Source organism: Chrysemys picta, chromosome 20 (assembly GCF_011386835.1).
Source record: "Chrysemys picta bellii isolate R12L10 chromosome 20, ASM1138683v2, whole genome shotgun sequence".
NCBI classification, from domain to species: domain Eukaryota; kingdom Metazoa; phylum Chordata; order Testudines; family Emydidae; genus Chrysemys; species Chrysemys picta.
Genome location: NC_088810.1, coordinates 18,735,831 through 18,806,971, shown reverse-complemented (window position 1 = coordinate 18,806,971; position 71,141 = coordinate 18,735,831). Strand labels below are relative to the sequence as shown.

General features: G+C 45.7%; 3 protein-coding genes and 1 long non-coding RNA gene across 4 annotated transcripts in view; 1 reads left to right on the top strand and 3 right to left on the bottom strand.

Moving 5' to 3' along the window:
* The first annotated feature begins 29,755 nt into the window (after positions 1-29,755).
* On the top strand, positions 29,756-37,266 carry LOC122172483 (immunoglobulin kappa light chain-like). Its single transcript, XM_065573884.1, has 4 exons — positions 29,756-30,181; positions 30,792-31,103; positions 32,548-32,658; positions 34,795-37,266. Exons 1-4 carry the CDS (start codon positions 30,070-30,072, stop codon positions 34,881-34,883), a joined length of 624 nt encoding a protein of 207 aa, XP_065429956.1. The 5' UTR covers positions 29,756-30,069; the 3' UTR covers positions 34,884-37,266.
* Positions 37,267-37,921: 655 nt separating this feature from the next.
* LOC135976919 (uncharacterized) lies at positions 37,922-38,747 on the bottom strand. Its single transcript, XR_010594177.1, has 2 exons — positions 38,611-38,747; positions 37,922-38,123 (listed from the first exon to the last, which is right to left on the bottom strand). It is a non-coding gene; the product is annotated as an uncharacterized LOC135976919 (long non-coding RNA).
* A 6,563-nt stretch (positions 38,748-45,310) lies between these two features.
* On the bottom strand, positions 45,311-52,241 carry LOC135976706 (uncharacterized). The gene is made up of 6 exons (XM_065573832.1): positions 52,078-52,241; positions 51,035-51,376; positions 49,376-49,687; positions 48,085-48,198; positions 47,949-47,998; positions 45,311-47,090 (listed from the first exon to the last, which is right to left on the bottom strand). Exons 1-6 carry the CDS (start codon positions 52,118-52,120, stop codon positions 47,043-47,045), a joined length of 909 nt encoding a protein of 302 aa, XP_065429904.1. The 5' UTR covers positions 52,121-52,241; the 3' UTR covers positions 45,311-47,042.
* An 18,200-nt stretch (positions 52,242-70,441) lies between these two features.
* LOC112059856 (immunoglobulin gamma-1 heavy chain-like) overlaps positions 70,442-71,141 on the bottom strand; it is a 5,042-nt gene continuing 4,342 nt past the window's right edge. Inside the window, exon 6 of the mRNA XM_065573833.1 lies at positions 70,442-70,662. Within this exon, the coding sequence (XP_065429905.1) occupies positions 70,615-70,662 (48 nt within the window). The 3' untranslated portion in view covers positions 70,442-70,614. The remainder of the gene's footprint in view (positions 70,663-71,141) is intronic.

Here is a 71,141-nt window from a genome sequence, read left to right as displayed (position 1 = left end):
GCTTGAAGGGAGAAAGGCTGGTGCGGTTGTTAAAGTGCTAGCTAGTGTCTTGGGGGCTCTCCGTTAAATCCCTGCTCTGCCACAGGCTTCGTGTGTGACCGAGGGCTGGTCACTTACATCCCAGTGACTTTCAAGCTTTAGTCCCTGTTGAAAGTGGGACTCTGCCTCCCAATCACTTAGGGGCTTTTGAACATGTTACCTCAAGTCTCTCTGGGCCTCCACTCCCCAGCTGTAAAATGGGGATAATTCTCCCTTTTCTGCAGCAGGGTGGTGAGGATAAATAAGTACACGGCTAAATTAACAGAACTTTGCTGAACTGGGGGCCTAGTGCCATAGATGTGCTTTGTGCTGCTACATTGGCATCATACCATACAAAGGTCCTATTGACCAGGCAAACCAGGAATTTGAGTAAACTCCATGCCCCCTGCAATGACAGTTCCTGGCCACCGAGTCTGGGCCCGACTCCTGGCAATGGACGTTGCAACCTGGCCCATTGGTCTCAGGTTTGGCACGTCTGTCCCTCCGTTTCCATCTACAGAGGGGCAGTCGCACCAAACTGAGCAGCACTGTGACCATGTGGGCCAGATTGCAATGCCCCAACCTGGACCCAGCCCCACGGGACAGAAGGCGCCACTGCAGGGTGAGTCCAGGGCTTTCCAACCCCCACATGCCCTCTGCTCCCTCCCTTTGTTATGGTAGTTTTCCTGCACCTCTGCCTGAAATTTTTAACAATTGCCATGATGAAATCGTAGCGCTGGCGATAACAGAAATCTAGCCACTTTGGGGCACAAATACCTAAGTAACTTAGGCGCCTAAGTCTCATTTTCAAAAGTGATGTAAGTACTTGGTAATCTAAGTCCTGCTGACTTTCAATGGTATCTAGGCTCATGAAAACCAGATTTCAAGGTATTTAGGTCCTTAAAGATGCAGAGAAGGCGGCACTTAGGGATATTTGCAAAAACAATGGGAGTTTTCGCATCCAAGTCACTTGAGCAAGTTTGAAAATTTGCCCTAAGACTAGTGCTCCCAGTCACACTTCAATGATACAAATTCATATTACACGTGATCTTCTCCAATATAAGTCTATTAAAAGTCAAGACAAAGTTACTGTCAAAGTTTTTATTGATTTCATTAGTATATTATGTGTTACAAAAACAAATGGACCCTTCTGTGTCAAACGTGAAGAGAGAGAGAGAGAGAGAGAGAGGCACAGCAAGGACACAGAAGGGTCAAACGAACTGAAACCGATCTTATAAAACCACAGGCTACAGGACATGCTTGCTTGCTGCAAAGGGCCAAACGTTTAAAAATAGCTGCTCGGAACGCTGCACTTGCTTCTGTGGTCAATTTCAGCCCACTTATTTTGCCACTTTTCTTTTGTTTGTTCAGCTAGCAAAGTGTTTGGGCTGTTTGCTTTCTCAGGTCTCTCTCCTAGCTTTTGGTAACGAAGGAAGTATAAACTTCTGCCCTCAATTCATCTGCAGCCAGGGGATGGTTAGAGCAAAGGTGAAGCAGAACAGTCCATGAAATAACCACAAAAACTGGAATTTACTTTTCAGAAGCGTGAAATCAACAAAATGTTCTGGCACAAGCCAGAGAAGTTGAGAAATTATATCAGTCTGCTATTTTCATCACACTAGGTCGAGCAGAGCTAGTGCATGTCTGTCTACCCAGGCTGGGAACTACCCCCCCAGCTGCAGCGTAGATGTACCCTTAGCTACCTCCATAAGGGCCAGATTTGTACAAGTGCTCGGCGCATTAGACACCCAATGGACGCTGATCTCTTGGGAATCCGGCCATAAGAGTGCCAATGGAGGCCGCTGGGTGCTGAGCCCTTGGAAAATGGTGTTATTTGTTTGGAGCCTATTTAGGAAATTCTGGCCCCAGTGGTGGGTGCTGATCTCTTGGGAACATCATTCGTAGTAGGCAGAAGGTACAATGCTGTCTACACAATTGCACCTTTAACCAGTCTTGTATGCTGTTGTCTGACCCGTCAGAAAGCCCTGGTACATGCTGTCTCTGCACTAGATGTTGTTTTGCGGTGAACTATCTCTTCCACATTCTACAATGTGTGACGTCCTGGTGGTTATTTTGCTATTCTGAATCATTAAAATGTATCCATATTTCATTCAAATGCCGCAACAGATCCCCGCATGAGGCGTTCGTCACCTGAACTGACCAGGATGTTGGACCTTTTGCTCTTAAGTAGCGTCCGAGAAGTGAGCTTTTAGATTTCATCTTTCAGGATATTGTTTGTTACAATCATGCTGTTCGCCAAGTTTCTTCTTTTGTCTTTCATGGGTAAAGCTTTTGCATTAATCGTTGTGTTAAGGTTTGGAATTGAGAATGAGAAAGGAGCCTTTTCAATAGGACATTGGCTTTCATGATGTCTGGTAGTTTAAGACAGTTCTGCCGTTGTTAAGATGCTCTTCCATTCACTTGTGCAGAGTTTTAGTATCATTTCCAGTGTTCTGGAGCCGGAAGGAGCTAATCCCATGAGCAGTCAGAAGGAGGCGCCCTACGGTGAGTGAATTCTGTGACGGGGGCTATGGTGCAAGAAGTGACATGTTTGAGATGAGATGTAAAATCAATGCCCCACGAACCTGCAGGCAAATCGCTAATGACCCCATTCAGCTTTTTTGCAAGAATGGAGGTGTCGGCTCAGACTATGGGTTCAGAGAACTGACTGTGGCAGTGGTTGTATTTCAACCAAACACACATCACATCATAGCACATTACAAACATGAGACTTTCTGTATTTCTCTCGCTTTCTCCTTCATTCTTTCTTTCTGTATCTCTTGTTTTAAAAAATATAAACCACTTTTGTGAGACTACATCAGTCACCGAGGAGCATTGCTGTTATTGTACGTCAGTCACATATTCAGTCTGAAATAGAAAAAGCAAAGATCTGATATTATTGTTAATACTTTGTATTAGAGCAGCACTTAGAAGACCCAAGAGAGACCGAGGATCTGTTGTGCTGGGCTCTCCACACATATAGAAAGAGGCAGCTCCTGCCCCAAAGAGTCTCTAGTCAAAATACACAATGCCACAAAGTGGGGGTGTGGAAGCGGAAGCACCGAGAGCTAAAATGACTTGGTGATGGTTGCTCAGTGGGTCAGTGGCTGAACCAGGGGAAAAAATCCTGACTCCCAGTCCAGTATCCTCTGCTAGCCCACACTGCCTCCTGTACGGTAATATGCTTAATGAGAATCCACAATCTCATACATTTGATTAGTACCGTCCTTCCAGAATGCCATAGCCAGACAAGGCGGGTGAGGTAATATCTTTTACTGGACCAACTTCTGTTGGTGAAAGAGAGAAGCTTTCTGTGTAAGCTCAAAAGATTGTCCGTCTCTCTCCCCAACCCAAGTTGCTCCAGTAAAAGATATTACCTCACCCACCTTCTCTCTCTGATATCCTGGGACCATCCAGGCTCCAACAACACTACGTAACTAGACAGGGTGTTTTACAGGCTAGGATCATGTCAGCAACCCTGGGCCACATTCTCATCTCTGTCACCTCAGTGCATACGGTGGCGCTGGGGTTGTGGTGGTGTCCTATGGATTTGATCCCTTGACATTAAGTCACTTAGAGCATTTCCATTCCAAACCCTTCTGACTTCCTCTAAGAAGAAATTTCTCCCCAGCCTGGATTGTTCCATGCCCAGCTTCTCCCAACGAAGAATTTTATTTGGAAAGTTCCAAGGGAATCAGCTGATCGGCTTTTGTGTTGTCAGAATGTGAAGAACATATTTCAGTGGTGCAGATTTCTCTTCTGTCGTTGGTTAGTTTTTGTCCTGGGTGCTGAGGTTAGTGTGGAGTGGCTGGGTGGTGTTGGTGGCTTGTGATATACATGAGGACAGACTAGGGGAACAAACGCTAGTAGCAATAATAGGGCTCAGATGTTCCTAGATGTGCTTGCTGATCATTTCCTTCATCAAGTGGTAGCAGAACCGACGAGGGGGGAGGCCATTCTAGATTTGATTTTGGTGAGTAGTGAGGACCTCGTTGAGGAAGTGGTAGTAGGGGACAACTTGGGCTCCAGTGATCATGAGCTAATCCGGTTTAAACTAAACGGAAGGAGTAACAGAATTAAATCAAAGACTAGGGTTTATAATTTTAAAAAGGCTAATTTTAATAAATTAAGGGGACTGGTAAGGGAAGTGGATTGGGCAAACATATTAATGAATCTTAAGGCAGATAAAGCCTGGGATTACTTTAAGTTAAAGATGCATGAGCTGTCAGAGGCCTGTATCCCAAAAAAGGGAAAAAGATTACTAAGCAAGAGATTTAGACCGAGCTGGATGAGCGACCGACTCAAAGGGGCAATTAGGAAGAAACAGAAAGCGTTCAAAGATTGGAAGAGGGGAGTGATCAGTAAGGAAACTTACCTTAGTGAAGTCAGAGAATGTAGAGATAGAGTGAGAAAGGCCAAAAGCCGTGTAGAGTTGGACCTAGCGAGGGGAATTAAAAGCAATAGTAAGAGGTTTTACAGCCATATAAATAGGAAGAAAGCAAAGAAGGAAGAAGTAGGACCGCTGAAGACTAAAGCCGGAGAGGAGATTAAAGATAATCTAGGCATGGCGCAATATCTCAACGAATATTTTGCATCGGTGTTTAATGAGGCCAATGAAGGTATTAGGGATACTAGCACCGTGACAGAGGGGCAAACAGAATGGGGGATTACCGTTTCCGAGGTAGAAACAAAACTCAAATGCCTTGATGGGGCTAAGTCGGGAGGACCGGACGATCTTCATCCGAGAATATTGAAGGAATTGGCGCGGGAAATAGCGGGCCCATTAGCAATAATATTTAATGAATCTGTAAACTCGGGGGTGGTTCCGTTAGACTGGAGAATAGCTAATGTGGTTCCTATTTTCAAGAAAGGGAAAAAAAGTGATCCGGGTAACTACAGGCCTGTTAGTTTAACATCTGTAGTGTGCATGGTGCTGGAGAAAATTCTGAAAGAGAAAGTAGTTGAGGACCTCGAGGTTAATGGCAAGTGCGATAAATTACAACATGGTTTTACAAAGGGCAGATCGTGCCAAACGAATCTGATCTCCTTCTTCGAGAAACTAACGGACTTATTAGATAAGGGAAATGCGGTGGACCCAATATACCTGGATTTCAGTAAAGCGTTTGATACTGTACCCCATGAGGAATTATTGGTTAAACTGGAAAAGATGGGGATCCATATGAAAATTCAGAGGTGGATAAGGAATTGGTTATTGGGGAGAATGCAGCGGGTGGTATTGAAGGGTGAACTGTCAAGTTGGAGGGAGGTTACCAGTGGAGTTCCTCAGGGTTCGGTTTTGGGACCCATTTTATTTAATCTATTTATAACTGACCTCGGAACTTATTGCAGGAGTGAACTGATAAAGTTTGCGGATGATACAAAGGTGGGAGGCGTTGCCAATTCAGAGGAGGATAGGGATATTCTGCAGGGAGACTTGAATGAGCTTGTGAATTGGAGTTTCAGGAATAGGATGAAATTTAATAGTGAAAAGTGTAAGGTGATGCATTTAGGGATGACTAACAACAATTTTAGCTACAAGCTGGGGACGCATTGGTTAGAAGTAACGGAAGAGGAGAAGGACCTAGGGGTTCTTGTAGACCGCAGGATGACTATGAGTTGACAATGTGACGTGGCGGTGAAAAAAGCCAATGCAGTCTTGGGATGCATTAGGCGAGGTATATCTAGTAGGGATAAGGAGGTGCTGCTTCCGTTGTATAAGGCGCTGGTGAGACCTCATTTGGAGTACTGTGTGCAGTTCTGGTCTCCCATGTTTAAAAAAGATGAACTTAAATTGGAACGGGTGCAGAGAAGGGCCACTAGGATGATCAGAGGAATGGAAAACATGTCGTATGAAAGGAGACTGGAGGAGCTCGGGTTGTTTAGTCTGACAAAACAAAGGTTGAGGGGGGATATGATTGCTCTCTTTAAATATATCAGAGGGATAAATACGAGGGAGGGAGAGGAATTATTCCAGCTTAGTACTAATGTGGACACGAGAACGAATGGATATAAACTGGCCGTAGGGAAGTTTAGGCTTGAAATTAGACGAAGGTTTCTGACCATCAGAGGGGTGAAATATTGGAAGAGCCTTCCGAGGGAAACGGTGGGGGCGAGGGACCTGTCTGGTTTTAAGATTAAGTTAGACAAGTTTATGGAGGGAATGATTTAATGGTAAAACATATTAGCTGAGGAATACCAAGCAATGGTAGGTAAACAGTATAATGGCTAACAAGGGTCAGGCTGGAGACTCTTGCCTACATGCTCGGGGTCTTACTGATCGCCATATTTGGGGTCGGGAAGGAATTTTCCTCCAGGGTAGATTGGCTGAGGCCCTGGAGGTTTTTCGCCTTCCTCCGCAGCATGGGGCAGGGATCTCTAGCAGGAGGGTCTCTGCCAATTGAAGTCACTAAGACACAGGATTTGGGGACTTCATCAGCAGAGTCCAGGGAAGGGGTAGGGACGGTTTTGTGGCCTGCAGCATGCAGGGGGTCAGACCAGATGATCATAATGGTCCCTTCTGACCTTAAAGTCTATGAGTCTCCCAATGAAGAATTTTATTTGGAAAGTTCCAAGGGAATCAGCTGATCGGCTTTTGTGTTGTCAGAATGTGAAGAACATATTTCAATAGTGCAGATTTCTCTTCTGTCATTGGTTATTTTTTGTCCTGGGTACTGAGGTTAGTGTGGAGTGGCTGGGTGGTGTTGGTGGCTTGTGATATACATGAGGACAGACTAGATGATCTGGTGGTCCCTCACAGATATATACACCACACTATTTCACTATCCCTGATCTGCAGTCAGCTCTGGGGTGGAACACAGCAATTCTTCTGAACCAATAACCCTATACAACACTTACACTGGAAGGGCAGAGAAGAATAAATTCAAATGAGAATTCAGGAAGCAATGTGTAGATACTAGGGTAGGAAATCGGTTAGGACACTGGTTCTAGCCCCCGTTATAACTATACTGTATCTTTCTGATGTGCCAAAGGCTGAGAAAGCAGTTTACCTGTGGGATCTGCCTCATTGGTATTTCCTTCTGTCTTTGCACAGCTCTCCCTGGTGGATGAAACAGACAAAGGGACAGTTATAGGGATGTGTGATGAGTGGCTGCTTTACTGCAGACAGAGTTATGACTGAGTTACCTCTGATGGGGCACTTTCTCCAGAGCAAGATCAACAGCTGGATCAGGAGAAGGATGAAAATATAGCGCAGCCCAGTGTAGAGCACAATCCCACAGTCTCCAGCGTCACTTCGCTCTGCAGAGTATAGAAAACTCCCATCAAAACAGAAGGGCCCTGATCTGTACCTCCCAGATAAGATCCTGGGCAAAGTGAGGTCCTTTCCCCAAAGCTCCACACCCATTACTCTGCGCTCTGTAGCATGCTGCCCTCCTGTATGTGAAGGCTGTGGGATGTGCAAAGGGCAGGGGAAAGGGACCTTGCAAAAATTATAGGCCAACAGACTGCCATGTGAAATCCCTCTTCTCTCTCTCTCTTTCTCTCTCTCTCTCCACCCCCAATTCCTCTAATGTGTGGATCTTTGAGTGCTGTGGTGAGATTCCAGGTGGTTCCTTGTTACCCCAGCACAAGTTTGTGACAAATGCCGAGGCAGTTAAGAAATTAAATGTCCATTTGGCAGGCTGGACACACCCGTCTGTGCCAGCTGGAATTTGGTTGGTTGGTGAAGGGCTTAATTACACTTAAAAGTGTTGCCACGGTGACATTGCTTCATAACTCCTCCTGGTTCAGGAACTGAAATAAGCTGTGCTGGTGTAAGGCACCTTTATGCCATTATAACTGCGTCTACACTAAGGCTTTTACTGGCATTGCAAAAATTCAGAGATGGAGACAATCCTGCTTCACTGAGTGCACTCTAGCTCCCTCCTGACCACTGCAGGATTGTTCCCTGTGTTATGTTCACTAGTGCTTTGTCCAGTCCTGTTACAGGGGCTTCCCGCCCTGCCCCGGGCATCTGTTACATCTCTATTTTCTGTTAGATCTCGCTGTCAGGCAGTCATTCCTGATATTCATCCTGCTCTTCCCTTTGTTGATTTCCTTCCCAATGCTCCTAGTTGTTCCCCTTTGGCTCACCCAAGTGACCCTTCTGTGTCCCTGCTGTGCTCACATGGAGGGGACGGCTCAGGCTACTTGACCAGAAACCCATTTCTCACCACTGGGAGGGTTGAAAAATGAAGGTTTTCAGAAGGGCTGGGGGTGGGAAAGGTGGGTGAGGGGGAGCAACCGTCACTGTCTGCCCCACACTTCAAGAACCCTGTCAATGGTTTCCAAACCTCTCCTCACTCCCATTAGTTACCATTCCCCTGAGCCATCCCGTCTGATTCTGTCTATTCCTCCAGCCTGGAGTAGATGTTGCTGACGCACGGTGAGGGATATAGCACAAATACCCAGGAAGGCAGATTAGATTGGATGATAGGATACTGGACCTGTTTCCTTGGAGACTGTAGCACTGATGCTTCTCCCTGTGCTGTTCTCCTTGGCTGTGCAACTGCAGATCATCTCCTGGTTCCACGTCTCAGAAGGGATTGTCATTAGGCTCCAAACACTAAAGACCCCGTTCCCGTCTATGGCTCCAGCATCCGTCTGACCTTCAGACACCTCCTCACCAGTGTCCCAGAGAATAGCACTCCAGGGAGGAGTGAAATCTGAGAGCAGGCAGAGCAGAGGAATGAGGGGGGGAAGCTCAGCATCCTCTGGGGTGGAGGGAACCAGGATGGAAAGACTCGGCTCGGCGGCATCTAAAAGAGAGTCACAGAAACTAGAGATTGGAAAGATCTGTTATCGGTAGCTCAGCTAGTCCCTATTCAGCGCCTACCCCTGCCACAGCCAGTGCAGGGTGTTTTCAATGTCTAATGCTTTGTCTGTGCCAGTTTTCAGTGTCTTACACTGTGGGGCCAGATCCATCGCTGCTTGGAGGTTTGTCCTGATATGAGCATCATGGATTATTTGCTGAGTACTGACAGCGTGTTTGGTTCAGTAGAAAGGCAGAGGACGAGCTGGTAAGTTTGGTGGTGAGGACACCAGACCAGGAGTTAGGCAGCCTGAGATCTATTCCCAGCTCTGTCTCTGACTTACTGTGCGACCTCGGAGACAAGTTCACCTGCATCTGTGCCTCAGTTTCCCCAACTGACAAGTTATGGTAACTCTACTTAGTCACTTGTGCAAGGTGCTTTGAGATCTATGGATGAAAAGCCTGATAGAGGAACCTTTCTTGCTTAAATATTATAGTCAGTCTACATTTTCCTATTATTACATTCATCCCATTTGCCGGAGATACAGCCTCTAGTAGCACCCAAAGTAATTCCATGCCTTGTTTTTTATGTGCAGTCTTTGGAATATTTGCACAGATTGTAGATCAAAAATATATAGATATTACTAGTTGTACATTGAATTATTATGTTCAATTCATACTGTGCTGCTTGAGAGACGATGAATATTCCCCTATCTGAACACATGGGTGGAATCTTTTCATGAATGCCTGAAAAAGAACCTGATTGATATTAAAGTCTTAATAGGATAGCAGGACATTTGAAACATATCCCATGTCCTAGGCTCAGCCAGTTTTAATAGGAATCATCAGCAAGTGTGACTATCAAATCTGATTCCTAATGTAACATACCAACTAGAAGGCAGGGAAATAACACCTAGCACTGATGTGGTGCTTTTCATCCATAGATCTCAACGTGCTTTTACACAGGAGACTCATCGTCTCCATTATACAGATGAGGAATTTGAGATGCAGAGAAACCCAAAGTCAAATTTTCCAAAATGTCCCAGATTTTCAAAAGCTAGGTTTTGATCAGAGTGTTTTAAAAGTCCGGTCATTTATTTGGGCACCGAAAGGGGAACTGTTGGGTGCTGATTTCTTTTAAAGATCTCACCCCCTCTGTGCCCAGTGTTTCAGGAACAGAACCCAGGTTTCCCAATTCCCAAACCCTATGCCCTGGTCACTGCCTGGACCATGCTGCCTCTATGCACAAATACCGATTGGTCACAATCTAGCCAAAAAAAGATGATTTTTTTTCAAAAACAACCTAGCATTAGGTTATCATTAATCTGAGACACTGAAAACTCACCTGTGACAATTAGTCTGGTCCCATTCCCAAAGTTGGGCTGTAGATGCACAGAGGTAGAGAGGCCACAGTAATAAACCCCTGAGTCATCTCTTTGTATGTTACTGATAAGTAGAGAAAACGTATTTGCTGCAGTGTTCACTTTACTTGAGTATTTTCCATCTGAAGGTTCAAACTCAGAACTCTGATGAATCCCACGTAAACTTCCATTCTGTTGTTCCTTGTACCACAGAACTCGCCATTCTTCTTTTGATATTCTACAGTCCATCTGTGCGGTCTGTCCAGAAGTCAGCCACAGCTGTGCTGGGCTTTGCTGGATTTGTATCCCTTCTTCCGAGGCAGCCACTGTACAGAGGAAGAAAGGAGTGTGTTAATACAGTGAGTACTGGACAAGCCTGGGCTTTTATCATACACTATACAGAGCAGATGATCCAAGAATAATATAAAGAACATATTTATTAAATATTCATTTTAATTTTTCTCTATTTCTAGCCATTTGTTTTGTTAGGATTCATGTAGCCAGTGCGGGAATTAATGTAATATAACAACAAAAGACAACCGCAGAGTTCAGAACCCAGGGGTACATACTTCCAGTTCCCAGCACTAATCACCAGGCTACGCATCCCTGCTCGTACTTACCAAAATCAATGGTAAAAAACCTTCATTTGGCTACATTGTACATGGGAGAGGCTTTTACTAACATAGCCCTTTGTGTTTCAAATTCTCCCTTTGATCATTCTGCAGAAAAATACATCAGCCCATATGTAAAAGATCAGCATAAAAGAAAAATAGATTTGCACCCCAATCCAGGATATTAACCAGAAACTATTCTCAAGGTGTTAATCTCTGGCATTCAGGTTATTTTAAAATAGAATATTTCCTCACCTTTCTTTAGATTTCAATTGATGGACTAAAAGATGTGAATTTCTCTCTCACCAGGTTGATGTTAGAACCTCTTGGAATTGCAGAAGGATGTTATGTATAAAGTTAATTGTTTTTAGCATGGTAGAGAACAAGCATGAAATAAATCAGGTTAAAATACTTACTCCACAGATAGACTATAATCATCCCAACTACGTGGTGGGACATCTTGTGCCTTTCTTCAGTAATGAATAGGTGATGCTGTGAGACAGACAGACGCCTGCTAGCTAATGGATCTCTTGATGAAAGACTTTTGTCACGTGGAGAGGAAAATGTTCTGCTTCCTTTTAAAGATCTGTGGGGCAACATGCATGACAAAGGAAGAGGGTCAGGAGATATTAATAACCCCATTCAAAACCAGCGGAGCAAACCTGGGAGAAAATATTCCTTTGCCTCCAAAATCTATAAGAGAAGAAATTCAAGCTCAGACTAGGTAACAGCATGGTGTGTGTCTCAGATGGAATATTTGTGTTATAATTGGATGCCCATAAGAAGACATTCTTCTGACTACAATTCAGGTGGAATATTTTCTGTGATTCAGGGATTGATAAGGTCAGATGGTATCAGCACCAATAAAAAGGCATAAAAGGGTTCATGAAAACTGTGTTAAAATTGTCATTTATCACTTTTAAATATCAGAGGTTTTTCCTGGTCCTGCGTGCTGTCTGTGGGGAAGTGTGCAATCTGGGGGTAGCAGCAGTCAGTCTGGAAAGAGCCAGCCTAGAAGAAGGTAGGTGAATTTTTCCTCTTTGCCTTAGGGAGCAGCCTGCTTTGTCTCTCTCTGTTTTTGGTTACTGTGTGTTATCTTTCTGGAGTCTAAAAATAAAGGTAGTGTTAGGTTGCTAACTTTCAGCAAGAGTATTTGATGTTTATTATCTAACTTTTCTGTTGTATGCGATGAACAACTACCAAAAGGCATATAACATGCTTTTGGAAAGGATGGAGGAAACCAACAAACAGGCTCATTGGGCATTCTAGAAGGGGTGAAATTAGCAAAATAACCCTTAACTTGTGAGTTTAATTATTACAATAGATTAAGAAAAGGACTGGGGGTGGGGCGGTCTGGGAAAGCAATGAATGGGGCTAGAATATGAAAGTGTGGTGGAGTCACCCCACTCTGGAAAATTTGGGGCAAAACCTACTTTTAGGACACTTATTTCAGAGATGTGCATAATGCATGTTTCTTAACAAAATGTGCAAAATGCTTCATAGAGAGAGCAACAAGAAATGCGCACTAAGAGATTCCAAATCCATCCCTTCTAAACAGTTGTCACCCCCACAGTCTGCTGCTTGTCTTGACTTGAACATTAAGGCGGAGAGTTGCAAAGCTCCATCGGGGATTTGATTGGCCGCATGAATTGAGCATCGAATTTGCCCTTTCAAACCTCAGCCTCAATAAAATCCTACTGCAAATCAGGGCCAGAGCCTCTGTGCGCCCACTCTCCTGTTATCCCATGTTGATCTTCAGGCCATATATAAGCTGGCCCAGGTGGAGGCTGTTCTAAACTGCACCAGCAGGTCATGACTCCCAAAGAGCCATTTGCCAACTGGGGAGACCCTGAGTGCAGACAGCTCCGGCCACATGCCAAGGGCTGTTGGCTGCAAGGGCTGGCTCTGCTGTATTAACACCCCCTGGCAGGTTCAGTCAGTTCCTGCTCCCTTGGTGTCACAGGAGCAGCACCAAGGGACCAGGATGCAGGCCAGGGTCTGACCCGTGTCTCATTCATACCTAGCTCCAGGGAAAGTTGAATGTGGTGCAAACACCTCTCCTGGCCTAACTGGTTCACTGGGACTTAAGCACTTGCTTGAAGAGAGGAAGGACGGTGCGGTTGTCAAGGTGCTAGGCAGGGACTGTGGGGCTCTCCGTTAAATCCCTGTTCTGCCACAGGCTCCGTGTGTGACCGAGGGCCGGTCACTTACATCCCAGTGACTTTCAAGCCTTAGTCCCTGTTGAAAGTGGGACTCTGCCTCCAAATCACTTAGGGGCTTTTGAACACGTTAGCCCAAGTCTCTCTGGGCCTCCACTCCCCAGTTGTGAAATGGGGATAATTCTTCCTTTTCTGCAGCAGGGTGGCGAGGATAAATAAGTACACGGCTAAATTAACAGAGCTCTGCTGAACTGGGGGCCTAGTGCCATAGATGTGCTTTGTGCTGCTACATTGGCATCATACCATACAAAGGTCCTATTGACCAGGCAAATCAACTTAGCTAGAATTCAGGCTATGTCTTTGGCGTGGTGTTTGCAGTAACCAGGAATTTGAGTAAATTCCATGACCACTGGAATGACAGTTCCTGAACACCGAGTCTGGGCCCGGCTCCTAGCAATGGACGTTGTAACCTGGCTCACATGGTTTGAGGTTTGGCACATCTGTCCCTCTGTTTCCATCTACAGAGGGGCAGTCGCACCAAACCTGAGCGGCACTGTGACCATATGGGCCAGATCACAGAGCTGGACCCAGCCCCACGGGACAGAAGGTGCCACTGCAGGGTGAGTCCAGGGCTCTCCAATCCCCCACATGCCCTCTGCTCCCTCCCTTTGTTATGGTAGTTTTCCTGTACCTCTGCCTGAATTTTTTAAACAATTGCCATGATGAAATCGTAGCGCTGGCGATAACAGAAATCTAGCCACATTGGGGCACAAGTATCTAAATAACTTAGGTGCCTAAGTCTCATTTTCAAAAGTGATGTAAGTACTTAGTAATCTAAGTCCTGCTGACTTTCAATGGTATCTAGGCTCATGAAAACCAGATTTCAAGGTATTTAGGCGCTTAAAGATGCAGATAGGGCAGCACCTAGGGATGTTTGCAAAACCAACGGGAGTTTTTGCATCTCAGTCACTTGGGCATGTTTGAAAATTTGCCCCAAGACTACTGCTCCCAGTCACACTTCAATGATACAAATTCATATTACACGTGATCTTCTCCAATATAAGTCTATTAAAAGCCAAGACAAAGACAAAATTACCGTCATCGTTTTTATTGATTTCATTAGTACATTACGTGTTATAACAAGAAATTGAAACCAATCGTAAAAAAACCACAGGCTACAGGACAAACAGCCGTGTTTGCTGCAAGGGGCCAATTGTTTAAAAATAGATCAGAACTGACTACTCGGAAAGCTGCACTTGCTGCTGTGGTCAGTTTCAGCCCACTTATTTTGTTATTTTTCTTTTGTTTGTTCAGCTAACAAAGTGTTTGGGCTGTTTGCTTTCTCAGGTCTCCTAGCTTTTGGTAACCAAGGAAGTATAAACTGCTTCCCTCAATTCATCTGCAGCCAGGGGATGGTTAGAGCAAAGGTAAAGCAGAACGGTCCATGAAATAACCACAAAAACTGGAATTTACTTTTCAGCAGCGTGAAATCAACAAAATGTTCTGGCACAAGCCAGAGAAGTTGAGAAATTATATCAGTTACTAAATATCGACTCCATAGCATGTTCTAGCAGATAGAGCACTGGACGGAGACATGGGTTCTATTCCCGGCTCTGCCGCTGGGTTATCTTGGTAAGTCACTTCACCGCTATGTGCCTCAGTTTCCCCATCTGTAAAATGTAGATAACGTTACTTGCCTCCTTGGTAAAGCATGTTGGGATCTACTCATGATGAGTCTAGAATTGTTACTATAAAAGAGGAGCCAAACAACGTGCACAGGTACCAAAGCCCCCCCATTCAGGGATTAATCATGGTGTATTGTGCTGCATGAAGTGTTTGCAGGGCACCCTCAATGCAGCTTACAGACCCACAAATTCTGGGCTAACAAGGCCAGACCCTGCGTTCCTGGTGCACCCAGCACCATTCCACTCGAATCAATGGGAGTTTGGGGTGTGCAAAAATTCAGGATCAGAAACTGCACAGTTTGGAGGTAGGTGACAACGCTTGAGCTGTTCTAGAGTCTGGAAATTCAGCCACTGCGATTTCCTGGTCTGATTTCTTGAGCGAGCCGCACTGTGAGCGTTCAGGATTCACTTTAAATCCTCCGCGGGCCAGATCCTCACTAGGGTAAATCAGCATCAGTTCGTTGGCATCAGTGGCGCGATGCTGTTTTACAGCAGCTGAGGATCTGGTCCCAAATTACTGTTCAGTATCATGTTGTCAAGCGATAAGATACAGTGATGGATAAAATACTGAGGCAGCAGGGAGATGCTCTAGCCCCTGAAGGCCATTTCTCAAGCGTTCATCACCCCCGGCTGGGGCCACATTCTGAGAAGAGCCCAGCTCCCATTTAGGGTACGTCCACACTGCAGCTGGCAGGGTAGCTGCTCAGTGTAGCGCACTGAAAGAGAGCAGTGTGGCCACGGCGGCACCGGTGGCAGCGCGGGCTGACCTCCGAGTGCAGTTATGCCCGACCTTCTGGATACGTACTTGTGCAGCTGGCCTGAGCCACCGTCCATGCCGCTGGGGCCACACTGCTGTTTTCACCACACTAGCTCGAGCAGAGCTAACGCATGTCTGTCTACCCAGGCTGGGAACTACCCCCCCAGCTGCAGCGTAGACGTACCCTTAGCTACCTCCATAAGGGCCAGATTTGTCCAAGTGCTCGGCGCATTAGACACCCAATGGACGCTGATCTCTTGGGAATCCGGCCATAAGAGTGCCAATGGAGGCCGCTGGGTGCTGAGCCCTTGGAAAATGGTGTTATTTGTTTGGAGCCTATTTAGGAAATTCTGGCCCCAGTGGTGGGTGTTGATCTCTTGGGAAAATCATTCGTAGTAGGCAGAAGGTACAATGCTGTCTACACAATTGCACCTTTAACCAGTCTTGTATGCTGTTGTCTGACCTGTCAGACAGCCCTGGTACATGCTGTCTCTGCACTAGATGTTATTTTGCGGTGAACTATCTCTTCCACATTCTACAATGTGTGACGTCCTGGTGGTTATTTTGTTATTCTGAATCATTAAAATGTATCCATATTTCATTCAAATGCCACAACAGATCCCCGCACAAGGCGTTCGTCACCGGAACTGACCAGGATGTTGGACCTTTTGCTCTTAAGTAGCGTCCGAGAAGTGAGCTTTTAGATTTCATCTTTCAGGATATTGTTTGTTACAATCATGCTGTTCGCCAAGTTTCTTCTTTTGTCTTTCATGGGTAAAGCTTTTGCATTAATCATTGCGTTAAGGTTTGGAATTGAGAATTTTTTTTACAAGAATGGAGGTGTCAGCCCAGACTATGGGTTCAGAGAACTGACTATGGAAGTGGTTGTATTTCAACCAAACACACATTACATTATAGCACATTACAAACATGAGACTTTCTGTATTTCTCTCTCTTTCTCCTTCATTCTTTCTTTCTGTATCTCTTGTTTTAAAAAATATAAACCACTATTGTGAGACTACATCAGTCACAGAGGAGCATTGCTGTTATTGTAGGTCAGTCGCATATTCAGTCTGAAATAGAAAAAGCAAAGATCTGATATTATTAATAATACTTTGTATTAGAGCAGCACTTAGAAGACCCAAGAGAGACCGAGGATCTGTTGTGCTGGGCTCTCCACACATATAGAAAGAGGCAGCCCCGGCCCCAAAGAGTTTCTAGTCAAAATACACAATGCCACAAAGTGGGGGTGTGGAAGCGGAAGCACCGAGAGCTAAAATGACTTGGTGACAGTTGCTCAGCGGGTCAGTGGCTGAACCAGGAAAAAAAATCCTGACTCCCAATCCAGTATCCTCTGCTATCCCACACTGCCTCCTGTACAGTAATATACTTAATGAGAATCCACAATCTCATACATTTGATTAACACCGTCCTCCCAGAATGCCATAGCCAGACAAGGCGGGTGAGGTAATATCTTTTACTGGACCAACTTCTGTTGGTGAAAGAGAGAAGCTTTCTGTGTAAGCTCAAAAGATTGTCCGTCTCTCCCCAACCTTAGTTGCTCCAGTAAAAGATATTACCTCACCCACCTTCTCTCTCTGATATCCTGGGACCATCCAGGCTCCAACAACACTACGTAACTAGACAGGATGTTTTACAGGCTAGGATCATGTCAGGAACCCTGGGCCACATTCTCATCTCTGTCGCCTCAGTGCATACGGTGGCGCTGGGGTTGTGGTGGTGTCCTATGGATTTGATCCCTTGTCATTAAGTCACTTAGAGCATTTCCATTCCAAACCCTTCTGACTTCCTGTAAGAAGAAATTTCTCCCCAGCCTGGATTGTTCCATGCCAGCTTCTCCCAACGAAGAATTTTATTTGGAAAGTTCCAAGGGAATCAGCTGATCGGCTTTTGTGTTGTCAGAATGTGAAGAACATATTTCAATAGTGCAGATTTCTCTTCTGTCATTGGTTATTTTTTGTCCTGGGTACTGAGGTTAGTGTGGAGTGGCTGGGTGGTGTTGGTGGCTTGTGATATACATGAGGACAGACTAGATGATCTGGTGGTCCCTCACAGATATATACACCACACTATTTCACTATCCCTGATCTGCAGCCATCTCTGGGGTGGAACCCAGCAATTCTTCTGAACCAATAACCCTACACAACACTTACACTGGAAGGGCAGAGAAGAATAAATTCAAATGAGAATTCAGGAAGCAATGTGTAGATACTAGGGTAGGAAATCGGTTAGGACACTGGTTCTAGCCCCCTGTTATTAGTATACTGTATCTTTCTGATGTGCCAAAGGCTGAGAAAGCAGTTTACCTGTGGGATCTGCTTCATTGGTATTTCCTTCTGTCTTTGCACAGCTCTCCCTGGTGGATGAAACAGACAAAGGGACAGTTATAGGGATGTGTGATGAGTGGCTGCTTCATAGCAGACAGAGTTATGACTGAGTTACCTCTGATGAGGCACTTTCTCCAGAGCAAGATCAACAGCTGGATGAGGAGAAGGATGAAAATATAGCGCAGCCCCGTGTAGAACACAATCCTACAGTCTCCAGTGTCTCGTCTCTCTGCAGAGTATAGAAAACTCCTATCAAAACAGAAGGGCCCCTGATCTGTATCCCCTAGATAAGATCACGGGTAAAGGGAGGTCCTTTCCCCAAAGCTCCACACCCATTACTCTGTGCTCTGTAGCATGCTGCCCTCCTGTATGTGAAGGCCGTGGGATGTGCAAAGGACGGGGGAAAGGGACCTTGCAAAAATCATAGGCCAAAAGTCTGCCATGTGAAATCCCCCTCCACTTTCTCTCTCTCCACCCCCAATTCCTCTAATGTGTGGATCTTTGAGTGCTGTGGTCAGATTCCAGGTGGTTCCTTGTTACCCCAGCACAAGTTGGTGACAAATTCCAACACAATTTTGGAAAATAAATGTTCATTCGGCAGGCTGGACACACCCGTCTGTGCCAGCTGGAATTCGTTTGCTTGGTGAAGGGCTCGACTGCAATTAAAAGTGTTGCCACGGTAACATTGCTGCATAACTCCTCCTGGCTCAGGAACTGAAATAAGCTCTGCTGGTGTAAGGCACCTTTATGCCGGTATAACTGTGTCCACACTAAGGCTTTGACTGGCATTACTAGGTTGGCAAAAATTCAGAGATGGAGACAATCCTGCTTCACTGAGTGCCCTCTAGCTCCCCCCTGGCCACTGCAGGATTGTTCCCTGTGTTATGTTCACTAGTGCTTTGTCCAGTCCTGTTACAGGGGCTTCCCGCCCTGCCCCGGGCATCTGTTATATCTCTATTTTCTGTTAGATCTCGCTGTCAGGCAGTCATTCCTGACATTCATCCTGCTCCTCCCTTTGTTGATTTCCTTCCCAATGCTCCTAGTTGTTCCCCTTTGGCTCACCCAAGTGACCCTTCTGTGTCCTTGCTGTGCTCACATGGAGGGGACGGCTCGGGCTACTTGACCAGAAACCCATTTCTCACCACTGGGAGGGTTGAAAAATGAAGGTTTTCAGAAGGGCTGGGGGTGGGAAAGGTGGGTGATGGGGAGCAACCGTAACTGTCTGCCCCACACTTCAAGCACCCTGTCAATGGTTTCCAAACCTCTCCTCACTCCCATTAGTTACCATTCCCCTGAGCCATCCCGTCTGATTCTGTCTATTTCTCCAGCCTGGAGTAGATGTTGCTGATGCACGGTGAGGGATGTAGCACAAATACACAAGAAGGCAGATTACATTTGATGATACAATACTGGACCTGTTTCCTTGGAGACTGTAGCACTGATGCTTCTCCCCGTGCTGCTCTCCTTGGCTGTACAAGTGCAGATCATCTCCTGGTTCCACGTCTCAGAAGGGATTGTCATTAGGCTCCAAACACTAAAGACCCCGTTCCTGTCTATGGCTCCAGCATCCATCTGACCCTCAGATGCCTCCTCACCAGTGTCCCAGAAAACTTCACTCCAGGGAGGAGTGAAATCAGACAGCAGGCAGAGCAGAGGAATGATGGGGGGACGCTCAGCATCTTCTGGGGTGGAGGGAACCAGAATGGAAAGTCTTGGCTCAGAGGCATCTAAAAGAGAGTGGAGTCACCCAAAATAGAGACCGGAAAGACCTGTTACCTGTAGCTCAGCTAGTCCCTACCCAGCTCCTACCCCTGCCAGTGGAGAATATTTTAAGTATCTAGTGCATTGTCTAGTCTAGTCTTCCGTGTCTTAAATGGAGGGACTTCCCTTGCACGAAGGGGATTTCTTTTGCTAATTTCATCCCATTACACTCCTTCGTCCCACCCCAAATGGTTCCCCTGGCTCCTTGATGGTCTTAATGTTCTGCATACCTGCAGAGGGTGGAGATTCAAAAATTAAACACCTCTTTACTACACTGTATTCTTATGTTCAACTCCTGCTGAGTTTCTCGAGTAAAAAGCTTCCCCATGCAAACCACATTAGTGAATGCCTAGTAAAGAGCCGGATTAATAAAGTTTTAGAAGACCAGCAGGAAGATGCATCACATCCCAGGCTCAGGTGGCTTTCCTAGGTACAGTCCGTGAGCGTGCCTATGAGAAGGTAGGATAGTACTAACAGCTAGCACTGGTGCATTTCTCATCAGTAGTTAGAGATCAAAGCACTCTATGTTGGCGAGTAAGAGTCATTACCCCATTTTAGTTGCAGAGTGATGGGTGGCCAATGGTTCAGGATTACAATCCAGGTTTCCTAATTCACAGTCTCATACAGTATCCGCTACCTGGATTGTTCTACCTCTCGGCATAAACCGCTGATGACTTAAAACCGAAATGGGGTGGGGGTGGGGGTCAGATAATCACAATTGCAAGATTCTGTCTCAGAACCAGGGCCATAACCAGGACGGGGCAAGCGGGGCAGCCGCCCAGGGCGCAAAGCTACAGGGGTGGAAAAATGGGGCAGAAAGGAAAGATCGGATCCCTCCTTTCCCTTCAGCTCCCTCCCCCTGAGGGCCCCAAAGGCTCTGCCAAGCTCTTCTGGGGCCCTCGAGGTCTCTCCATACCTGCCTCCCAGGCTTCCCTTCAACCACAGCTCTTGGCTTCCCATGTCCCCCTCCCCAACTCCTGCAGTCACTGCCCCCACCAGCTCCCCTGCACCTGCCCCAAGCCACCCTTCTCCTTGTTCCTCTCTTTCCCCTGTAGGCTCCTGTCCCCCAGCTCTCAGAACCCCTGGTGGCCCCATTGCTGGAGCTGCCCAAGCAGGGAATGCAGTCAGCCGCCCCCGGCCCCTGCAGCGGGTGCAGCGCCCCCCACCCCCCGATCTGGAAGCTGGGGGATCCCCAGCACAGCGAGCCCCGAAGCCTGGCACTGGGCGGTGCAGGCCGCTAGCAGCAGCAGGGGGCTTATACGCGCGGCTCATGGTCTGGGCTCACGGCAGAGGCTGGTGCTCGGGGGTCTGGGCTCAGAAGCTCACCGCAGCACCCCACCATCATTTTTATCCCTGCAGGAGCCTGGCTGGGAAATTCTCAGGGCCAGTAGGAGGCAGAAGGGCCGGGAGAAACATGACGCAGTTGGCCTCCACTTGCCCTGACCCTGCTCTGCTGTGGCTTACCATGCAAAGGGCTGCGGCAGCTCTCAGGGATCGGCTCTGGAGCCAATGGCTGGGCCATCCCCGCAGCAACCCCAGCCAGCTCCCAGCCACCAGGGCAAGACAAAAACCAGTAGGGCTTGCCCCAGGTGCTCAAATGCCTAGTCACAGCTCTGCTCAGAACCCCTCAAACCGCTGGAATGTCATTGTCCCAACCCACTGGAAACTCACCTGTGACAATCAGCCTGGTCCCAGTCCCGAAGTTCGGATGTACATATACAGCAAGGCCACAGAAATACACCCCGGAGTCATTTCTTTGTATGTTGCTTATAATCAGCGTAAACGTGTTTGCCGGAATGTTCACTTTACTCGAGTATTTTTCGTGTGGAAGTGCAGCATACTCATAACTCTGGTAAATCCCGTGCAAACTTCCATTCTGAAGCTCTTTGTACCAGTACATATACTGTGTTCTTGTTGAAAGCTTACAGTGTATCTCTGCAGTTTTTCCAGAGGCCAGAAAGATCTGTGCCGGGCTCTGTTGGATCAATATCCCTTCCTGTGAAGCAGTCACTATAAAAAGAAACATAAAAACATGAACACATGAATCACTTGTAAGAGACTCACCCTTTGCAATATATGCAATATAACCTGGCATCTGCTCCAAGCAAAATGCCCATTGTTTTAAAAATTGGGGGTGGGTTAACTTTATTTTTGTACTTATGCATTTTCTTAGGATTCATATACACTATAGGAAAATTGATGTATTTTAAACTAAACATACGTTGCTGAATTTTTTTTCTAGTATAATATTTTTTGCCATATTGTCAAGTGTAGCATAGCTGTAACATAAACAATAATCACTGCACGCATGGATGCTAATCAATCCCTTTGCACATCGACATCACCTCTCATCCAAAGACACTGAAGCACTTATCACAATTAATTAAACCTCACAATCATACTAATAAATAATATTTAGGGTGACCTGACATCCCGATATTATTGGGACTGTTCCAATATTAGGGGCTTTGTCTTATATACACAACTATACCCCCCAAAAGAGTGTCCCGATTTTTCACACTTGCTATCTGGTCACCCTAATAATATTCAACAGAGAGTCCTGTTGACTACATCTGACAAAGTGGGCATTCACCCACGAAAGCTTATGCTCCAATACATCTGTTAGTCTTAAAGGTGCCACAGGACTCTCTGTTGCTTTTTACAGACCCAGATTAACACGGCTACCCCTCTGATACTTGACTAATAATATTCGGGACTTAGAGCCTGTCACATGATAATCAAACTGCTTTGCAGCTATTAATGAGTTCAGCCTCACAATTTTCCTGTGAGATGATGAAATATTAGCCCTGTGTACAGCTGGAGAAATTATCACAGGTAAGTGGAGAGATTTGGCGAGGGTCCCACACATCAATGACATGATTTTGAATAAAACCCAAGTGTTCTGACTCCTGGGTCCTCTGCTCTATCCACTAGACTGCACTCTCCCATTCATATTAAGCTTGAATCAGAGTTAAAAACAACAAAATTAATGTTATTTGGCCAAAATTGTACATGAAAGGGAATGCTTTATTATCTTAGACATTCAGGCTTAAAATCATCTTTTTGATTACCTATAAAAAAAGACTAATGCCCCTGGAAGCCTATATAAAATACATGAGCATAAAAGAGAACTGGATTTTGAACAACAATCCATTACAGTATCCAAAATGTTAAACGATATTCAAGGTGTTGTGGAGAGCACAACACATTATTTCATTACCTCTCTTAGGATTTCAGTTGGTGAACTAAAACATATGACTGTTAACTCTCCCCATCAGCTCCTCTTGGTGTTACCCGTATTTCAGAAGATCTTTGCACATGAAAGTAATTTTTTGTAGCAAGGTACAAAACAAGCATGAAATATCAGGCTAAAATACTTACTCTGCAGATAGAATAGAATCATCCAAATGATATGGTAAGACATTTTCTGGCTTTCTTCAGTCATGCAAAGTTGATGCTCTGAGAATGGTAGATGCCTGTTAGTTAATGGATCTCTTGATGAAAGACTTTATCACGTGGAGAGGAAGATGTCATATTTCCTCTTAAAGTTCTGTGGGGGCAACATGTGTGACAAAGGAGAGGGCCAGGAGATATTACTAACCCCATTCAAAATCTTACTCTGACAGCCAGCAGGGCAAATCTAGGGAATAATATTCAGTTGCCTCTAAAATTCATTACACAACAAATTCCGGGTCTGACTGTGTGACAGCAGAGTGTGTATTTTAAAAGGAATTTTTCATCTCATAATTGGATGGATGGGACAAGCCCTTCTTTGGACTGAAACTTACGTGGATTATTTTCTGTGCTTCAGGGTTTCAGACATTCAGACGTATTTGGGGGATGTTAGCCCCGATAGAAAGAGAATAAGCTGCGTGGCTCTGAAGAGTCATCCTGATACTTTATCAAAGGATAGAGGAAATCTTTGAAGAGGCTGGTCGTGCACTATGGAAGTGTGGGAAATGTACAAAAATACATTAGCTTGTTTGTTTAGTTATTATTGCAGATGAAATAAACGTTTTGGGAAGAGACCCAGTGGGAAAGGAATGGCTGGGTCTAGAAAATGGAAGTATACAGTTATTCCAGTTGAGATCTATGAGACATAATCTAATTGTGGGTCACACAGGTATGTGCCTAATGCATGTTCCTTGCAATAATATTCAAAACGAGTTAGAGAGAAAAAAGAACTGAAATACCCACGAAGATATTCCAATTCCTTTCTTGTAAATGTGTATTCGGAAACACGGTCATCTTACATATTTGAATATTCTAAAAAACCATTTGGAAATCGTGTCTCATTGATGTCTATCTCATGGGAAGTTTAATACAGTATGGCACAAACAGCTACTCGGACCTCACTAGCCCATGTCCCATATATGAGACTCCGGCTATTTCAACACCCATGAAATATAGGAGAAGACACCTACTACCTGAAGCTTGTCTGTTGCATTTGTTACGGTACTTAGAAATATAAAATGTTATAGGAAGTAGCTGTGGATGGTTAATAGGCAAGTTTAAATTTTAAAAACACCTGGTGCATTTTACATTTTATAAATGTGATCAGTCTAATTGGGAATACATCACTTGGCTTCAATATATATATATTTTTAATACAGCTATTTGATAGTTTGTGGAGGGCTTAAAAAAAACACACGACATCTTGAGAATTTAACATATTGGCCAATCTCCTCATCAAAAATAGGCTAAAGCAATCTGAATGTTTGGTAAAAATAATTTCAAAACTTTTCTCATCTAGCCAACCACCTGTACATTGAATTCCATCCCAATGGGATATGAACCAGCAGAGATACGATGCCCTAAACACCAAAAGTTAGACAGTGCTGAGACACACTTTATCCTAATGACGTTTATACTATTATTATTTTATTTGTTACTTCTATAGTACTATAAGTATTTATAATACAGGTATGTTAATGATGTGATGCTGACATGCCCATATGAAATTCCTGTCAATCAAGCCAATAATCTGTGCTATAATTGTAATAGAGAAGCAATTCAGGCATCTTGGTAGAGCTGTAAGGGAGAAGATTGCAATGCCATTGATTATGCTTTAACTGTTGCTCATTTTCTCCCTTCACTGCTACTAAATTTACTTATTTGTATTTAAAATAAAAATCCTCAACTTTTAAAAAGCTGCAACAAAACCATAGAGTGCTCTATGGCTACTGGTTATCTGCTATTAATTCAATTCAAGGAAATGCAAAGTATTTCATCCAGTTGCATTTCTTTTATATACATTCATTATAAAATTGTTCTTCATTAATAAAGTCCAGTGGATGTTAAATGTTAAGACAAAGTTTAAAGCTACTGTAAGGCATTAGATTTTTATTTTTATGATAAAAAGCTGCTACCCCAGGGTCTAAGCGGTTCTAACCAATTTTAGAAAGGCAGTCTGGAATATCTGAACTTTTAGGAGTACATTCTTCAAGTTGATACACAGGAATTTACTATGCAAAATCCCTTTGTTAGAAGATGATTCAGATTATCTCAGCCAAACAGAAAGCATTGTTGTGTTTTCAGTTACCCAGAGTGTTTGCCACAGCTAATAAATATACTTTCACTCCCAAAGACCATCTTCCAGGAAAGACAAGGGCTCATTCGACAGCTTTTTTCTTTTACATTTGAAAAATGTATTTATGAGGCTATCCATGTCCATCGACCCTTCTGCACTTGGGACTCTCTTTGAAGTGCATGTCCCTGTAGTGTAGAACTTTGTGTATTTTTAACATAGATCAGTCGTCCATCTCCTGGTTTTATCATGTCACCCACAGCTAGTGTATCTGAGTACCTGTCATATAAAAGTAATAGCAATAGTAAAGTCTCTAGTGGGCTTTAAGAAGTCTCTGGCTCTCCTCCCTACTGGGAATAAAAACTGAATTTAGGGTTGGGATTTTGTTTTTAATGTTTTATATTTTATTATTTTTGGTTTGTTTACTTAGTTAGGCTAATTTGTTGCAGGGTGATGTTTTGATGGCTTGCAGGGGGCGGATGGGGGGGTTCTTTGTCTGGTTCTTTGTTTTTGTTTTTTCACTTAGCTGGGCTTTTCGCTTTGCTTGTTTGTTTAGTTGGTCTTTTTGAAGGGAACGGGGTATCTGTGTTTGTGAGCATCATTTGCAAAAGCTCAGAGCTGGTTGCTGGGTTATTTGCATCTGCCTGTGGTCAGTGTCAACTCACTACTTTTGCCACTCTTTTTTTGTTTGTCAGAGAGCAAAACATTTTATTTTCTTGTTGTCTGTAATCACTTGTTGTCTAACCGTTTCACCACAAAAGAACCAGCCTTTGTTAATGAACTTCCTCGCTCACTGAACCACAGGGGAAAAAAATAGCGTACATGTTTTTGTAATGTAGATCTAAATATACCTCCTTATTTTCTCTCTTTTATCTTCTAAAGATCATCTTAGCCCATCTGCACAAAAAGACGTTACGAAGCATTTGTAGATCTGTGGCCCTAGTCCTGCAAACACTAGTACAGACATGTGCTAACTGTATTCCTAGGAGTAATCCCATTGATTTCAGTGGGACGCCTAAAGGGAATAAAGTTAAGCCCTGGCATACGTATTTGCCTAAAACCGTATTTATGAGGGCTCAGTGGGCCATATCATGCCTTCCATGAGAAGATAGCACAATATGGTGCATTCTCTGTCCCCTGTGGCAGTGGCTCTTAACCTTTCTAAGCTACTGTACCCCTTTCAGGAGTCTGATTTGTCTTGCGTACCCCCAAGTTTCACCTCACTCAAAAGCTACTTGCTTACACAATCAGACATAAAAATACACAAGTGTCACAGCGCACTAGTACTGAAAAATTGCTGACTTTCTCATTTTTACCATATCATTATAAAATAAATCAATTGGAATATAAATCTTGTCCTTACATCTCAGTGTACAGTGTAGAGAGCAGTATAAACAAGTCATTGTCTTTATGAAATTTTAGTTTGTACTGACTTCGCTAGGGCTTTTTATGTGGCCTGTTGTAAAACTAGGCAAATATCTAGATGAGTTGATGTACCCCCGGTAGACCTCTGCGTACCCCCAGGGGTACACGTACCTCTGGTTGAGAACCACTGCCCTATGGCATTTTCCCCAATAGTGACAACTGAACCTCAAGAGATTTGGAGGATTAGCTGGGATATGTATCTGTCTGAAGTACTTTGGGTTGTGATTCTGCAGTCCTCACTCAGGCAAAATTTCCACCTACATCAATGGGAATTTTACCTAATGAAGCAACAGGTGCTAGCCCTGAGTTTGGAAATAGGGCTGAAAAATCTGACCCAAACATCTGATCCCAAGAGACTCTCCACTCTTTGTTTGAGTCTGGCCGGAAATACTGTGACTCTCTGCATGGCTTATCTATTTTTGTTTTCAGCTCGGAGCAGGGAGACAGGAAACAATTTTCTCAGCTTCACCAAAGGGGGTGTTTCAGTTTGGGTTTAGCTCTAATTTAGTGCACATCGTTTACATATCTCTCGCCATCACCTGAATGTATCTCATTTAAATAATTCATATCCGTCTTACTAATGTTACCCAGAAAGCCTCCTTAAACCATTTCGAACAATGACCTTCCCGTGAACGCTCCCGCGTGATGTAACATACAGTTGTAAAGTGGGGGTCCAACTCTTTAATGAATGAATTTGATTTAGCCTTAGCTGCCACCCGACAGAGGGGTTGACCTTTCCTTGCAGCATAGGCATCGGCCTGCCTTTGTCCAAGTGCTGCGGAGAAGAACTGGTCACAAACTGGGGTGATTTTTACAAAGACATTTTTGACGTTTTGTAGGAAAAACCTAAAACTTTTTGGTTTTCGGGTTTTCAACAAATAGTCGAAATTTTCCGAGGAAAGCAGATATTTTTTCAGCAAAAAAAATGTCTTTCAGATCCACTTTTCCACTGAAAATGGTTGCGATGGAAAATCTCCCATCAGCCTCAAGGTCCTGCTGAGCTCCTTACTAATTTGACGTGTCTGAGTAGCACCACTGGTGAGAAAGGCCCTTTTCCACTTTGAGCTTGGTAGGAGACTTCACCCTTTCTTTCAGATGATGAACTAACTGGCCATAGTGACCCACATGTTCACTGGTTTAGGGACAGACAGAGGAAACAAGAGGTGGGTTAAACAAGCAACAAACTAAATGTCATGGCACAAATAAGGAGGAGATAGCCAGAAAGAAGATCAGTAGTAATGGAAGAGCCCGATAACAGGCAGAGAGGGGCATTATATCCTCCTTGTGATGGGGTGTATAGACGCTACAAGACAGCAGACACTAAAGGGTTAAGACAGGAAGCAATCACTTCCCCAGCGGCAGCTAAATAGCAGGTTTAACAGCTGGGATAAAAAGCTGCAACCCGGCTGGAGTGGGGCAGCTGCCAGAGAGATTCTGGGTACGTCTACACTGCATGGCTGATCCAGGTCAGCTGACACAGGGCTGCAGGGCTCGCGCTGCAGGGCTATAAAATCTCAGTGTAGACGCTCGGGCTCTGAGACCCTCCTCTCTTGCAGGGTCTCAAAGCTTGGCTCCAGCCTGAGCATCTATACTGAGATTGTCTAGCCTCACAGCCTGAGCCCTGCAAGCCCGTGTCAGTTGACCCTGGTTCTGAGACTTGGCACCGCAGGTTTTTTATCGCAGTGTAGACGTACCCAGAGAGGGATGGGGGTGGAGGAGCTCCACAGGGTCAGATGGGAAAAAACTGCCCAGGCAAATGAATTCCCTGCCAGTACCTGTCAAGTACCGAGGTAGGAAGCAGCTCAGGGAGGCAGTCCGAGATTTAAACAAAAACAAGTCTTTTTGACTGTCTAACCTAGGATCCCTGGTCTGGCACCCAGAGGAAAGGGCATGCCTGGGTCCCCCTGCCATCCCCTCGTGGAAGGGGGTAGAGATTGATGAGACACCAGACCTGGGTGGCAGCACTAACTTTACTTTTTGTTCCTGCTTTAATTTCTTTTGCTTCTGCCTGCTGAAGAAGGGACTGAAGAAACCTGTAAAAGGGCCCCACCAGAACCAGGGGTAGGAGAAGCCCTAAGGCAAGGATTCCACCGGGGACCAGCAGAACTGTGGGGTGAGGTCCCGTGCAACCCCTGAAGGAGAGAGACCCGGCTGGAGTCTCGGAGGAAGGCTGAGTGATACAGCTTCCATCCCAGAATGGAGTACAAGAAACTGAGGCAGGGATGCAACTATGATTCTACAATGGACCACCAGGGGGCACTCCAGGACCGAGTCCCCCACCACTTCGCACCTCAGTCAGGCCACGTGCCATGGCATCGGTGGCATAGCAGGTTCTCATAAAACCCACGACACCTCTACAGCCTCGTAAATGCGATGCCAGAAAGGACCAATCCTGCGCAGATTCATGCCCCAGTGGGTGTTCTGGATGTGCACAGGTTGCAGGATTGGATCCAACCTGCAGAGTAAGAAGATTGGTGACATGGCAAAGTCCAACCTCTCCCATATTCTGGAAATACAGAAAAGGAGGCGTTAGTTCTGTCATTCCTGAAACAAGCTGCGGCTTTCACTTTGGTGATTTAAATGGTGACTAAAGTCCTCCGAGCCTGGCCTCCAAATGTCATTACTGGTTAGTGTCATGCTGTCAGGAAGTAACTCCCTCATTTTTTCATGCCATGTGCTGGATGCATTGTACCTTGCAACATTGGCACATTAACCAACATTGCAAACTATTCTGACCCTTTAGAACCCAACACTGCGTGCTGTATTTGGTAGAATATTTTCTTCTGTGTTGTCCGATCTTTGGGTATTTATACTTATAATCATTATGAGCCAAATTTTCAAAGGCATCAGAATTAAGGGCATAAATACCATAGAAAATGAATGCAACTTTGATGCTTTTGAAAATGTACCCTATAGTATCTCGGGGTCTGATATTAATTCATCAACAGTCAGCAAGAAATACAGCATCCTTTGTGGGTTCCTCCCCCCTCACCTACCCTCCCCCATCCCCTGACCCTAGTCAGTTGATATCCATCTACACCACAGCACACTCTCCTGGGCCGTGTTCTTCATCAGAAATGACCCTTCACTGAAGCAGCGTGTCAGACTTTCGTTGTGTTTTCTACAAACATGCTCTTTGCCAAGTATCTGATTTTCTCTTCCATGGGTAAAACTCCTTGTGTTACTGAACAGCATTCAGAAAATAGCCGGTGCAAGAGGATGTGGACGTTTGTGGGAGCTTAGCAGAGTTTTGCTGCAGTTTAGATGCACTTCCATTCACTTGTGCTAGCTTTAGCCTGGTTTCTAGTAGTCACGCTGCAGCCACTTTTACAGAGCATAAGTATTAGCAGACTAAATAAGTTTTATTCCGGAACTATCCCATTTGTCTATGGCAGAGAGAGATCCAATGAAAGCGACTAAAACAACATAATCTGTTTTATCTCTGCAGTGTTGGGAGCACAGTTATCTCTGTACCCGACTCAGCAATTCCTGTTTGTCGGAATTAGTGCTACGGCAAAGATCCCCTGTTCTTCCAAAGAAAAACTGGAAGGAGGTGGCATTTCGGTTTATTGGTACAGGAGAAGAGAAGGCGAGGGGCCACCTGCATCAAGAAATGCTTAAATGATCAAAATGTAAGTAAGTTTGCCTGCAAACCCGAGACACGCGGCATGACACTGGAAATCTACAACGTCCAGCAGAGCGAGTCTGGTGACTATTACTGTGCAGTTAAATCCAGCAGCTATCTGATTTTCGGCAATGGATCCACACTGATTGTTGGAGGTAAGGAAAGATAATGGTGTAACGCAAGGGGAAAAGTGATTAACAATGCAGAGATGTTAAAAAAAAACAGGAAAATGGAACATGGTCCAACTTTCAAAGCTGAACTGGTTGAAAAGGAGACACTAAGCTGAAAAATAACAACTAAATGGAGCCGCTTAGAAGCAGATTCTGCATTTTTAGGGGACTTAATTAATTTTTTTCCTTTAATGGTCAAATATGGCAGATTTTGTAAAAAAAAAAAAAATAATAATAAACCCACTTCCCTCATACCTTGTGCTTTTCACCAGTAGATCCCAAAGCACTTTAGTTTTACCCTCATCATTATTTATTGCTGCCAGATTGTTTTGGACCTAAGAGCCACAAATACGTTTAGTAACATTTATTCTTTTCTTTTTGCAGAATTTTTTACTTTGAATGAATCCCCATCTCCTGAGATTAACATTCCTAACGGCCGGTCCGTTACACTAGTGTAATTGTATTGACTTCAGTGGAAGTGTACAATTGTAACAAAGTAAAATTGGTGCCTTTAATTAGATAATAAACAGATGGTAGGTCTGTTGTGAGTCAGACGCAGGATGGAACAATAAATTCTCTGCTTTATTCTGCTCAGACAGCTACACCACCAGCAGCTGGGTTTTGCTTCTGGTTCCATCTCCCCACGGCCTCATCTCCACTGGGACGGTTGATCTGGCTTGCATTGTCCACGGAGTCTCCAACCCAGTCCAAATTTCCTGGAATATTTCTGGGGATCGGCAGGAACAGGCACTAATGCGATCACTGAAAGCAAAGGATGGATCCTTAATGCTCATAAGTCACATTAGCATCCCAAAAGACACCTGGACCAGTGGGAAGATTTTCACATGTGAAGTCAAATTCAACTCTTCTGGCAACAGAGTTAAGAAAAGTGCCAGGTATTTTGAACGTGAGTGATTTTATATTTGCTTCTGGAACTAAAAGAAATCACGACTTTACTTAACCTGCAAAGCGAGTAAATAACGGATGACACAGAGAGAAGGCTGAAGTGTTTAATGCATTTTTTGCTTCAGTCTTCACTGGAAAGGTTCATTGTATCCAGTTGCTTAACACAATAAATATTAACAAAAAGGAGGAAGGATCTCAGGCCAGAGTAGGGAAAGAACAGGTTAAAGAATATTTAGATAAATTGTATGTATTTAAGTCAGAGGGGCCTGATGAAATTCACCGTAGTGTGGTAGAGAGAGAGTGCTTGGAGCACTGGGCCTGGTGCAAGACCTGAGGCCGGACCTAGAGGCTGTGAACCAAAGTCAGGCTATGTATTAAAGCAGATGCTTACAAGTTCACTGTCAGGTACATGAACTTGGCAAAGTTGCTAAAACATAGCAAGTAGGAAGTACTAGGCACTAGATATTTACGTAAATACATTCTAGAAGGCTAGTACATATCCACCCTAATCTAGTACAAGATGAGATGGTTTGACACAATAACAAATAAGGATGTTTTGTCCGAGATATTAGGAACAAGATACAAGGGGAAGTAACAAAGAGATGCCATGAGACACATAAGGTGGTACGGAAGTTGTTTATCTCCGTTGTTTGTCTGTGTCTATAAATGTTGGGGGACCTTGTCTTAATCCTTTGTGCGGCCGAGGGGACAGCAGAAATTCCCACTGCTGACTGAGCCGCTCCTTGCTAGGGGGCACTCATTGGTTAATGTACTTGTGTGAGTCGTTAGGACTGTGACTTGAGGACAGTAAACCTGGCCGAGTGCCTTTGTCACTGAGCCGTGCCTGTCGTCTTTCCCTCTGAGCAATGTAGAGATCTGCTGAATTCACAGGCTGCGCTCTCTGCTGGTGCTGTTAACGCCAGAGCTCCAGGGACAGGAGCCCTGAGCAGCCGTAACAGCTCAGCAGCCTTGAGTGTCACAGCAACAACGTTCCACCCTTCCACCCCTAGGATACTTAAGGAAGTAGCTGATCCAATCTCATTAGTGATCATCTTCGAGAATGCATGAAGATGTTTGTAACTTTGAGGTTCTAGTGTAGTTAAGAACTTGAACATGCTACCTAGGGAGGTTGTGGAATCCCAGGAGGTTTTTAATAGCAGGTTGGACAAACACCTGTCAAGCACGTTCTAGGTTTGCTTGATCCTGCCTCAGCACAGGCGCCTGGACTTGAGGTCTTCTCACGGTCCCTTCCAGCCCTACATTGCTCTGATCCTATGACTTGTAAACTACATGGGTGGAATCCTGGCCCCACTGAAGTCAATGGCAAAAATCCCATTCACTTCAATGGAACCAGGTTTGTAAATTAAGCCAACGGGTTTAACGCAACGGTGCAAACGTGACTGTCCCAGCTCCCGATGATCCGCCGGAGTCTGCTTCCTCCACAGTCCATCCCAGCGGGTGTGTGCCGCAGATATTGCACCACGTGGTGGCAGTTTTCCTGGTGGGGTTGATGGTGTCTCTGAGTCTGGCTTGGATTCGCTGCTGTTCCAGTCCAGGTAATCAACACATCACCGTCCATGCTAGATGGAGAGACCTATAGGCTCAGCAGCCCTATTCATATTTGGGCTGACTTCTCTCACAGACACAAACTGAAAACAGTTCTATCAGTCCCTTCTGCTCGGCCTTGCTGAACATGTATTCCTTCCTGCTACTCAGCAACTCTTCGGTAGAGAAAAGCCCTATATTCAACCAGGGAGTCACTGTTGCATCTGAGGACTGACACACTATTTAGATCAGTCATCGTTTGCTTTATCACCCAAGGCCAATTTCTACCCGAAACAAGCAGGTGAAACTCCCATGGGAATCTCTGGGCAAATTCCATTGGGATGTAAATTACACAGCAGAGGCCTGGTTACCCCATGAGTTGTAAATGCACAACTCCCATTGAAATAGCAGGATAATCTGACTCTGGGTGTAAATTGGCGAGAAAACACGTGTAGGGGGTGAAGCGGTTTAACTTGCACCAATGGGCCTATTGCCACTCTTTTGACTCAAGCGGCCAGTCAAATTTCAGGGCCTTCGGGTTCCAGCTGGAAGTAGAAATGGATGGACTCTAGTGTTTTCTTTGTTCATTCCTTGTAAATAAACAAGATTGCATCAAAGTCCTGCTTCTCAAATGCATGAGGAACCAAGAACAAAATGGGAAGTTTCTAAGGGCATGGCTACACTTGCAGTTGTAGAGCGCTTTGAGTTAAACCAGCCTTCAGAGAGCACAGTAGGGAAAGCGCTGCAGTCTGTCCACACTGACAGCTTCAAGCGCATTGGCGTGGCCACATTTGCGGCACTTGCAATGGCATTGGGAGTGGTGCATTATGGGCAGATATCCCAGCATGCAAGTGACTGCAACGTGCTTTTCAAATTGGGGTGGGGCAAGGGAGTGTTGTGTGTATGTGGGGGGAGAGAGAGTGGGTTTTTGGAGGGCTGAGCGCATGTCAGCATCCTGTCTTGTAAGTTCAGACAGCAGCAGACTCCCTCTGCTCTCTGCCTCTGTCTCTCTCATACAGCATTCCACACTAATGGTTGCTTTGTCTCGGAGCAGATAAGCAGCCGGCTGTCAGAAACGGAGCTTTGAAAGGGCATATCCGCATTCCTGCAGCGATTCAAAACAATGACAAGAGTGGCCACTTGACTTAAGGGGATTATGGACATTTCCAGAGGCCGATCAGAGCGCAGTAATGCAACACCCCGTTCACACTGGCACAACAGCGCTCCAGCGGGGGCGCATCAAATGTTATTCCACTCGCCGAGGTGGAGTACCAGGAGCGCTCTAGCCATGGAGTCAGAGCGCTTTATGTGCCTTGCCAGCGTGGACAGGTAGTGAGCTAGGCTGCCGAGTGAGCTAGGCCACCCATGGCTGCTTTAATGCACTCTAACTCGCAAGTGTAGCCAAGCCCTTAGCTAACATCCCCAAGCCTCTTCAGCCAACACTGGGCCCAAAATCTCTCTCTCCAGCTTTTTCCAGGGTCATGCTACTCACACAGGCTGCTGCCTGGCTTTCCTGCTCTTTGCCTCTGCCTCTCTGTTCTTGTCTGTTCTCAGTTTCTGTGTGTTTTCCCTGCATACACCCCACACGAGCAATACTCAGCAAACCCCCTCTGCCTGCTTAGTCAGCGTGGGTTCATAACTCCCTTTTGCCGTAGGTGGGGGCATTCTGCTTAATTCATCCCGAGAGCTACCTTAATTGAAGGGTGCATTCACACCTAATCGCAGCAGAGGTTTGTAATCCAAACTGTCACGAGTACCTCTCAGCATAACGCTACTGTTTGCTGGTTGTGCAAAAGGAGTGAATTTAGGATGCAAACTATTCACCACTATAATTCTCCTGGAGCTGGATTTACACCCTGGATGAATTTGGCCCATTCCGTCTGTTTTGGGAATACGGTAAAGGAGGGAGAACTGCAGCCTCAGGGGAGTTAAAAGGTGCATTAAAAACTATCTGAATCCTAAAGTCTGTTTTCAGCCATGTGCTGAACTCTTAAAGCAAGGTTTCCACAATGGTTTATGTGCTAATAATGTGCACTGTTTGCAAGAGAAGCAATAAATATTAGTAACCTGTTTGAAACCGTGTCAAACTCGAACAGTTATCTGACCTTCCCTGGAGGTGACTAATGGTACGAAATGTTGTCAAACAGGCTCAAAGGGTTTATGCCCGAGTGAAGTTTCAGTCAAGGAATCACAACCAGATCAGGATGCAGTGGCTGATGGACGAGAAAAATCCTAACCCACCCTGAGATCCGAGCCTGGAAACTCACAGCTGGTTCACTGCTGACCTCAACGACGGTAGCCATTTTGTAAGATGGTGTCTTTCTGTAAAAGCTGTTGGTTTGTTTTTACTGCTTCTGCTCTTCACCGCTGCTGCATGTGGCTCAGTTGCAAAATATAATTAAAAAGTAACCTGACTTGTCCACCTCCTAGAGTATAAATAGCAGGAAGTCACAGAAAGAACCAAACCCGTGGAGGTGAGAGATTTCCTGCTGCGATAGGCAAGACATTGTCATGCCTGTGAGGGGGCTGCTGGCCCCTTCCTGACACTTACTGGGGTTCTTTGGTCGGCCCTTTCCCAGTACCAAAAGAAAGGGGACGGGCCGATGAGAAACTGACAGTCCTCGGGGTCAATGGGGAGAGGCCGATGCACCAAGTCAGCTAGATTGACGGGGCAGGCAGGCCAATGAGGGAGCCGGGAGCCTGGAGGGCCCGTCCTCCATCTGAGGTTTACCTGCCTACGGCAGACTGAGTAGGGCTGAGCTAAGGGGAGAGCAGCAGCCGGCGCTGAGGTCGAGGCAGAGGGATCAGGGAGCAGCCCAGATGGCAGAGCTGGGCTGGGGGTAGAGCTGGGCTAGGGGCAGAGCAGACCAGCCGCCGACAGGGAGCCGGGCTGAGCTGCAGCGGGGAGCTGCTGGGCCGGAGCTGGGGAGTGGACGCCGGCCCCGCCGCACGTAACACTGGAGCCGAGCGCGCTGAGCGGCTGGCGAGAGTGAGGGGGACTCTGTGCGCAGGGAGACGTCGCCAGACAAGAGGCCTTGCAGGCCAGACTTGGAGCAGGGACATGAACCCGATGGGACGGCTGGTGCTGGGGAGAAGGGTCCTGCCATCTAGATCCTGAGGGCGAGTGGCCACCCCCAGAGCAGGTGTCTGACCCGGGGTATCACCGCAGCACAGCCAGGGCCTGGGACGTGTGAGGAACAGACTGTGAGCTCCCCTGACATCCCAGAGCCGGCTGGTTGTGCTGTCTCCTGTGCCCACTGGGTGGAATTCCTTGTTCCCTTTAACCTTTCCCATTTTTCCCCAATTTTTTTTACTGTTGTTGTTTAGTGGATTGCATTGGGTTTGAACTATCTATATTGATCCGGGGGTCAGGGAAGTGTCCGGTGTGGAGAGAGGACCCCAGAGTGCGGACACCCTCTCCCCTGTCCCGTGCAGCAAAGTCCTCACATCCTCGACAAGACGGGGGTTTCAGCCTCCCAGGAATCCTGGGCCCAGCCTTGTTGGCGTTTTGCCGCATGGGAGACTGAAAAGGGAGTCCTCAAGGTCAGACAGGCATCTGGGTAAAGGGAGTTGGAGTGAGGACTCAGATCCGTTCGATGGCCAATTCCATCGGGTTAGTGTATGAGCCAGGAAAGTTCCCCACTTCCTCCCTGAGCTCAGTTACTCAGGCTGGGTGCTAGTAATAGGAGTTGGGGCGTAGGGCCTGCCTTATTCACACAGGCAGTCACAGGGAACTCAGCTACTCTCATGTCTAATCCGAGTCCTTAGTGGTGTCGAAAGGGGAGGTGGGAGGTTGTACCCACGAGAAACTGAACATTCACCTGATTGGGTGTGAGACTCAGGTGTGTTACCAGTGGCACAAGGAGGACCAGAAAAACCTAGATGCAGAACCAGACGTGGCCCCCTGACGCGTACAGCAGATGGAAGGGGCAGAACCAGACAGAAGTGGGTAGAGACTGCTTCCTAGGAGCTGTCATCAGCAGGACCGTGCCGCCTGGCCAGCAGTATCGTTCCATGGTGTGAGGGGAGATTATAAATGGGAAACAGTGTCTGAACGGAGCTGTGTGAGGTCAGGCTCTCTCCGCATCCCTGTCCTGGAGCAGCTACTCCAACGAATTCCTTGGGAGACTGCTGCTTTTCCTGAAGGGGTCGATCCACAGGGCCAGGTGCCAACACCCGTCTGTCTTCTCTCAGTAACAATGCTTTATCAATGGGAGGGGCTCCCCCAACCACGGAGCCTGCACATGCCGCCTGGTTTGATACTAACTCCTCATTTTGAATCTGTAATTCTAAATGTTGCTCATTAAAAAATATGCCACTTCCTCCCTCATGTTTCAGTTCCTTTCTTTAGCAGCTGAGATGCATGAAGCTCAGCATATTATATGTGACAGGTGACTTCTACATTCTTTGGGCCAGTTCTGCTCTCACTGATGCTGGTGTATACCAGTAGAGAGGAACTCTGCTGAAGGCAGTGGAGTTACTCTGGGTTTACAGGGGGTCACTGAGAGCAGAAGATGGCCTTTTGTATTTCATTTAGGGCCAGGCGATGAACCTCTCACTCCCATTGGGGAGCCATTATTCACAGCAGGGGTGCCACTGAAGTTCCAGGGACTGCTCACATCCGTAACGTCTCACCCGTGTGGGTACAGGTGTTACAGTCTGACCCTTAACATCCATGTTCTGTTACTGGCTGCTAAACCAGCCCTGTGACTCACCACAAGTGATAATAGCTCACCTTAACTGATCACTCTCGTTATAGTGTGTATGGTAACACCCATTGTTTCATGTTCTCTGTATATATACATATATCTTCCTACTGTATTTTCCACTGCATGCATCCGATGAAGTGGGCTGTAGCCCACGAAAGCTTATGCTCAAATAAATTTGTTAGTCTCTAAGGTGCCACAAGTCCTCCTGTTATTTTTTGTAGTAAATATGAACATATAGGCCTGATTTTGATCTAAGTACTGACCCCAATGCCACAGCACGGCCCACCTTGGGCTGGGATCCCTTTAGATTACTCCCTCCATACACGGTGAGTGCTTGGATGGGAAACCTCCTCCAGTATAGGAAGTAGCTTCACAAATTCAGTGGGTGACACTTTCACCCTCAATCAGAACCAAATTCCCAACATGGTGATGGGGGGTGCTGTGGTGCAGGAAGTGGCACCTTCCAGTCAGTATGTAAATCCAATGCCCCCTCAACCTACAGTCGCTCCTGCACAGCTTTCTTGCAAGAATGGAGGAGTCAACCCAGAATATGGGTTCAGAGAAATGACCGTGGAAGGGTTTGTATTTCAAGGAAATTCATATAACATTATAGCACATTACAAACATGAGACTTTCTCTATTTCTCTCGCTTTCTCTTTCATTCTTTCTTTCTGCATCTCCTGTTTTAAAAAAACATAAGCCATTTTTGTGAGACTTAGTTACCGGGGAGCATTTCTGTTACTGTACATCAGAGTCGCATATTCAGTCTGAAACAGAAAAAGGAAAGATCAGATATTTGTTAATTTTATTTGGAAAGTTCAAAAGGCATCAACTGATCAGGTTTTGTTTTATAAGAATGTGAAAACCATATTTCAGTGGTGTAGATTTCTTGGTTGTGGTCTTTTGTCCTGGTAGCTGAGTTCAGTGGCTGGATGGTGTTGGTGGCTTGTGATATACATAAGGTCAGACTAGAAGTTCTGGTGGTCACTTATAGAAATATACACTGCACTATTTCACCGTCCCTGACCTGCAGCCACCTCTGAGGTGGAACCCAGCAGGTCTTTGGTACTAATAACCCTACACAACACTTCTACTAGAAGAGCAGAGAAGAATAAATACAAATGAAACCTCTGTGAATTCAGAAGGCAAGGTGTAGACACTATGGTTGGAAATTGGCCACGACACTGGTTCTAATCCCCTGTTGTTAATACATTGTATCTTTCTAACATACCAATGATGGAAAAAGCAGTTTACCTGTGGCATCTGCCTCATAGGTATTTGATTCCCTCTTTGCACAGCTCTCCCTGATGGATGAAACAGACAAAGGGACAGTTATAGAGATGTGTGATGGGTTTCTGCTTTATAGCAGTTATGACTGAGTTACCTCTGATGGGGCACTTTCTCCAGAGCAAGATCAACAGCTGTATCAGGAGAAGGATGAAGATACAGGGCAGCCCAGCGTAGAACACAATCCGACAGTCTCCTGCAGAAAGAAGAGACGCTGAGAATGGAAAACTGCTAGCAAAACAGATGGGCAAAAGAAGGTCTTTTCCCCAGAACTCCACGTTCATTCCTCTGTGCTCTGTAGCATGTTACCCATCTGTATATGGAGGCAGTGGGATGTTACCAGCGATACCTGGTAACAGTGTAGACCAGCCCTACTCCGGCCGGCCTGTACTGGACATCATTTCATTGAGCCATTTTAGTCTGAGACCTCCTGCTCCAGTGATGAGTGCAACAGAATCAAGTAATTTATAGGGGATAGCTCAGAATCCTAGAGGCCAGAGATGGAGATGACTTTCTTTCATAGGGTGCCCTCTAGCTCCCTCCTGACCACTGCAGGATTTTCCCCTATATTATAATGGCTAATGTTTGTCCAGTCCTCCTTATTGGGGCTTTCAGCCCTGCCTCTGGGCATCTGTTCCATTATCTGTTAGATCTTGCTGTCAGGAAGCCATTCCTGACATTCATCCCGCTGTTCCCTTTGTTGTTCTTCCCCTTTGGCTCATCTCAAGTGACCCTTCTGTGTCCTTACTGTGCTTCAGGCTGCTTGACCAGAAACCCAGTTCACACCACTAAGGGTTGAGAAAGGAAGGTTTTCAGAAGGGGTGGGAAAGGTGGGTGACGGGGGAGTGACCGTAACTGTCTGTCCCATACCTCAAGCACCTTCTCAGTGGTTTCCAAAACCTCGGCTTGCTCCCATTAGTTATCATTCCCCTGAGCTATCTCATGTAATTCTGTCTATTTCTCTAGCTTGGAGTAACGTCGCTGACTCTTGGTGCCCAGATACCACGGGGAGGGGCGTAGCATAAATGCCCCAGTAGGTAGGTTAGGTTTGATTATAGGATACTGAACCTGTTTCCTTGGAGACTGTAGCACTGATGCTTCTCCCCGTGCTGTTCTCCTTGGCTGTGCAATTGCAGATCGTCTCCTGCTTCCACGTCTCAGAAGGGATTGTCGTTAGGCTCCAAACACTAAAGACCCCTTTTCCGTCTATGGCTCCAGCATCCGTCTGACCCTCAGACACCTCCTCACCAGTGTCCCAAAGAACTTCACTCCAGGGAGGAGTGAAATCAGACAGCAGGCAGAGCAGAGGAATGGCGGGGGGAAGCTCAGCATCCTCTTGTGTGGAGGGCACCAGGATGGAAAGTCTCGGCTCGGAGCCATCTAAAAGAGAGTTGAGTCACAGAAACGAGAGGTCGGAAAGACCTGTTAGCGGTAGCTCAGCTAGTCCATATCCTGCTGCTACCCCTACCCGACCAATGCAGCCTGTTTCTAAAGCTTTGTCTCTGCCTGTTTTCAATGTCTTACTCTAGCGGTTTTCAACTTTTTTTCATTTGAGGACCCTTAAAAATTTTGAATGGAGGTGTGGACCCCTTTGGAAATCTTGGACTAGTCATCCCACAGGTTGAAAACCACTGTCTTACACTATGGGGCATCCACCTTGGGAGACTCCCACAATCCATTGCTCTTCAGAAGTTTGTACGGATATGATCATCAAGGATGATTTGCTTGGTGCCGACAATGTGTTTGGTTAGGCAGAAATGCAGAAAAAGAGTTGGTCAAGTCTGGTGGTGAGGACACCCGACCAGGAGTCAGGAGGCCAGAGCTCCTTTCCCAACTTTGCGTCTGACTTGCTCTGTAACCTTGGAGACAAGTTCATATTGCATCTGTGCCTCATTCCCCAAATGTAAAGTTAAGGAAACACGACTTAGTCACATTTGCAAAGTGCTTTGAGATCTATGGATGAAAAGCCTGATAGAGGAACCTTTCTTGCTTAAATATTATAGTCAGTCTACATTTTCCTATTATTACATTCATCCCATTTGCCGGAGATACAGCCTCCAGTAGCAGACAAAGTGATTCCATGCCTTCTCTTTTATATAGTTGGAATATTTGCACAGTGTGGATCAAGAATATATAGACATTACTACTTGTACATTGAATTATTATGTTCAATTCATACTGTGCTGCTTGAGACGACGAATAGTCCCCTGTATGAAAACATTGGGGAAATCATTTAATGAAGCCTGGTGAATGCCTGAAAAAGAACCTGATAAATATTAAAGTCTTAATAGGATAGCAGGGCAGTTGAAACATACCCCATGTCCTAGGCTCAGACAGTTTCAATAGGAATCATCAGCAAATGTGACTATCAAATCTGATTCCTAATGTAACATACCAACTAGAAGGCAGGGAAATAACACCTAGCACTGATGTGGTGCTTTTCATCCATAGATCTCAAAGTGCTTTTACACAGGAGACTCATTGTCCCCATCATACAGACGAGGAATTTGAGATGCAGAGAAACCCAAGGTCAGATTTTCCAAAATGTCCCAGGTTTTGATCAGAGCGTTTTAAAAGTCCGATAATTTATTTGGGCACCTAAAGGGGAGCTGATTTCTTTTAAAGATCTCACCCCCTCTGTGCCCAGTGTTTCAGGAACAGAACCCAGGTCTCCTCATTCCAAACCCTATGCCCTCGGTCACAGCCTGGACCATGCTGCCTCTATGCACAAATGCCAATGGCTTAAAGCTGAAACAGAAGGATTGGTCACAATTTAGCCAAAAAAAGATGATTTTTTTCAAACAACACCTAGCATTAGGTTATCATTGATCTAAGCTGCTAAAAACTCACCTGTGACAATTAGTCTGGTCCCAGTCCCGAAGTTGGGCTGTAGATACACAGAGGCAGAGAGGCCACAGTAATAAACCCCCGAGTCGTCTCTTTGTACGTTACTGATAAGTAGAGCAAACATGTTTGCCGTAATGTTGACTTTACTCGAGTATTTTCCATCTAAAGATTCAAACTCAGAACTCTGATGAATCCCATGTAAACTTCCATTCTGTTGTTCCTTGTACCACCGAACTCGCCATTCTTCTTCTGATATTCTACAGTCCAGGTGCGCAGTCTGTCCAGAAGTCAGCCACAGCTGTGCTGGGCTTTGCTGGATTTGTATCCCTTCTTCCGAGGCAGCCACTGTACAGGGGAAGAAAGGAGTGTGTTAATACAGTGAGTACTGGACAAGCCTGGGCTTTTGCAATACACTATACAGAGCAGATGATCCAAGAATAACACAAAGCACATATTTATTAAATATTCATTTTAATTTTTCTCTATTTGTTTTGTTAGGATTCATGTAGCCTGTGCGGGAATTAATGTAATGTAACAACAAAAAACAACCTCAGAGTTCAGAACCCAGGAGTACATACTTCCAGTTCCCAGCACTAATCACCAGGCTACATGTTCCCACTTGTACTTACCAAAATCAATGGTAAAAAACCTTCATTTGGCTACATTGTGCATGGGAGAGGCTTTTACTAACATAGCCCTTTGTGTTTCAAATTCTCCCTTTGATCATTCTGGAGAAAAATACATCAGCCCGTATGTAAGACATCAGCATAAAAGAAAAATAGATTTTGCACCCCAATCCAGGATATTAACCAGAAACTATTCTCAAGGTGTTAATCTCTGGCATTCAGGTTATTTTAAAATAGAATATTTCCTCACCTTTCTTTAGATTTCAATTGATGGACTAAAAGATGTGAATTTCTCTCTCACCAGGTTGATGTTAGAATCTCTTGGAATTGCAGAAGGATGTTATACATAAAGTTAATTGTTTTTAGCATGGTAGAGAACAAGCATGAAATAAATCAGGCTAAAATACTTACTCCGCAGATAGACTAGAATCATCCCAACTACGTGGTAGGACATCTTGTGCCTTTCTTCAGTAATGAATAGGTGATGCTGTGAGACAGACAGACACCTCTTAGCTAATGGATCTCTTGATGAAAGATTTTTGTCACGTGGAGAGGAAAATGTTCTGTTTCCTCTTAAAGATCTGTAGGGCAACATGCATGACAAAGGAAGAGGGTCAGGAGATATTAATAACCCCATTCAAAACCAGCAGAGCAAACCTGGGAGAAAATATTCCTTTGCCTCCAAAATCTATAAGAGAAGAAATTCAAGCTCAGAGTGGGTATTAGCATGGTGTGTGTCTCAGATGGAATATTTGTGTTATAATTGGATGCCCATAAGAAGACATTCTTCTGACTACAATTCAGGTGGAACATTTTCTGTGCTTCAGGGATTCATAAGGTCAGATGGTATTAGCATCAATAAAACGGCATAAAAAGGTTCATGAAAACTGTGTTAAAATTGTGATTTATCACTTTTAATTTCAGGGGGTTTTCCTGGTCCTGCGTGCTGTCTGTGGGGAAGTGTGCAATCTGGGAGTAGCAGCAGTCAGTCTGGAAAAGAGTCAGCCTAGAACAAGGTAGGTGAATTTTTCCTCTCTGCCTTAGGGAGCAGCCTGCTTTGTCTCTCTCTGTTTTTGGTTACTGTGTGTTATCATTCTGGAGTCTAATAATAAAAGTAGTCTTAGGTTGCAAACTTTCAGCAAGAGTATTAGATGTTTATTATCTAACTTCTCTATTGTATGTGTGAACAACCACCAAGAGGCATATAACAAGATTTTAGCAAAGGATGGAGGAAACCAACAAACAGGTTCATTGGGCATTCTGGAAAGGGTGAAATTAGCAAAAATACACCTTAACTTGTGTGTTTAATTATTACAATAGATTATGAAAAGGACTGGGGGTGGGGCTGTCTGGGAAAGCAATGAGTGGGGCTAGAATATGAAAGTGTGGTGAAGTCACCCCACTCTGGAAAATTTGGGGCAAAACCTACTTTTAGGACACTTATTTCAGATATGTGCATAATGCATGTTTCTTAATGTAATATGCAAAATGCCTCATAGAGAGAGCCAAATGAAATGCCCACTGAGAGATTCCAAATCCATCCCTTCTAAACAGTTGTCACCCCCACAGTCTGCTGCTTGTCTTGACTTGAACATTAAGGCGGAGAGTTGCAAAGCTCCATCGGGGATTTGATTGGCCAGATGAATTGAGCATCGAAATTGCCCTTTCAAACCTCAGCCTCAATGAAATCCTACTGCAAATCAGGGCCAGAGCCTCTGTGAGCCCACTCTCCTGTTATCCCATGTTGATCTTCAGGCCACATATAAGCTGGCCCAGCCTGGAGGTTGCTCTAAACTGCACCAGCAGGTCATGACTCCCAAAGAGCCATTTGCCAACTGGGGAGACCCCGAGTGCAGACTGCTCCGGCCACACCCCACATGCTGTAGGGCTGCAAGGGCTGGCTCTGCTGCCTTTACACCCCCGGCACGTGCAGCCAGTTCCTGCTCCCTTGATGTCACTGGAGCAGCACCAAGGGACCAGGATGTGGGCCAGGGTCTGACTCGTGTCTCATTGATACCTAGCTCCAGGGGAAGTTGAATGTGGTGCAAACACCTCTCCTGACCTAACTGGTTCACTGGGACTTCAGCACTTGCTTGAAGAGAGGAAGGCTGGTGCGGTTGTTAAGGTGCTAGCCAGAGTCTTAGGGGCTCTCCGTTCAAACCCCTGCTCTGCCACAGGCTCCGTGTGTGACCGAGGGCCAGTCACTTACATCCCAGTGACTTTCAAGCTTTAGTCCCTGTTGAAAGTGGGACTCTGCCTCCCAATCACTTAGGGGCTTTTGAACATGTTACCTCAAGTCTCTCTGGGCCTCCACTCCCCAGCTGTAAAATAGGGATAATTCTCCCTTTTCTGCAGCAGGGCAGTGAGGATAAATAAGTACACGGCTAAATTAACAGAACTTTGCTGAACTGGGGGCCTAGTGCCATAGATGTGCTTTGTGCTGCTACATTGGCATCATACCATACAAAGGTCCTATTGACCAGGCAAACCTGGAATTTGAGTAAACTCCATGCCCCCTGCAATGACAGTTCCTGGCCACCGAGTCTGGGCCCGACTCCTGGCAATGGACGTTGCAACCTGGCCCATTGGTCTCAGGTTTGGCACATCTGTCCCTCCGTTTCCATCTACAGAGGGGCAGTCGCACCAAACTGAGCAGCACTGTGACCATGTGGGCCAGATTGCAATGCCCCAACCTGGACCCAGCCCCACGGGACAGAAGGTGCCACTGCAGGGTGAGTCCAGGGCTTTCCAATCCCCCACATGCCCTCTGCTCCCTCCCTTTGTTATGGTAGTTTTCCTGCACCTCTGCCTGAAATTTTTTAACAATTGCCATGATGAAATCGCAGTGCTGGCGATAACAGAAATCTAGCCACTTTGGGGCACAAATACCTAAATAAGGCACCTAAGTCTCATTTTCAAAAGTGATGTAAGTACTTGGTAATCTAAGTCCTGCGGACTTTCAATGGTATCTAGGCTCATGAAAACCAGATTTCAAGGTATTTAGGTCCTTAAAGATGCAGATAGGGCGGCACTTAGGGATGTTTGCAAAAACAATGGGAGTTTTCGCATCCAAGTCACTTGAGCATGTTTGAAAATTTGCCCTAAGACTACTGCTCCCAGTCACACTTCAATGATACAAATTCATATTACACGTGATCTTCTCCAATATAAGTCTATTAAAAGTCAAGACAAAGTTACTGTCAAAGTTTTTATTGATTTCATTAGTATATTATGTGTTACAAAAACAAATTGACCCTTCTGTGTCAAACGTGAAGAGAGAGAGAGAGAGAGAGAGAGGCACAGCAAGGACACAGAAGGGTCAAACGAACTGAAACCGATCTTATAAAACCACAGGCTACAGGACATGCTTGCTTGCTGCAAAGGGCCAAACGTTTAAAAATAGCTGCTCGGAACGCTGCACTTGCTGCTGTGGTCAGTTTCAGCCCACTTATTTTGCCACTTTTCTTTTGTTTGTTCAGCTAGCAAAGTGTTTGGGCTGTTTGCTTTCTCAGGTCTCTCTCCTAGCTTTTGGTAACAAAGGAAGTATAAACTTCTGCCCTCAATTCATCTGCAGCCAGGGGATGGTTAGAGCAAAGGTGAAGCAGAACAGTCCATGAAATAACTGCAAAAACTGGAATTTACTTTTCAGCAGCGTGAAATCAACAAAATGTTCTGGCACAAGCCAGAGAAGTTGAGAAATTATATCAGTCTGCTATTTTCATCACACTAGGTCAAGCAGAGCTAGTGCATGTCTGTCTACCCAGGCTGGGAACTACCCCCCCAGCTGCAGCGTAGATGTACCCTTAGCTACCTCCATAAGGGCCAGATTTGTACAAGTGCTCGGCGCATTAGACACCCAATGGACGCTGATCTCTTGGGAATCCGGCCATAAGAGTGCCAATGGAGGCCGCTGGGTGCTGAGCCCTTGGAAAATGGTGTTATTTGTTTGGAGCCTATTTAGGAAATTCTGGCCCCAGTGGTGGGTGCTGATCTCTTGGGAACATCATTCGTAGTAGGCAGAAGGTACAATGCTGTCTACACAATTGCACCTTTAACCAGTCTTGTATGCTGTTGTCTGACCCGTCAGAAAGCCCTGGTACATGCTGTCTCTGCACTAGATGTTATTTTGCGGTGAACTATCTCTTCCACATTCTACAATGTGTGACGTCCTGGTGGTTATTTTGCTATTCTGAATCATTAAAATGTATCCATATTCATTCAAATGCCGCAACAGATCCCCGCATGAGGCGTTCGTCACCTGAACTGACCAGGATGTTGGACCTTTTGCTCTTAAGTAGCGTCCGAGAAGTGAGCTTTTAGATTTCATCTTTCAGGATATTGTTTGTTACAATCATGCTGTTCGCCAAGTTTCTTCTTTTGTCTTTCATGGGTAAAGCTTTTGCATTAATCGTTGTGTTAAGGTTTGGAATTGAGAATGAGAAAGGAGCCTTTTCAATAGGACATTGGCTTTCATGATGTCTGGTAGTTTAGGACAGTTCTGCCGTTGTTAAGATGCTCTTCCATTTACTTGTGCAGAGTTTTAGTATCATTTCCAGTGTTCTGGAGCCGGAAGGAGCTAATCCCATGAGCAGTCAGAAGGAGGTGCCCTACGGTGAGTGAATTCTGTGACGGGGGCTATGGTGCAGGAAGTGACATTTTTGAGATGAGATGTAAAATCAATGCCCCACGAACCTGCAGGCAAATCGCTAATGACCACATGTGGCTTTTTTGCAAGAATGGAGGTGTCAGCCCAGACTATGGATCAGAGAACTGACTATGGCAGTGGTTGTATTTCAAGCAAACGCACATCACATCATAGCACATTACAAACATGAGACTCTCTGTATTTCTTTCGCTTTCTCCTTCATTCTTTCTTTCTGTATCTCGTTTTAAAAAATATAAACCACTTTTGTGAGACTACATCAGTCACAGAGGAGCATTGCTGTTATTGTACGTCAGAGTCGCATATTCAGTCTGAAATAGAAAAAGCAAAGATCTGATATTATTATTAATACTTTGTATTAGAGCAGCACTTAAAAGACCCAACAGAGACCGAGGATCTGTTGTGCTGGGCTCTCCACACACACCTCACCCACCTTCTCTCTCTGATATCCTGGAACCATCCAGGCTCCAACAACAGTACGTTACTAGACAGGGTGTTTTACAGGCTAGGATCATGTCAGCAACCCTAGGCCACATTCTCATCTCTGTCGCCTCAGTGCATACGGTGGCGCTGGGGTTGTGGTGGTGTCCTATGGATTTGATCCCTTGACATTAAGTCACTTAGAGCATTTCCATTCCAAACCCTTCTGACTTCCTCTAAGAAATTTCTCCCCAGCCTGGATTGTTCCATGCCCAGCTTCTCCCAATGAAGAATTTTATTTGGAAAGTTCCAAGGGAATCAGCTGATTGGCTTTTGTGTTGTCAGAATGTGAAGAACATATTTCAATAGTGCAGATTTCTCCTTTGTCATTGGTTATTTTTTGTCCTGGGTACTGAGGTTAGTGTGTAGTGGCTGGGTGGTGTTGGTGGCTTGTGATATACATGAGGACAGACTAGATGATCTGGTGGTCCCTCACAGATATATATACCACACTATTTCACTATCCCTGATCTGCAGCCATCTCTGGGGTGGAACCCAGCAATTCTTCTGAACCAATAACCCTATACAACACTTACACTGGAAGGGCAGAGAAGAATAAATTCAAATGAGAATTCAGGAAGCAATGTGTAGATACTAGGGTAGGAAATCAGTTAGGACACTGGTTCTAGCCCCCTGTTATTAGTATACTGTATCTTTCTGATGTGCCAAAGGCTGAGAAAGCAGTTTACTTGTGGGATCTGCCTCATTGGTATTTCCTTCTGTCTTTGCACAGCTCTCCCTGGTGGATGAAACAGACAAAGGGACGGTTATAGGGATGAGTGATGAGTGGCTGCTTTACTGCAGACAGAGTTATGACTGAGTTACCTCTGATGGGGCACTTTCTCCAGAGCAAGATCAACAGCTGGATGAGGAGAAGGATGAAAATACAGGGCAGCTCAGCGTAGAACACAATCCCACAGTCTCCAACGTCTTGTCTCTCTGCAGAGTATAGAAAACTCCTATCAAAACAGAAGGGCCCCTGATCTGTATCTCCCAGATAAGATCATGGCAAAGGGAGGTCCTTTCCCCAAAGCTCCACACCCATTACTCCATGCTCTGTAGCATGCTGCCCTCCTGTATGTGAAGGCCGTGGGATGTGCAAAGGACGGGGGACAGGGACCTTGCAAAAATCATAGGCCAAAAGTCTGCCATGTGAAATCCCCCCCCACTTTCTCTCTCTCCACCCCCAATTCCTCTAATGTGTGGATCTTTGAGTGCTGTGGTCAGATTCCAGGTGGTTCCTTGTTACCCCAGCACAAGTTTGTGACAAATGCCGAGGCAGTTAGGAAATTAAATGTCCATTCGGCAGGCTGGACACACCCGTCTGTGACAGCTGGAATTCATTTGCTTGGTGAAGGGCTCGACTGCACTTAAAAGTGTTGCCACTGTAACATGGCTGCATAACTCCTCCTGGCTCAGGAACTGAAATAAGCTGTGCTGGTGTAAGGCACCTTTATGCCGGTATAACTGTGTCTACACTAAGGCTTTTACTGGCATTACTAGGTTGGCAAAAATTCAGAGATGGAGACAATCCTGCTTCACTGAGTGCCCTCTAGCTCCTCCTGGCCACTGCAGGATTGTTCCCTGTGTTATGTTCACTAGTGCTTTGTCCAGTCCTGTTACAGGGGCTTCCCGCCCTGCACTGGGCATCTGTTCCATTACTTGTTAGATCTCGCTGTCAGGCAGTCATTCCTGACATTCATCCCGCTCTTCCCTTTGTTGATTTCCTTCCCAATGCTCATAGTTGTTCCCCTTTGGCTCACCCAAGTGACCCTTCTGTGTCCTTGCTGTGCTCACATGGAGGGGACGGCTCGGGCTACTTGACCAGAAACCCATTTCTCACCACTGGGAGGGTTGAAAAATGAAGGTTTTCAGAAGGGCTGGGGGTGGGAAAGGTGGGTGATGGGGAGCAACCGTAACTGTCTGCCCCACACTTCAAGCACCCTGTCAATGGTTTCCAAACCTCTCCTCACTCCCATTAGTTACCATTCCCCTGAGCCATCCCGTCTGATTCTGTCTATTCCTCCAGCCTGGAGTAGATGTTGCTGACGCACGGTGAGGGATGTAGCACAAATACCCAGGAAGGCAGGTTAGATTGGCTGATACAATACTGGACCTGTTTCCTTGGAGACTGTAGCATTGATGCTTCTCCCCGTGCTGCTCTCCTTGGCTGTGCAATTGCATGTCGTCTCCTGGTTCCACGTCTCAGAAGGGATTGTCGTTAGGCTCCAAACACTAAAGACCCCGTTCCCATCTATGGCTCCAGCATCCATGTGACCTTCAGACACCTCCTCACCCATGCCCCAGAGAACTGCACTCCAGGGAGGAGTGAAATCCGAGAGCAGGCAGAGCAGAGGAATGAGGGGGGGAAGCTCAGCATCCTCTGGGGTGGAGGGAACCAGGATGGAAAGTCTCGGCTCGGCGGCATCTAAAAGAGAGTCACAGAAACTAGAGATTGGAAAGATCTGTTATCGGTAGCTCAGCTAGTCCCTATTCAGCGCCTACCCCTGCCACAGCCAGTGCAGGATGTTTTTAATGTCTAATGCTTTGTCTGTGCCAGTTTTCAGTGTCTTACACTGTGGGGCCAGATCCATCGCTGCTTGGAGGTTTGTCCTGATATGAGCATCATGGATTATTTGCTGAGTGCTGACAGCATGTTTGGTTCAGTAGAAAGGCAGAGGACGAGCTGGTAAGTTTGGTGGTGAGGACACCAGACCAGGAGTTAGGCAGCCTGAGATCTATTCCCAGCTCTGTCTCTGACTTAGTGTGCGACCTCGGAGACAAGTTCACCTGCATCTGTGCCTCAGTTTCCCCAACTGACAAGTTATGGTAACTCTACTTAGTCACTTGTGCAAGGTGCTTTGAGATCTATGGATGAAAAGCCTGATAGAGGAACCTTTCTTGCTTAAATATTATAGTCAGTCTACATTTTCCTATTATTACATTCATCCCATTGGCCGGAGATACAGCCTCTAGTAGCACCCAAAGTAATTCCATGCCTTGTTTTTTATGTGCAGTCTTTGGAATATTTGCACAGATTGTAGATCAAAAATATATAGATATTACTAGTTGTACATTGAATTATTATGTTCAATTCATACTGTGCTGCTTGAGAGACGATGAATATTCCCCTATCTGAACACATGGGTGGAATCTTTTCATGAAACTTGGTGAATGCCTGAAAAAGAACCTGATTAATATTAAAGTCTTAATAGGATAGCAGGACATTTGAAACATACCCCATGTCCTAGGCTCAGACAGTTTTAATAGGAATCATCAGCAAGTGTGACTATCTAATCTGATTCCTAATGTAACATACCAACTAGAAGGCAGGGAAATAACACCTAGCACTGATGTGGTGCTTTTCATCCATAGATCTCAACATGCTTTTACACAGGAGACTCATCGTCTCCATTATACAGATGAGGAATTTGAGATGCAGAGAAACCCAAAGTCAAATTTTCCAAAATGTCCCAGATTTTCAAAAGCTAGGTTTTGATCAGAGTGTTTTAAAAGTCCGGTCATTTATTTGGGCACCGAAAGGGGAGCTGTTGGGTGCTGATTTATTTTAAAGATCTCACCACCTCTGTGCCCCGTGTTTCAGGAACAGAACCCAGGTCTCCTAATTCCAAACCCTATGCCCTGGTCACTGCCTGGACCATGCTGCCTCTATGCACAAATACCGATTGGTCACAATCTAGCCAAAAAAAGATGATTTTTTTTCAAACACCACCTAGCATTAGGTTATCATTAATCTGAGACACTGAAAACTCACCTGTGACAATTAGTCTGGTCCCATTCCCAAAGTTGGGCTGTAGATGCACAGAGGTAGAGAGGCCACAGTAATAAACCCCCGAGTCGTCTCTTTGTATGTTACTGATAAATAGAGAAAACGTATTTGCTGCAGTGTTCACTTTACTTGAGTATTTTCCATCTGAAGGTTCAAACTCAGAACTCTGATGAATCCCATGTAAACTTCCATTCTGTTGTTCCTTGTACCACAGAACTCGCCATTCTTCTTTTGATATTCTACAATCCAGCTGTGCGGTCTGTCCAGAAGTCAGCCACAGCTGTGCTGGGCTTTGCTGGATTTCTATCCCTTCTTCCGAGGCAGCCACTGTACAGAGGAAGAAAGGAGTGTGTTAATACAGTGAGTACTGGACAAGCCTGGGCTTTTGTCATACACTATCCATAGCAGATGATCCAAGAATAATATAAAGAACATATTTATTAAATATTCATTTTAATTTTTCTCTATTTCTAGCCATTTGTTTTGTTAGGATTCATGTAGCCAGTGCGGGAATTAATGTAATATAACAACAAAAGACAACCGCAGAGTTCAGAACCCAGGGGTACATACTTCCAGTTCCCAGCACTAATCACCAGGCTACGCATCCCTGCTCGTACTTACCAAAATCAATGGTAAAAAACCTTCATTTGGCTAGATTGTACATAGGAGAGGCTTTTACTAACATAGCCCTTTGTGTTTCAAATTCTCCCTTTGATCATTCTGCAGAAAAATACATCAGCCCATATGTAAAAGATCAGCATAAAAGAAAAATAGATTTGCACCCCAATCCAGGATATTAACCAGAAACTATTCTCAAGGTGTTAATCTCTGGCATTCAGGTTATTTTAAAATAGAATATTTCCTCACCTTTCTTTAGATTTCAATTGATGGACTAAAAGATGTGAATTTCTCTCTCACCAGGTTGATATTAGAACCTCTTGGAATTGCAGAAGGATGTTATGTATAAAGTTAATTGTTTTTAGCATGGTAGAGAACAAGCATGAAATAAATCAGGTTAAAATACTTACTCCACAGATAGACTATAATCATCCCAACTACGTGGTGGGACATCTTGTGCCTTTCTTCAGTAATGAATAGGTGATGCTGTGAGACAGACAGACGCCTGCTAGCTAATGGATCTCTTGATGAAAGACTTTTGTCACGTGGAGAGGAAAATGTTCTGCTTCCTTTTAAAGATCTGTGGGGCAACATGCATGACAAAGGAAGAGGGTCAGGAGATATTAATAACCCCATTCAAAACCAGCAGAGCAAACCTGGGAGAAAATATTCCTTTGCCTCCAAAATCTATAAGAGAAGAATTTCAAGCTCAGACTAGGTAACAGCATGGTGTGTGTCTCAGATGGAATATTTGTGTTATAATTGGATGCCCATAAGAAGACATTCTTCTGACTACAATTCAGGTGGAATATTTTCTGTGCTTCAGGGATTCATAAGGTCAGATGGTATTAGCACCAATAAAAAGGCATAAAAAGGTTCATGAAAACTGTGTTAAAATTGTCATTTATCACTTTTAAATATCAGAGGTTTTTCCTGGTCCTGCGTGCTGTCTGTGGGGAAGTGTGCAATCTGGGGGTAGCAGCAGTCAGTCTGGAAAGAGCCAGCCTAGAAGAAGGTAGGTGAATTTTTCCTCTTTGCCTTAGGGAGCAGCCTGCTTTGTCTCTCTCTGTTTTTGGTTACTGTGTGTTATCTTTCTGGAGTCTAAAAATAAAGGTAGTGTTAGGTTGCTAACTTTCAGCAAGAGTATTTGATGTTTATTATCTAACTTTTCTGTTGTATGCGATGAACAACTACCAAAAGGCATATAACATGCTTTTGGAAAGGATGGAGGAAACCAACAAACAGGCTCATTGGGCATTCTAGAAGGGGTGAAATTAGCAAAATAACCCTTAACTTGTGAGTTTAATTATTACAATAGATTAAGAAAAGGACTGGGGGTGGGGCGGTCTGGGAAAGCAATGAATGGGGCTAGAATATGAAAGTGTGGTGGAGTCACCCCACTCTGGAAAATTTGGGGCAAAACCTACTTTTAGGACACTTATTTCAGAGATGTGCATAATGCATGTTTCTTAACAAAATGTGCAAAATGCTTCATAGAGAGAGCAACAAGAAATGCCCACTAAGAGATTCCAAATCCATCCCTTCTAAACAGTTGTCACTCCCACAGTCTGCGGCTTGTCTTGACTTGAACATTAAGGCGGAGAGTTGCAAAGCTCCATCGGGGATTTGATTGGCCGCATGAATTGAGCATCGAATTTGCCCTTTCAAACCTCAGCCTCAATAAAATCCTACTGCAAATCAGGGCCAGAGCCTCTGTGAGCCCACTCTCCTGTTATCCCATGTTGAACTTCTGGCCATTTATAAGCTGGCCCAGCCTGGAGGCTGCTCTAAACTGCACCAGCAGGTCATGACTCCCAAAGAGCCATTTGCCAACTGGGGAGACCCCGAGTGCAGATTGCTCCAGCCACATGCCAAGGGCTGTTGGCTGCAAGGGCTGTTGGCTGCAAGGGCTGTTGGCTGCAAAGACTGGCTCTGCTGTCTTAACACCCCCTGGCTCGTGCAGCCAGTTCCTGCTCCCTTGGTGTCACGGGAGCAGCACCAAGAGACCAGGATGCGGGCCAGGGTCTGACCCGTGTCTCATTCATACCTAGGTCCAGGGAAAGTTGAATGTGGTGCAAACACCTCTCCTGGCCTAACTGGTTCACTGGGACTTCAGCACACGCTTGAAGAGCAGAAGGACGGTGCGGTTGTCAAGGTGCTAGGCAGGGACTGTGGGGCTCTCCGTTAAATCCCTGTTCTGCCACAGGCTCCGTGTGTGACCGAGGGCCAGTCACTTACATCCCAGTGACTTTCAAGCCTTAGTCCCTGTTGAAAGTGGGACTCTGCCTCCAAATCACTTAGGGGCTTTTGAACACGTTAGCCCAAGTCTCTCTGGGTCTCCACTCCGCAGCTGTGAAATGGGGATAATTCTCCCTTTTCTGCAGCAGGGCGGTGAGGATAAATAGGTAAACAGCTAAATTAACAGAGCTCTGCTGAACTGGGGGCCTAGTGCCATAGATGTGTTTTTTACAGATGCATTGGCATCACACCATACAAAGGTCCTATTGACCAGGCAAATCAACTTAGCTAGAATTATTGGCGTGATGTTTGCAGTAACCAGGAATTTGAGTAAACTCCATGCCCCCTGCAATGACAGTTCCTGGACACCGAATCTGGGCCCGGCTCCTAGCAATGGACGTTGCAACCTGGCTCACATGGTCTCAGGTTTGGCACATCTGTCCCTCCATTTCCATCTACAGAGGGGCAGTTGCACCAAACCTGAGCGGCACTGTGACCATATGGGCCAGATCACAGAGCTGGACCCAGCCCCACAGGACAGAAGGTGCCACTGCAGGGTGAGTCCAGGGCTCTCCAATCCCCCACATGCCCTCTGCTCCCTCCCTTTGTTATGGTAGTTTTCCTGTACCTCTGCCTGACATTTTTTAACAATTGCCATGATGAAATTGTAGCGCTGGCGATAACAGAAATCTAGCCACATTAGGGCACAAATACCTAAATAACTTGGACGCCTAAGTCTCATTTTCAAAAGTGATGTAAGTACTTGGTAATCTAAGTCCTGCTGACTTTCAATGGTATCTAGGCTCATGAAAACCAGATTTCAAGGTATTTAGGTCCTTAAAGATGCAGATAGGGCGGCACTTAGGGATGTTTGCAAAAACAATGGGAGTTTTCGCATCTAAGTCACTTGAGCATGTTTGAAAATTTGCCCTAAGACTACTGCTCCCAGTCACACTTCAATGATACAAATTCATATTACACGTGATCTTCTCCAGTATAAGTCTATTAAAAGCCAAGACAAAGACAAAATTACCATTTTTATTGATTTCATTAGTACATTACGTGTTATAACAAGAAATTGAAACCAATCGTAAAAAAACCACAGGCTACAGGACAAACAGCCGTGTTTGCTGCAAGGGGCCAATTGTTTAAAAATAGATCAGAACTGACTACTCGGAACGCTGCACTTGCTGCTGTGGTCAGTTTCAGCCCACTTATTTTGTTATTTTTCTTTTGTTTGTTCAGCTAACAAAGTGTTTGGGCTGTTTGCTTTCTCAGGTCTCCTAGCTTTTGGTAACCAAGGAAGTATAAACTGCTTCCCTCAATTCATCTGCAGCCAGGGGATGGTTAGAGCAAAGGTAAAGCAGAACGGTCCATGAAATAACCACAAAAACTGGAATTTACTTTTCAGCAGCGTGAAATCAACAAAATGTTCTGGCACAAGCCAGAGAAGTTGAGAAATTATATCAGTTACTAAATATCGACTCCATAGCATGTTCTAGCAGATAGAGCATTGGACGGAGACATGGGTTCTATTCCCGGCTCTGCCGCTGGGTTATCTTGGTAAGTCATTTCACCTCTACGTGCCTCAGTTTCCCCATTTGTAAAATTTAGATAACGTTACTTGCCTCCTTGGTAAAGCATGTTGGGATCTACTCATGATGAGTCTAGAATTGTTACTATAAAAGAGGAGCCAAACAACGTGCACAGGTACCAAAGCCCCCCCATTCAGGGATTAATCATGGTGTATTGTGCTGCATGAAGTGTTTGCAGGGCACCCTCAATGCAGCTTCCTGCCCCACAAATTCTGGGCTAACAAGGCCAGATCTTGAGTTCCTTGTGCACCCAGCACTATTCCACTCGAATCAATGGGAGTTTGGGGTTGTGCAGGATCAGAAACTGCACAGTTTGGAGGTAGGTGGCAACGCTTGAGCTGTTCTAGAGTCTGGAAATTCAGGCACAGGGATTTCCTGGTCTGATTTCTTGAGCGAGCCGCACGGTGAGCGTTCAGGATTCACTTTAAATCCTCCGCGGGCCAGATCCTCACTAGGGTAAATCAGCATCAGTTCGTTGGCGTCAGTGGCGCGATGCTGTTTCACAGCAGCTGAGGATCTGGTCCCAAATTACTGTTCAGTATCATGTTGTCAACCAATAAGATACAGTGATGGATAAAATACTGAGGCAGCAGGGAGATGCGCTAGCCCCTGAAGGCCATTTCTCAAGTGTTCATCACCCCCAGTTGGGGCCACATTCTGAGAAGAGCCCAGCTCCCATTTAGGGTATGTCCACACTGCAGCTGGCAGGGTAGCTGCTCAATGTAGCGCACTGAAAGAGAGCAGTGTGGTCACGGCGGCACCGGTGGCAGCTCGGGCTGACCTCCGAGTGCAGTTATGCCCGACCTTCTGGACACGTACTTGTACAGCTGGCCTGAGCCACCGCCCATTCCACTGTGGCCACACTGCTATTTTCACCACACTGGCTCGAGCAGAGCTAGTGCATGTCTGTCTACCCAGGCTGGGAACTACCCCCCCAGCTGCAGCGTAGATGTACCCTTAGCTATCTCAGTAAGGGCCAGATTTGTCCAAGTGCTCGGCGCATTAGACACCCAATGGACGCTGATCTCTTGGGAATCCAGCCATAAGAGTGCCAATGGAGGCCGCTGGGTGCTGTGCCCTTGGAAAATGGTGTTATTTGTTTGGAGCCTATTTAGGAAATTCTGGCCCCAGTGGTGGGTGCTGATCTCTTGGGAACATCATTCGTAGTAGGCAGAAGGTACAATGCTGTCTACACAATTGCACCTTTAACCAGTCTTGTATGCTGTTGTCTGACCCGTCAGACAGCCCTGGTACATGCTGTCTCTGCACTAGATGTTGTTTTGCGGTGAACTATCTCTTCCACATTCTACAATGTGTGACGTCCTGGTGGTTATTTTGTTATTCTGAATCATTAAAATGTATCCATATTTCATTCAAATGCCGCAACAGATCCCCGCACGAGGCGTTCGTCAGCTGAACTGACCAGGATGTTGGACCTTTTGCTCTTAAGTAGCGTCCGAGAAGTGAGCTTTTAGATTTCATCTTTCAGGATATTGTTTCTTACAATCATGCTGTTCGCCAAGTTTCTTCTTTTGTCTTTCATGGGTAAAGCTTTTGCATTAATCGTTGTGTTAAGGTTTGGAATTGAGAATGAGAAAGGAGCCTTTCCAATAGGACATTGGCTTTCATGATGTCTGGTAGTTTAGGACAGTTCTGCCGTTGCTAAGATGCTCTTCCATTCACTTGTGCAGAGTTTTAGTATCATTTCAGTGTTCTGGAGCCGGAAGGAGCTAATCCCATGAGCAGTCAGAAGGAGGCGCCCTACGCTGAGTGAATTCTGTGACGGGGGCTATGGTGCAGGAAGTGACATGTTTGAGATGAGATGTATAATCAATGCCCCATGAACCTGCAGGCAAATCGCTAATGACCCCATGCGGCTTTTTTGCAAGAATGGAGGTGTCAGCCCAGACTATGGGTTCAGAGAACTGACTATGGAAGTGGTTGTATTTCAACCAAACGCACATCACCTCATAGCACATTACAAACATGAGACTTTCTGTATTTCTCTCGCTTTCTCCTTCATTCTTTCTTTCTGTATCTCTTGTTTTAAAAATATAAACCACTTTTGTGAGACTACATCAGTCACAGAGGAGCATTTTTGTTATTGTACGTCAGTCGCATATTCAGTCTGAAATAGAAAAAGCAAAGATCTGATATTATTATTAATACTTTGTATTAGAGCAGCACTTAGAAGACCCAACAGAGACTGAAGATCTGTTGTGCTGGGCTCTCCACACATATAGAAAGAGGCAACTCCTGCCCCAAAGAATTTCTAGTCAAAATACACAATGCCACAAAGTGGGGGTGTGGAAACGGAAGCACCGAGAGCTAAAATGATTTGGTGATGGTTGCTCAGTGGGTCAGTGGCTGAACCAGGGGAAAAAATCCTGACTCCCAGTCCAGTATCCTCTGCTAGCCCACACTGCCTCCTGTACGGTAATATGCTTAATGAGAATCCACAATCTCATACATGGGATTAACACCGTCCTTTCAGAATGCCATAGCCAGACAAGGTGGGTGAGGTCATATCTTTTACTGGACCAACTTCTGTTGGTGAAAGAGAGAAGCTTTCTGTGTAAGCTCAAAAGATTGTCCGTCTCTCTCCCCAACCCAAGTTGCTCCAGTAAAAGATATTACCTCACCCACCTTCTCTCTCTGATATCCTGGGACCATTCAGGCTCCAACAACACTACGTAACTAGACAGGGTGTTTTACAGGCTAGGATCATGTCAGCAACCCTGGGCCACATTCTCATCTCTGTCACCTCAGTGCATACGGTGGTGCTGGGGTTATGGTGGTGTCCTATGGATTTGATCCCTTGACATTAAGTCACTTAGAGCATTTCCATTCCAAACCCTTCTGACTTCCTCTAAGAAGAGATTTCTCCCCAGCCTGGATTGTTCCATGCCCAGCTTCTCCCAACGAAGAATTTTATTTGGAAAGTTCCAAGGGAATCAGCTGATCAGCTTTTGTGTTGTCAGAATGTGAAGAACATATTTCAATAGTGCAGATTTCTTCTTTGTCGTTGGTTATTTTTTGTCCTGGGTACTGAGGTTAGTGTGTAGTGGCTGGGTGGTGTTGGTGGCTTGTGATATACATGAGGACAGACTAGATGATCTGGTGGTCCCTCACAGATATATACACCACACTATTTCACTATCCCTGATCTGGAGCCATCTCTGGGGTGGAACCCAGCAATTCTTCTGAACCAATAACCCTATGTAGATACTAGGGTAGGAAATCAGTTAGGACACTGGTTCTAGCCCCCTGTTATTAGTATACTGTATCTTTCTGATGTGCCAAAGGCTGAGAAAGCGGTTTACCTGTGGGATCTGCCTCATTGGTATTTCCTTCTGTCTTTGCACAACTCTCCCTGGTGGATGAAACAGACAAAGGGACAGTTATAGGGATGTGTGATGAGTGGCTGCATGTCTGCAGACAGAGTTATGTCTGAGTTACCTCTGATGAGGCACTTTCTCCAGAGCAAGATCAACAGCTGGATGAGGAGAAGGATGAAAATATAGCGCAGCCCCGCGTAGAACACAATCCTACAGTCTCCAGCGTCTCTTCTCTCTGCAGAGTATAGAAAACTCCTATCAAAACAGAAGGGCCCCTGATCGGTACCTCCCAGATAAGATCATGGGCAAAGGGAGGTCCTTTCCCCAACGCTCCACACCCATTACTCTGCGCTCTGTAGCATGCTGCCCTCCTGTATGTGAAGGCTGTGGGATGTGCAAAGGACAGGGGAAAGGGACCTTGCAAAAATTATAGGCCAACAGACTGCCATGTGAAATCCCCCCCCACTTTCTCTCTCTCCACCCCCAATTCCTCTAATGTGTGGATCTTTGAGTGCTGTGGTCAGATTCCAGGTGGTTCCTTGTTACCCCAGCACAAGTTTGTGACAGATGCCGAGGCAGTTAGGAAATTAAATGTCCATTCGGCAGGCTGGACACACCCGTCTGTGCCAGCTGGAATTCATTTGCTTGGTGAAGGGCTCGACTGCACTTAAAAGTGTTGCCACGGTAACATGGCTGCATAACTCCTCCTGGCTCAGGAACTGAAATAAGCTGTGCTGGTGTAAGGCACCTTTATGCCGGTATAACTGTGTCCACACTAAGGCTTTTACTGGCATTACTAGGTTGGCAAAAATTCAGAGATGGAGACAATCCTGCTTCACTGGGTGCCCTCTAGCTCCCCCCTGGCCACTGCAGGATTGTTCCCTGTGTTATATTCACTAGTGCTTTGTCCAGTCCTGTTACAGGGACTTCCCACCCTGCACTGGGCATCTGTTCCATTACTTGTTAGATCTCGCTGTCAGGCAGTCATTCCTGACATTCATCCCGCTGTTCCCTTTGTTGATTTCCTTCCCTAGTTCTTCCCCTTTGGCTCAGCTCAAGTGACCCTTCTGTGTCCTTGCTGTGATCACATGGAGGGGAAGGCTCGCGCTGCTTGACCAGAAACCCATTTCTCACCCCTGAGAATACAACAATGAAGGTTTTCAGAAGGGCTGGGGGTGGGAAAGGTGGGTGACGGGGGAAGCGACTGTAACTGCCCCACAGCTCGAGCACCTTCTCAGTGGTTTCCTAAACCTCTCCTCACTCCCATTAGTTATCATTCCCCTGAGCCATCCCGACTGATTCAGTCTATATCTGTCTAGCCTGGAGTAGATGTCACTGACTCTTGGTGCCCAGATACCACGGTCAGGAGTGTAGGATAAATACCCAGGAAGCAGGTTAGATTGGATGATACAATACTGGACCTGTTTCCTTGGAGACTGTAGCATTGATGCTTCTCCCCGTGCTGTTCTCCTTGGCCGTACAAGTGCAGATCGTCTCCTGGTTCCACGTCTCAGAAGGGATTGTCATTAGGCTCCAAACACTAAAGACCCCGTTCCCGTCTATGGCTCCAGCATCCATCTGACCCTCAGATGCCTCCTCACCAGTGTCCCAGAGAACAGCACTCCAGGGAGGAGTGAAATCCGAGAGCAGGCAGAGCAGAGGAATGACGGGGGGAAGCTCAGCATCCTCCGGGATGGAGGGCACCAGGATGGAAAGACTCGGCTCGGCGGCATCTAAAAGAGAGTCACAGAAACTAGAGATTGGAAAGATCTGTTACCGGTAGCTCAGCTAGTCCATATCCAGCTCCTGCTGCTGCCCCAATCAGTGCAGGGTGTTTTCAATGTCTAATGCTTTGTCTGTGCCAGTTTTCAGTGTCTTACACTGTGGGGCCAGATCCATCGCTGCTCGGAGGTTTGTCCTGATATGAGCATCATGGATTATTTGCTGAGTGCTGACGGCACATTCAGTTCAGTACAAAGGCAGAGGAAGAGCGGGTAAGTTTGGTAGTGAGGACACCAGACCAGGAGTCAGGAGGCCTGAGATCTATTCCCAGCTCTGTCTCTGACTTAGTGTGTGACCTTGGAAACAAGTCCACCTTGCATCTGTGCCTCAGTTTCCCCAACTGAAACGTTGTGGTAGCTCTACTTAGTCACTTGTGCAAGGTGCTTTGAGATCTATGGATGAAATGCTTCTTAGTCACCTTTGCAAGGTGCTTTAAGAGCTCTGGATGAAAAGCCTGATAAAGGAAGCATTCTTTCTTTGAAATTATAGTCAGTCTAAATTTTTCTAGTTTACATTCATCCCATTAGTCTGAGATATATCCTCTAGTAGCACCCGAAGTAATTTACTGCCTTTTTTTTATTATGTGCACTTGTTGGAATATTTGCACAGAGTGTGGATCAAAAATATATAGATATCACTAGTTGTACATTGAATTATTATGTTCAATTCATATTGTGCTGCTTGAGACAATGAATAATCCCCTGTATGAAAACACTGGGGAAATCATTTCATGAAGCTTGGAGAAGCCCGGAAAAGAATCTGATTAATATTAAAGTCTTAATCGGATAGCAGCACCGGTGAAACATACCCCTCTTCCTTGGCTCAGGCAGTTTCAGTAGGAATCATCAGGATGTGTGACTATCTAATCTGATTCCTAATGTTACATACCAACTAGAAGGCAGGGAAATAACACCTAGCACAGACACGGTGCTTTTCATCCATAGATCTCAAAGTGTTTTCACACAGGAGAGTCATTATTCCCATTATAGAGATGAGGCAGAGAAATTAAAGGTCAGATTTTCCAAAATGTCCCAGATTTTCAAAAGCTAGGTTTTGATTGGAGCTTTTTAAAAATCTGGTCATTTATTTGGGCACTTAATTGGGAATTGTTAGGTGTTGATTTCTTTTGAAAATCTCACCCATCTATGTGCAGTGATTCAGGCACAGAATTAGGTCTCCTAATTCCCCACCCCATGTCCTGGGTCACTGCCAGGAACATGCTGCCTTTTCCCACAAATACCTCAGGCTTAACGCTGAAATGGGTATCAGTCACAATCTTGCAAAAAAAATATGATTTTTTTCACAGCACTTCCTAGCCTTGTGATATCATGATTTTGATCCATTGGAAACTCACCTGTGACAATTAGTCTGGTCCCATTCCCGAAGTAGATACACAGAGGTAGAGCGGCCACAGTAATAAACTCCGGAGTCATTTGTTTGTGCATTATTGATAATTATAGAAAACGTGTTTGCCGTAATGTTCACTTTACTCAAATATTTTCCATTTGAAGTTGCAAAATCAGAACTCTCGTAAATCCATTGTAAACTTCCACTCTGTTGTTCTTTGTACCACATTACGCTCCATTCTTTTTGTAAAGGGCTACAGTCCAGCTGTGCAGTCTCCCCAGAGGTCAGCCACAGCTGGGCTGGGCTTTGCAGGATTTGTATCCCTTTTTCCGAGGCAGCCACTATACAGGGGAAGAAAGGAGTGTGTTAATACAGTGAGCACTGGAAAAAGGTTGGAGCTTTTGCAATATACTTTATAGAACAGAGTATCTAAAAATAAACAAAATGCACCTTTTTTAAAAAAAATTCATTTGAATTTTTCTCTATTTCTAGCCATTTATTTTGTTAGGATTCATGTAGTCTGTGCAGGAATGTAATGTAACAACAACAAAAAACCTCACAGTTCAGAACCCAGGGGCTCAGACTTCCAGTTTCTTTGCTCCTCTCACTAGGTTACACATTCCCGCTCCAGCTTACCCAAATCAATGGTAAAAAGCCTTCATTTAACTAAGTTGTACATGGGAGAGTCATATATTAACACAGCCCTTTGTGTTTCATTCTGCAGAAAAACACATCAGCCCATATGTAATATATCGGCATAAAAGAAAAATAGATTTGCACCCCAATCCAGAATATTAACCAGAAACTATTGTCAAGGTGTTAATGTCTGGCATTCAGGTTGTTTTAATATAACATATTTCATCATCTCTCTTACGATTTCAATTGATGGACTAAAAGATGTGCATTTCTCTCTCAGCTGGTAGATATTAGCACCCTTTGGAACTGCAGAAGGTCCTTGTGCAGAAAGTTAATAGTTTTTAGCATGGTGGAAAATAAGAATGAAATAAATCAGGCTAAAATACTTACTGTGCAGACAGACTAGAATCATCCCAACTATTTGGTGGGACATCTTGTGCCTTTCTTCGGTAAACAATAGGTGATGTCTGTCTGTCTCACAGCGCCTGCTAGCTACTGGATTTCTTGATGAAAGACTTTGTCACATGGAGAGGAAAATGTTCTGTTTCCTCTTAAAGATCTGTGGGGCAACATGCATGACAAAGGAAGAGGGCCAAGAGATATTAATAACCCCATTCAAAATTTTACTCTTAGTGCCAGCAGAGCAAACTGGAGTGGGGTGGAGGGGATATTCCTTTGTCTCTAAAAGCTTTTAGAGAAAAAATTCAAGCTTAGATTGGATAACAGCATGGTGTATCTCTCAAGTGAAATATTTGTGTTAGTCTTGTTATGGGCAAGAATATTTGTGTTAGTCTTCTGACTGCAATTCAGGTGGAATATTTTCTGTGCTTCAGGTCAGATGGTATTAGTATAAATGAAATGGCAATAACCTCTCTCACTGAGGTGCATGAAAGTTAAAATTGTGATTCATCACTTTACATTTCAGGGGGTTTTCCTGGTCCTGCTTGGTATCTGCAGGGAAGTGTGCAATCTGGGACTAGCAGTAGTCAGTCTGGAAAGAGCCATCCTACAACAAGGTGGGGTGAGTTGTGCATCTCTCTTTTTAAGGAGCAGCCTGCTTTGTCTCTCTCTGGTTTAGGTTATTTTTTGTGATTGTTCTGGATTCTAAGAATAAAAGTCATGTTAGGTTGCAACTTTCTAGCAAGAGTATTTGGTGTTTTTATCTAGCTTTACTATTTGTATGCTGTGAACATAACAGTCACCAAGAGGTATATCATATGATTTAGCAAAAGATAGAAGAAAGCAGCAAACAGGTTTATTGGACACTGGGAAATAGGGAAATTAGCAAACAGAAAACTTGGCTTGTGTGTTTAGTTATTACAGTAGATTAAGGAAAGGACTGGGGTGGGGCTCTCTGGGGAAGGAATTGGTGGGGTTAGAATATGATGGAGTCACCCCACTTGGGAAAATTTGGAGCACAACCTACTTTTAGGACACTTATTTCAGATCTGTGCGTAATGCACGTTCCTTAGTGTAATGTGCAAAATGCTTTATAGAGAGAACAAAATGAAATGCCCCCTAAGGGATTCCAAATGCATCCTCTCTAAATAGTTGTCACCCACACAGTCTGGAATACAGTCATCTCTGTGGCTTGTCTTTACTTGGACATGAAGGCTGAGAGTTGCAAAGCTCCATCAGGGATTTGCTTGTCCACATAAACTGGGCATCGAAATTGCCCTTTCAAACCTCAGCCTCAATAAAATCCTACTGCAAATCAGAGCTTCTGCTGGGCCCACTCTCCTGTTATCCCAAGCTGATCTTCAAGCCATTTATAAGCTGGCCCAGCCTGGAGGCTGCTCTAAACTGCACCAGCAGGTCATGACTATCAAAGAGCCATTTGCCAACTGGGGAGACCCCAAGTGCAGCATGCTCCGGCCACACCCCACATGCTGTTGGCTGCAAGGGCTGGCTCTGCTGCCTTTACACCCCCGGCACGTGCAGCCAGTTCCTGCTCCCTTGATGTCACGGGAGCAGCACCAAGGGACCAGGGTGGGGACCAGGGTCTGACGCGTGTCTCATTCATACCTAGCTCCAGGGAAAGTTGAATGTGGTGCAAAAACCTCTCCTGGCCTAACTGGTTCACTGGGACTTCAGCACTTGCTTGAAGAGCGAAGGACGGTGAGGTTGTCAAGGTGCTAACTAGGCAGTCGGGGGTCCTCCGTTCAAATCTCTGCTCTATCCACAGGCTCCGTGTGTGATCTAGGGCAGGTCACTTACATCCCAATGACTTTCAAGTCTTAGTCCCTGTTGAAAGTGAGACTCTCTGGGCCTCCAATCCCCAGCTGCAAAATGGGGCTAATTCCTCCCGACTTTGCAGCGGGGTGGTGAGGTTAAATAAGGACAGAGCTAAATTAACAGAGAGGTTTGCTGAACTGGGGGCCTAGTGCCCCAGATGTGCTTTGCACAGGGATTTTGGCATGGTGTTCATAGTAACTCTGAGTGGTGGCTTCTGGCGAGGCTGGGCCCGGCTCCTAGCCATGGGCCTTGCAATTTAGCCCACGTGATCTAGGCCTGACTTGGGTTTGGCACGTCTGTCCCTCGGTTTCCATCTACAGAGGGGCGGACGCACCAAATCTGAGTGGCACTGTGACCATGTGGACCAGGTCGCAATGCCCGGAGCCGGAGCCACCCGCACACAACAGGAGGTGCCACTGCAGGGTGAGTGCGGGGTGGTCTCACTCTCCAACCCCCCATGTTTCCCCTGCTCCCTTCCTTTCTGTTGGTGGTTTTCCTGAACCTCTACCTGAAACGTATTCATTGCCATGATAAAACTGTGGTCCTAGCGATGGCAGAAATCTAGCCACATTGGGGCACAAGTACCAAAATTACTTAGGAGCCTAAGTCTCATTTTCAAAAGTGGTGTAAGTACTTGGTAATCTACGTTCCGCTGACTTTCAAAGGTATTCAGGCTCATGAGAACCAGATTTTGAGATATTTAGGCGCTTAAAGATGCAGATATGGTGGTGCGTAGGGAGGTTTGCAGAATCAATGGGAGATAGGCATCTAAGTCACTTGGACATGTAAAGTTTGCCCTAAAGACTATTGTCCTCAGTCACACTTAACTGATACAAATTCATTTTACACATGAACTTTTCCTGTACGAGTCTATTAAAAGCCATGACTCCAAGAGTTTTGATTTTATTTCTACATTATGTTTTATAAAAGCAAATTGAAACCAATCTTAAAAAACCACAGGCGACAGGACAAACAGCCGTGTTTGTTGCAAAGGGCCAATCGTTTAAAAATAGATCAGAACTGACTACTCGGAAAGCTGCACTTGCTGCTGTGGTCAGTTTCAGCCCACTTATTTTGGTACTTTTCTTTTGTTTTTTCCGCTACCAAAGCACTTGGGTTTGGGGTTGTTTGCTTTTTCACGTCCCTGTGTTCGGCTACCAAGGAAGTATAAACTGCTCCCCCCAATTTATCTGCAGCCAGGGGACGGTTAGAGCAAAGGTGAAGCACAACAGTCCATGAAATAACTGGAATTTACCATTTAGCAGTGTGAAAGAAAGTAAATGTAATGGCACAAACCAGAGACATTGAGAAAACAGATCAGTCACTAATTATCCACTGTGCAGTGTTGCCTAGTGGATAGAGCACTGGACAGAGACGTGGGTTCTATACCCAGTTCTTCTGCTGGGTTATTTTGGGTAAGTCACTTCCCCACTCTGTGCCTCAGTTTCCCCATCTGTAAAATGGGGAGAAGGTTACTGACCGCTTTGTAAAGCGCTTTGGGATCTATTCATGATATGCCTGGAATTATTATCATAAAAGGGAGCCAAAGAATATGCACAAGTATCAAAGCTACCCCAATCGGGGGATAAATCACGGTGTATTGTGCTGCATGAAGTGTTTGCAGGGCACCCACGATGCACCTTACAGCCCCAGAAACTCTGGGCTACAAGGCCAGACCCTGTGTTCCTGGTGCACCCAGCACTGTTGCACTCAAATCAATGGGAGTTTGGGGTGTGCAGAAACTGCAGAGTTTGGAGGCCGGTGACAAAGCTTGAGCTGTTCTGGGGTCTGGAAATCCAGCCACAGGGATTTCCTGGTCTCATTTCTCAAGCGAGCCGCACTGTGAGAGTTCAGGATTCACTTAAATCCTTCATGACCCAGATCCTCAACTAGGGTAAATCAGCGTCAGTTCATTGGCGTCAGTGGAGCGATGCTGATTTACACCAGCTGAGGATCTGGTCCCAAATTACTGTTCAGTATCATGTTGTCAAGCAATAAGGCGCAGCGGTGGGTCAAATACTGAGGCCGCAGGGAGAAGCCCGTTTCCCTTCTGTTCATCAACCCTGGTTGGGGCCACACTTCCAGAAGAGCCCAGCTCGCCTTTAGGGTACGTCTACCCTGCAGCTGGGAGGGCAGCTGCTCAAGCCAGCGCACTGAAATCGCCGTGTGGCCACGGGGGCACAGGTGGCAGCTCAGGCTGCCCTCCCAAGGGCAACCATGCCCGACCTCCTGGACACGTCCTTGCACAGCTGGCCTGAGCCACCGTCCATGCCGCTGGGGCCACACTGCTATTTTCACTAGCTTGAGCAGAGCTAGCGCATGTCTGTCTACCCAGGCTGGGAACTACCCTGCCGGCTGCAGTGTACCTCAATAAGGGCCATTTTTGCGGAAAATCCTTTGCAAAAGGCAGCAGGTACAATGCTGCTTTACACAATTGCCCTTTTACCCAGAGTTGTTTGCAGTAGTCTGACCTGTCAGAAAGCCCTGGCACCTGCTGTCTGCCCCAGATGTTGTGCTGTGTTGAACTATCTCTTGTGCTATGTCCTGGTGGTTATTTTGTTATTCTGAATCTAGCAGCAGCCCTATGAATAGTTGGGCTGATGTCTCACAAACACTGAAAACAGCTCTACCAGTCCCTTCTTTGTTCCTATTGAACATTTATTCCTTCCTACACACCTGTAACACAGCAGCTCTTCTGAAGAGACGAGTGCTGTATTCAGCCAAGCTCCGTGTTTGGAACTGCTATTGCATCTGATGGCTGATCACTCATCATTTGCATTATCACACAGGGCAAACTTCTGCCTCAAGTAAGCCGGTGAAACTCCCCTGGGAATCTCTGGGCAAATTCCATTGGGATGTAACCAGTGATGTAAATTACACAGCAGAGGCCTGGTTAACCCCTTAGCCCATCAGTTGTAAATGCACAACTCTCATTGAAGTGACAGGATAATCTGGCTCCGGAGGAGTCTCTGCACCTTGAGGTCTTTAAACCACGATTTGAGGACTTCAGTAACTCAGGCATAGGTCAGGGGTTTGTTCCAGGAGTGGGTGGGTGAGATTCTGAGGCCTGTATTGTGCAGGAGGTCAGACTAGATGACCATAATGGTCCCTTCTGACCTTAAGTCTATGAATCTATGAATCAATTGGTGAGAAAACATCTGTAAGTGATGAAGAACAACTTTAATTTTCACACAGCCATTCTCTGGGTCTTCAAAATCAGTGAATTTCGGGGGCAGACAGTTCTAATGCCGCAAGGCTAGATTTGGACTTTTCGGTCAGTTTTGGAAATTCAGTAAAAGAGCGACCGCCGCAGACTCAGAGGAGTTCATGGGTGCGTTAAAAACTGTCTGAATCCTAAACTCCTTTTTCAGCAGCCTCCTGAACTTTTAAAGCAAGATTTCCATGATGGTTTCTGTGCTAGTGACGTGCAGTTTGCATAGAGGAATTTTAAATAAAGCTTAACAATCTGTTTGAAAATGTAGCTGATTGTTGTGTCCAACTCAATCTTGCGTGGAGGTATCTAATGTTACTAAATGTTGTCAAACCATTTCTGCCCTACCTGCCTTGGGCTGGGATCCCTCTATATGGCTCCCTCTACAGAGGGTCATTACTTGGATGGGAAACCTCCTCTAGTATGCGATGTAGTGTCACCTGCTCAGTTTGTGAAACTACGTTCTATGCCTCTGAATCAGCAGCAAATGCCCATCCTGGTGACAGGGGGTGTGATGGGGTGTTCACCCCTTCTAGACTAGTGTGGGGGGAATGAGGCTGACAAGGGGCTAGTTAAGTGGGCAGGCCACAGCTTAGGGGAATTAGGTGAATGATGAGCAGGAGCAGGTGGGGCTGCAGTGAGGAAGGCTGCAGTCAGGCCTTGTCTACGCTGGCAAGTTACTGCGCAGTAAAGCCGCTTTCTGCGGTGTAACTCCCGAGGTGTACGCACTGCCAAGCCATTTAGTGCGCAGAAACGCCTCCATTGCAGCGAGAGTCGTAAGCCGTAAAGCACAGAGGCTCCAGCGCCGGATTGGCAGTGTAAACACATTCCAGCGCAGAACGCTATCAATTGGCCTCTGGCAGTGTCCCATAATCCCTCAAGTGGCCGCTCTGCTCATTGTTTTGAATTCAGCTGCCCTGGAGACATGCGCCCCTCCCCTTTCAAAGCTCCGTTTCTGACAGCCCTTGTACGCTGTGGTGATCTGCTCTGGGACACAGCGCAAACCATTAATGTGGACTGCTCCCGCTGTTGAACACAGAGGCAGGCATGCGTGTGTATGAGAGAGAGACAGATTGCTGTGCAGAGAGGCGAGGGCTGATGTCGGGGTTTCCCCCTCCCCCTGGGCTGGTTGCTTCCTGCCACTGTCTGAACGTACAAGACAGCATGCTGATGTGACGCTGACGGACCCCGGTCATCTGCGGGTGGGATTGAACCTGCGGCCTCTAGAGCTTAGTGCATGAGCCTCAACCACATGAGCTAAAAGCCAACTGCCTGTTAGCTATGTCTGTAGAGCAAACTCCTTTCCTCTCTCTCTTTAAGTGGTCTCGGTGCCACTAGATGGAACAGAACACTACACCCAGAAGGTGCGGGTTACACTGACACACCCCAAAACACTCTGTCTCTCCCCCCCATACACACACACACATTCCCTGTCACACACTTTGCCCCCCAGCCCCTTCAGTTGAAAAGCAGCGGGCAATGTAGTAGGATGCCCATGGGACAATGGGATTGGGAAACCTGCATCATGTGATGCCGTGCCTGCCCCATGGGGCATTGCAAACCCTTCCCAAAGCACCCCGCGGCCAGTTGCACAGTGCGATAGCTACCACAATGCACTGCTCTCTCTGCCGTCGCAAGAGCTGCTAATGTGAATGCGCTCCACTGTCACAAGGAGCACCGCGTGGACATGCAACAGTGGTTTAATTCCAGCGCTTTAATAAAAGTGATATAACTTGTTGCGCAGAAACTTGCCAGTGTAGACATACCCTCACGCTCTGGGCATTAGAGAGGGAAACGAAGAAACCCGGAGGCAGAGGAGAAACCCTGAGAATCCAGGTCCTGAAGGAAGGGTTTACCCAGGAGGGTGGGGGTGTGCTGAGAGGCAGAGGAGGAAAACGTTCAGGAAAGCCCCAGCAAGGTGGGATGTTGCAAACCTTGGCTGCTGATTTGAGGGTCTATGAGCTGGACCCAGGAGTTGAGGGTGGGCCTGGGTTTCCCTACCAGCCACTGGGGAAGTGGCACAGTCAGGGCAGTGGGTTTGGAGACTGCCTGGGACAGTTAGTTCTGTGGGACTTTGATACCCTGGGTGGGAGGAAACGCCCAGTGACCTGGCCAGAAGGCCAAGGCATGAAGAGGAAAGGTACAGGTGCAAAGGAGCGAGTAGGGCTGGAGTGAGAGTCAGCTGATGGAAGGGGGTGTCAGAGCTGGAAGGAGCTAATCCCTTGAGCACCCAGGAGGAGGCGTCCTAGGGGTGAGTGAACTCTGAGCTAGGGCATTATGGTGCGGGAAGTGACATGTTTGAGATGAGATGTAAATCTAATGTCCCACAAACCTGCAGGCAATTCACCAATGACATGGCTTTTTGCAAGAATGGAGATCTCTACCCACAATATGTGTTAAGAGAAATGACTATGGAAGTGGTTGTATTTCAAATAAACTCACATCACATCGTAGCACATTACAAACATGAGTCTGTCCATATTTCTCTCACTTTCTCTTTCGTTCTTTCTTTTTGCATCTCTTGTTTTTAAAAAAATAGAAACCACTTTTGTGAGACTACATCAGTCACCGAGGAGCATTTCTGTTATTGTACGTCAGAGCCGCATATTCAGTCTGAAATAGAAAAAAGGAAAGAGCCGATATAAATATTAATATTAATTCTTTGTATTAGAGCAGCACTTAGACGCCCCAACAGAGACCGAGACCCCGTTGTGCTGGGCTCTCCACACACATGGAAAGAGACAGTTCCTGACCCAAAGAGTTTAGAGTCAAAATACGCAAGGGCACTGCCTATTGGACTCAATATTAGGGTGACAAAGTGAAAGGCCTGTGATATATGAGAGGTCAGACTAGATGGTCTGGTGATCCTTTACAGAAATGTACACTGTGCTGTTTCTCCATCTCTGATCTGCAGCCACCTCTGGGGTGGAACCCAGCAGTTCTTCCGTACCAATAACCCTACACAACACTTCCACTAAGAGAGCAGAGGGGAATGAATGCAAATGAGAATTCAGAAGGCAATGTGTAGATACTAGGGTTGGACATTGGCCAGGACACTGGTTCTAGCCCCCTGTTGTTAAGATGCTGTATCT

Bases quoted from the DNA above. Each gene is read 5' to 3' on its own strand.
- LOC122172483 (XM_065573884.1), top strand. From the start codon at position 30,070: ATGACACTGGAAATCTACAACGTCCAGCAGAGCGAGTCTGGTGACTAT. The intron at 30,182-30,791 runs GTAAGGAAAGAT...TATTCTGCTCAG, and splicing joins ATCCACACTGATTGTTGGAG to ACAGCTACACCACCAGCAGC. The intron at 32,659-34,794 runs GTAATCAACACA...GTTGTCAAACAG, and splicing joins TCGCTGCTGTTCCAGTCCAG to GCTCAAAGGGTTTATGCCCG.
- LOC135976706 (XM_065573832.1), bottom strand. From the start codon at position 52,120: ATGTCCCACCACGTAGTTGGGATGATTATAGTCTATCTGTGGA. The intron at 48,199-49,375 runs GTCCAGTATTGT...TATACTCTGCAG, and splicing joins TACAGTCTCCAAGGAAACAG to AGAGACAAGACGTTGGAGAC. The intron at 47,091-47,948 runs GTAAACTGCTTT...TTTCTATTTCAG, and splicing joins CAATGAGGCAGATCCCACAA to ACTGAATATGCGACTCTGAC.